This window comes from Spinacia oleracea, chromosome 4 (genome assembly GCF_020520425.1).
Source record: "Spinacia oleracea cultivar Varoflay chromosome 4, BTI_SOV_V1, whole genome shotgun sequence".
In the NCBI taxonomy this organism is placed as follows: Eukaryota; Viridiplantae; Streptophyta; class Magnoliopsida; order Caryophyllales; family Amaranthaceae; genus Spinacia; species Spinacia oleracea.
Genome location: NC_079490.1, coordinates 116,594,164 through 116,652,751, shown reverse-complemented (window position 1 = coordinate 116,652,751; position 58,588 = coordinate 116,594,164). Strand labels below are relative to the sequence as shown.

General features: G+C 41.0%; 1 long non-coding RNA gene and 1 other non-coding gene across 7 annotated transcripts; both read right to left on the bottom strand.

The window, feature by feature from the left end:
* Positions 1-22,733: 22,733 nt before the first annotated feature.
* Positions 22,734-22,836, bottom strand: LOC130460370 (small nucleolar RNA R71). The gene has a single exon (XR_008920254.1). It is a non-coding gene; the product is annotated as a small nucleolar RNA R71 (small nucleolar RNA).
* A 10,441-nt stretch (positions 22,837-33,277) lies between these two features.
* On the bottom strand, positions 33,278-36,628 carry LOC110783878 (uncharacterized). Of its 6 annotated transcripts, XR_008933093.1 has the most exons (8): positions 36,293-36,628; positions 35,581-35,629; positions 34,898-35,013; positions 34,373-34,545; positions 34,170-34,283; positions 34,005-34,045; positions 33,698-33,910; positions 33,278-33,519 (listed from the first exon to the last, which is right to left on the bottom strand). It is a non-coding gene; the product is annotated as an uncharacterized lncRNA (long non-coding RNA). The 6 variants fall into 6 exon arrangements; XR_008933090.1 differs by lacking the exon at positions 35,581-35,629 and having other exon boundaries at positions 34,898-35,142; positions 36,293-36,627; XR_008933089.1 differs by lacking the exon at positions 34,373-34,545 and having other exon boundaries at positions 34,898-35,142; positions 36,293-36,624.
* Positions 36,629-58,588: the final 21,960 nt, after the last annotated feature.

Below are 58,588 nucleotides of genomic sequence, written 5' to 3'. Positions count from 1 at the left end.
ATCTTCTAAAACAATTCATGGAATTCAAAGCTATGCTTGATTTCCAGTGCTACAACGTGAGTGTTGCTTCTCACTTGTTGTATAGGTTTAGTTATCATGCTTTGCCAATCTTAATATCCTTTTCATCGAATGTTCTTCGAGATAGATGATAAGATCTTTTGAGTATGTTTATTTTGTGATCTAGTCTTTCTCGCTATAATGGTGGTTCTACGCATTTCTCAATGAAGAACCATCAAGCCAGCAGATAGGTGATCTTCCCAAGTTCAGTGAAGAACTCTTTAACATAAACAACCCTGTTTTATTGCTTCTTAGGCAATAAGTACTTTTACTTCAATTGTTTAGGTTGCTAGTGATGCTTTGTTTGGATTTGCTTATCCAAGCAGTTCACATATATGTGGAAGACTTTCCAGCTGTATCTTAGAACATAGAAATTAATATTTTAATTTCCCACGCAACAACTCATGGTCTCCAATCCATGTTGCCATTTCGAAACACGATGCTCTTTAGCTCGTCCTTGTCAATGGTTAACTCCAAAGGGTCTTGCTTGATCCTTTGCCAGTGTTTACGCGTGTAGCATCAATATTTAGCATATCTTTATTTCCTTGAATCAAGAACTATTCCTATGTACCTTTTCAAGTACCATAAGTATTCTTGATCTCAATCTAGTTGATCTTTACTTAGATCAATAGAGATTGGTGTATGTTCGTCATGGCTAAAGTCATACGATACGTTTTTGGCGATCCTCATATTATATCATACATGATAAATTCTTTTGCAGAATAATTCCCAATTGAATTCTATTCATGTAAGTTTAGCTTATCTAGTTTCAGTAGATACTAAATTCAGCTAAATTCTTTGACATATAATATAGGTTAAGAATCTCATTTAGACTCTTTGATGTTTAACTTAGTAAATGCTTATACATAGTTCAAACATCCTTTACTTAGATTTATTCACATGGGTCGAATATCTCCAATGGAGACTTTCGTGTTTGATTTAGTAAATGCCATTACTTAATCCAAAACAATATCATAAGATCTTTGTAAATAGATCTTAATACCCAGTATGTACTAAGTTTCGCCATTGTCCATCATTGATGAATAATTTCAAATCTAAGTCATTAGCATTTGAATGTTATTTCACAATAGAGAGATATGTGTGTAATACACATAGGACCAATTAAGTTTTAAGTACTCCCACTAAACTTCTTATGTATCTATAAGAATCATGTATATTTTATGAAACTAAAACACTTATTAGCTTCATTAAAATATAATTCCAATTCCCAATTGCTTGCTTAAATCTGTACTTAGAATTTATAAGCTAGCTTTCTCTTTCAAGCATTTATTTGGATCCAAAAATCCTATGACATACCATGTACATAGTTTATTCCAACATTTGATTGAGGAATACGTTTTGTCATCCAATTGTTATATGTACCAATATGCAATCATTGCTCGAATTATAGACTTAAGCATTACGATTTTGCATGAGGTTTCAACACAATCCATGCCATGAATTTGTTTGTAACCTTTAGCAACTAATCTAGCTTTGTGTGTGAACACAATTTCATATTTGATGGTTTTTATCCTTAAAACAAACTTTGCAACCAATAGGTGTGAAACTATTCTTGCAAATCAACAAAATTTCAGTTTTGTCATCAAAACATTGAGTATGTTTTATGGCCTCTAACCATTTAAAACATTTGAGTCTATATATGGCCTCTAACCATTTTAGGGAATCTGGGTTTCGTCATAGCTTTCTTACAAGTCACAAACTCATTAATCTACATGATAATAGTTTGACTGCAAGTTGTAGGTTTCTTCACTATCTAATAGAAGAATCTCATAGTTTCATTGACCTGAACTCTATGCCTACTTGGGTATAGAACATCAAACAATAGAATATCAACAGGCACTTTTGAGAGTCCTTTGAATATTCTGTTCTCCTTGAAGCACTTGTAAAGTCTTCTAAGAGATATTTATTCTTTAAAGCCACTTCTAAAGTCCTTAAAGAATACGTGTTCGGATTTTCTAAAGAACTTCGAAAAGCCTCCGGAATGTCCGTCTATGTTTGTTGTTCGCCTCGAAGACTTTCGAGGTCTATTTTCTCCCACTTGTCATTTTGGAAACGAATCTCCAAAAGGACATTATTTCGAGCAAACAAACATTATGTTCTCAAAAATTCGTGGTAGAAACAATACCCTTGTGTCTCATTTGAATAAATCACAATGAAACATATATCTATACTTGGGCCTTAGTTTGTTGAATAACAAACACTAAGCTCCCACTGAGTTTAGGAACTCTTTAGATATATTATGAAAAGATATTTTGAAATTACTTTTCAATAGCTTTGACGAATTTGGTTTAGTTTGGTGGTAGTTGAGCATTTTGTTTTAGAAATTATAGGAAAAGTCTTTATGATTCATCATTAATCGAATCAAGTACTAATTGACTTCGATTATTCCAACTAAGATATGCCATATCTTATGGACCTAGATTGTGAAATTACAACACACAATCATTGATGATCATATTTGGTCTCAAGTAATCATCAACATGATCTAACCTAGATCTTTATGATTTCTTACCAATTGGGATTTATACTTCTGAATCTTTGAACTAGCCAAACAGATTCAAACTTATATCACATTGAGTAAATAAACCTATATTCACTCAAATTTGTGTGAAATAATAAAGTCATAAAACCTTTCTTTAGCTTTGAACTCTATTGTCTAGGCGTTCTAACAATAGTTCATATCTTTTGTTACTTTCAACAAGTAAGACTAGTCGTCTTAAATTGATCTAGAAATCAATGAACTTTCAAAAGTCCATCAAAATAGAGCTTTTGAATGTTAATTTGTTGATATGGTCTAAGCAACAATGCCAAAGATTAGTGGAACTCAAATCAAGGGGTTGATTTGAACCTAGTAAAGTTCTTTAAAGAGTTGTTTGTTTTAATCAAGCATATTGACTCAACCTGTAATTGACCATTTCATCCAAATAAACAAACAAACATTGTTTTTGTTTTTCTTGAATGTGAGTCTTTCTGTGTTTGAAAACAGAAATTTAGGTATGTTGATTATGGAACAAAATAGCCATTAAGTTCCAGCCTTTGAAAGGACTTAAAACAAACTAGATGACCCTACAACTAATGTAGCATTGCCATGCTTCATTTCCCACTTGTAGGTCATTAGTGTATCCTAGCTTCCATTGTTTGAGTTATTACCGAAGTAAGAACCTCAAGCGGTATATGATACCAAGGAAGTTCGATTGCTAGGTCACTTCTCTTTAAACATAAACTTATAGGTAGAAACGGAATCGTAAATTCCTTTCATTTGTTCCTCGTTTTCCTATTTCTTGTACCCTTTCTTATAGTCTTAAGAACTGAATTCTTTAGTGTTGACTTTTATACTTTGTTAGACATGTCCAATGTCACCCCAACAAGGTTCTTACCATTTAATTTATGTTGAATATTAAGTTTCAACTAGATGATCTTACCAGAAGCTACTAAAGTTCTCTAAGCATCGATCTATTCGAATGTCTAGGGACTAGACTCATTCGAGAATTAAATGGACAAAGATATTAGGTTGTTAACCATTGGTAAAGCTGAGCGTATTAAACTCAATGCTTTATGATCTCAAAACTACAGTGTATTTTGAATTCACAAGCACCAATTGGTTTGCCATTCGACTTTGATGTTCGAAAACAACCATAAAAGTCGATATAAGAAACGTACATTTTAAATTGCTCACTTTCTCTCATTTTCGTGAATCGTTCTTGGATTCACTACCAATCGAGGAAATTTACTGTTACCTTTCTAAAAGGATTTACTGCAGTGCAAGATATTTAATTATAAACAATAATTAAAACATACATTGAAGCATGCAAAGTCTAAACATTTATCATGAATAATAACTTGAAAATGAAAGCAATCATGCAATTTAAACAAGTCATTAGCATTTTATTCGAATTATGTGTTCCGGCAGGTGTGAATAAAATGATTCCAAGATCCTAAAATCATTGAAGAACTAAGCACAGTTTGTCGACTTAATCCTAAAACATCTTAGGTAAGCAAAAGCCTTTTGCTAATAGTCTAGAAACTATTCTTGGTTGATAGGTACGTCTAAGAACTTATTAGGTAAACCTATCGATTTTGCCACGACATAAAAGGACTCCTTACTTATATCGTTGAGTTTCACCAAAACTAACATGTACTCACAATTATTTGTGTACCTTGCCCCTTTAGGACCAATAAGTAACACCTCGCTGAGCGAAAACTATTACTAGATTGATGTAAAGGATATCCAAGCAAGTGTATATTTTGGCATGGCACCTTTTAACTCAATTTTTAAGTTTGGAACTTAAGGCTCTTACTATGTTGGTTAGATTTTAAGTGAACTAAAATCCTTAATCATGCAACATAATCAAGCCACAATCTCATGCATAATTAAGACATATTTAATGCAATAAATAACTTAAAGCATGCATAAGATAAATGTGATCTAGTATGGCCCGACTTCATCTTGAAGCTTTAACTTCAAAGTCCGTCTTGAAAATCTCCGTGGGAGGCACCATTTTCTTCAAATAGGATAAGCTATAATTAAAACTAATTACAACTATTTGATGGTACGCAGACCATATTTGAATTGAAAAACGACTTTGGTACTTTAGACCAATTACATTCAAATTAATGGTACGCAGACCATATTTTCTATCCTATTTGGGCCATACTAGTCACTTCATAACCTGCAAAACAGTACATATACAATATATACCATTCACCCATTCATTATCATGAATGGCCCACATAGCTGGTTAGTATAACACATTATGCATCACTTAAACATTTGCAGCAATTAATCAAGGGCACCAATAATCTACCAATTATTCAGTCATTATTAATTCTAATCAAGTTGTTTTAACCTTAAGGATTTGTAGACCTAATCAAGAGTTTATGACTAAAAAGCTCTCCCACTTAAACCAATACATTCATATGCTTTACTAATTTTAAACATAAAAATGTATTTCAAGTCTAACCGGAAACATACAAATTTAATTAAAATTTAAAGCTCATATAAATTTATAATTGAATCCAAAAATTTTAATTTGATTTCAGTCGTATTTAAATTAATTCATGATTTTAATTTTAGTAAAATAATTAGAATAAATAAAATTTATTATAATTACAATATTCAAAATTAAAATCCAAGAAAATAATTTAAATTATTAATTTTAAAATTAATTAAAATTACGTAAACTGAAAATTTCAAATTAAACATTCAAAACGATCTAATCGCAACGCAAACACCCTACGCATTGCACGCCCATGGGCCACACGCACACAGCCATCGCTGGCCATGTGCGCGCAGCCCATGCGCTCGTCGCATAGTTGCTGCATCTCCCATCGCAAGCCATCGCACAAGTGGTGCTCGCTGCGCGCGCGCCAGCGCTCGACGCACGCGAGCCATCGCTCGCTGTGCGCGCTCGCCAGCGCTTGCTGCGCGCGCTCCAGCGCTTGATGCACGCGAGCCATCGCTCGCTGTGCGCGAGCAATTGCGCGCGATCAACGCTGGGCGCAGCGCTCGTGGCACGCGAGCTTGCGCTCGCTGCGCGCGAGGCTGCGCGCGCTTGCGCGAGGCAGTGCGCGTTGTGGCGCAGCTCGCTTGCTGCCCACACGCGACTGCCATGCCTTGCCTTCGCCCATGCCCATTCATCCATAGCTCGTGGCACACGACACAAGGCAGGGCTGCTGCCTTGTGCTCGTGCACCATGCCCTTGCTCATTGCATTCGTGCCGCACGGGCGACGAGCTCCCTTGCTCGTCGTCGCATGCCCGCACTATACAACACCCCTTAAGGGTAACACGAAGCGTCCATTGCTTTGTGCGTGCAAGTTATATGAACGAATCGCATAAAAATTTAAAATTTTTTATTTAAAATTAATGACAAATTAATAAATAATATTAATTTCATAATTTTAGGGCGAAAAATCGAAAATTTATTATTCAATTGATTTCCGATTATCATGGATTCAAGCCCAGGTCATGAAATTTAAAATTTATCATAAATTTACAATTTTTATGGTGGTTTTTAATCATAGGTTTCTAATTAAATTATAATTAATTATGAAAATCAAATTAATTCTAAATTATTTTAATTTTCAACAAATTAATCATAATTACAAATTAGATTGCATAATTAACAAGGCTAGGCATGGGATCAACTCTTTTCTCAACAAATCGTTCAGCCTGTTGTCAACCTAGTCACTTCAGCACCAGGAGCACCCCCCCAGTTGATGGCGGTTCCTTTAGCCAGTCAGGCGCCGCAAGCAGTGTTCCCGAGCTCCCTCATGCGACCAGACTCTTCTCGAAACTATTCTCCATATACTCCTCCTAACAGGTCAGTCGCTCCAGTTAGTCACGGTTTCGTAACACCTTTCCCTTATGTTGCAGGTACCCATGCTACCCAAGGAACGCCCCCTTACATGCAACAAGTGGTGTCGCAGTTCACTCCTCACCAACCTCACGGCGTATACCCACAAAACACTTACTACCAACACCTCCAAGCCAGCCTCCCCGAAACATTCAGTTCCCTCGTCCCGGTGCTCAACAGCATCTGCGAAAACACCAATCATCAACTCCAACAAATTATGACCATGATAAACAAAATCCCAGGAGTACCAACACCAATCAAAGAAGCCAGCCTGGACAGTTATGTTAGGTTATGATACATATGACAATTCATAAATCATGCGGAAAAACCATTTAGCCAGGAATACATATTATTTACACATAATCATATAGCATAGTTTAGATGCATACTCTTTGTTGCGTGCCTTCCCTAGCTGCGCCCGAACCGAACAAGAACAAGTCTTTAGGACTCCAAGTGTCGTCCCTCCGTAGATAGTCCACAGCACGTCCGGATCCGCCTTAAGATTGACCAACTAGAATCGCCCTTAAGGTACTATTATTTTCGGCTAAAATGGGCAAGAGTTATGGCTGATTTTTCTGCTTAAAAATCCTAGTTTTGAATACTTGAAAACTTATGTATAAACAATGACCCCTAGGCCCTTATTTATAGAGGTATGGAAAAGGAATTGTAATCCTACTAGGATGTGGATTTGTTAATTAGAACTTTATTAGGACTCTAAATAACAAAGCAATTCTAATAAGATTAGGATTTTAATCTTCGCACGAATCCCAATAGAATTAGGATTTCCGGCATATGCATCGCACAAGCCGTGCACCCGCGCAGGCCTTGCGGCCCACGACAAGCGCACAACCCATGTGCGGTGCTGCGTGCGCGCGCGCACCCTTGGCTGAGCCTGGCCTTGCGCTGGGCCTAGTCGAGGCGTGCGTTGCGTGCGGCTCGCTGGGCGATGGCCTGGCTTCGTGCTGGGCCTTCGTCTAGCGGGCATCGTCCGATGCTAATTCGTACGATCCGCTTCCGATTAAATTCCCGATTCCGGAATTCATTTCCGATACGAACAACATTTAATATTTCCGATTCCGGAATTAATTTCCGTTTCGAACAAATATTTAATATTTCCGTTTCCGGAATTATTTTCCGATTCCGATAATATTTCCGATTCTGACAATATTTCCGTTTCCGGCAATATTTCCGATTCCGGCAATATTTCCATTTCCGATAATATTTTCCGATACGTACCATGTTTCCGTTTCCGGCAACATCTACGACTTGGATTTATATTTCCGATACGATCCATATTTCCGTTTCCGGCAATATCATCGTTTCCGGAGTATTCATTTCTTGCCTGTGACGATCTCAGCTCCCACTGAAACCAAGATCCGTCGATTCCGAATATCCATAGATGGAGTATTTAATGCCATCAAATACTTGATCCGTTTGCGTACTATTTGTGTGACCCTACGGGTTCAGTCAAGAGTAAGCTGTGGATTAATATCATTAATTCCACTTGAACTGAAGCGGCCTCTAGCTAGGCATTCAGCTCACTTGATCTCACTGAATTATTAACTTGTTAATTAATACTGAACCGCATTTATTAGACTTAACATAGAATGCATACTTGGACCAAGGGCATTATTTCCTTCAAGTTATGCCGACTCACCATACCCCATCAATGCAATCGACATCCCGAAGCGATTCAGCCCACCCAATGTGCCCATGTACGACGGAACGACCGATCCAAGGGAGCACATCTTTACCTACAAGCAGCGAATGATGACTATCCCAGTTCCCAAGCATATGAGGGAAGCTAGCCTTTGCAAAGGGTTCGGTTCGACATTGATCGGACCCGCCTTGAAGTGGTTAACCAGCCTGCCAAACGGATGCATCACCTCTTTTGCTCATCTCGACAACATGTTCAATCAGCAGTTCGCTAGCAGCAGATGCTTGGAGAAGCAGACGAGCGACCTGTACCGTGTGGTCCAACACCTTGACGAACCTCTAAAGGAATACATAGCTCGGTTCATCAGGGAGAAGGTAACTGTACCTGATGTGACGTCCCGACAGCAATCGAAGCGTTCAGACAAGGATTGTACGGAGAAACTGATCTTTGGAGGGATCTGATCAAATACCCCTGCAAGACGTTTGAAGACGCTCAAGCCAAAGCAATGGCCCAAGTCAGGTTGGAAGAAACTCTCTATTCCAAGAAAGGAGCCAATGACTACACCAAAACGGAAAGGCGACTTCCCTACCCCAAGAGAAACAGTGATCGTCCTGCCCCTTATTCCCGACCTCAACACGTAGCAGTGGTGGAAGATGACGACGACTCCGACTGGAAGAACAGCCCGGACCTACCTCCAAAAATTAACGAATATTCTTTTTGTGTTGACACTGTAGGTCTGATGAACCACCTCTCGAAGATGGGGAAAGCGGTGCAGTGGCTACCAAAGTCCAGTAAACCCGAATCAAAGAAGGATCCGTCAAAATGGTGTGATTTCCACGCCGACATCGGTCACACCACCAACGACTGCGTTGCATTAAGGAGAAAAGTAGCCTACCTGTTGAAAAACGGATACCTCAAAGACGTCATGTCAGACAAAGCTCGTGGCGTCGTCAACAAAGACAACTCTAACTCTCCATCTCGACCTCGTCCACCTCCCCCTCATACTAAAACTGTAAATTTTATTGCTGGAGGTTCTGACATCTGTGGTTTACCTTATTCTGCAGCGAAGAGGCATGCTCGAGAAAATTTACAGTTTTAGTATCTAACCCCTATATCTTTTGATGAATCTGATGCAGGGGACATCTCGGACAAACATCACGATGGCTTGGTGATATCCATTCCTATTGGAAACTGCATGATCAAACGAGTCCTAATCGACAACGGCAGCTCAACTAATGTGATGATGCTCGGCGCCCTCAAGGAGATGGGGCTCAACCCGGATACAGATGTCATCAAGAAATCCACCGTGCTGATAGGGTTCAGCGGCGAGGCAAAAACCACTTTCGGAGAAGTCACCTTAACTGTTTACGCTCAAGGGATCAACCAGCAGGTAAAATTCTGTGTTATTGATTGCCCTTCATCTTACAATATTATCTTGGGCAGGCCCTGGATCCACGACATGAAGGCCATCCCCTCGACATACCATCAGACCATCAAATTCCCAACTCGATGGGGGGGTTCAGGAAATCAAAGGAGATAACAAGAATATAAAGAATGTTACAAAGCAGCTCTAAAGCCCTCAGCCACCAATAAATCCTCTTTATAGCAACTACAGTCCAATTCCGACCCAACATGCTACAAAGAACCCAAGTCTGAGTGACTTGACGAAGTCATCTTAGATCCTGCGAAACTAGAACAAGTCGTTTTCATTGGGTGCGACATGCCTGACGACATCAGATCAGAACTCATCACATTTCTCAAAGCCAACGCAGATTGCTTTGCGTGGTCCGATGAAGACATGCCAGGTATTAGCCCAGACGTCATCACTCACAAATTAAGTGTTGACCCGCATCACAAGCCCGTCAAGCAGAAACGGCGGAAGTTCGCTCCAGAACGTAACCAAATCATCAATGACGAGGTTCAGCAACTATTAGATACGGGAAAAATCAGAGAAGTCAAATATCCAGATTGGTTAGCCAATGTCGTCGTGGTTAGAAAGAAAAACGGGAAATGGCGTGTTTGCATAGATTTCACCGACATCAACAAAGCATGCCCCAAAGGTTCTTTTCCCTTACCCCACATCGACGCCATGGTTAATGCTACTGCAGGGCATGAAATGCTCACATTTATGGATGCATTCAGTGGGTACAACCAGATTCTGATGCACCCGGAAGATCAGGAGAAAACCGCCTTCATCACGGAGCGGGGAACTTATTGTACAAAGTCATGCCATTCGGTTTGAGAAATGCAGGTGCCACCTACCAACTCCTAGTCAACAAAATGTTCAGAAAATAGTTAGGCGACAGAATGGAAGTCTACATCGACGACATATTGGTAAAGTCCAAGAAAGCCTCAGACCACATTTCACATCTCCAATAAGCCTTCGACGTACTACGAGAATACAACATGAAGCTCAACCCCACCAAGTGCTCGTTCGGAGTCTCCTCTGGGAAGTTCTTAGGTTATATGGTTACCCAAAGAGGCATCGAAGCCAGTCCTGACCACATCTGCGCAATCATCAGCCTACAATCACCGCGAAATCAAAAGGACGTACAAACATTAGCAGGCAGAGTGGCCGCCCTCAATCGCTTCATCTCCAGGTCGTCCGACAAATGCAAATTGTTCTACGACATCCTCGGGAAGAACGAGAAGTTCAGTTGGAGCGATCGACATGAAGCCGCTTTACAGTAGTTCGAACCCTCCACTACTGTCCAAACCAAAAGATAATGAGGAGTTACAGATATACCTTGCAGTCACGGAGTCGACCATCAGTGCAGTATTAGCACGAGAAGAAGACGGTAGACAGTTACCTGTTTATTACGTCAGTAAGTCTCTACTTAGCGCCGAAACGAGGTACTCCCATCTTGAAAAACTTGTCCTTGCATTAGTGGTTGCTTCCGTTAAATTACGCCCTTATTTCGAATGTCATCCTATAACTGTTAGAACTAACTATCCCATGAAGTCAATCATGAGGAAACCCGAATTATCTGACAGGATGTCCAAATGGGCAATACAGTTAGGTTGTTATGACATCAGGTATGAACCTCGCAAAGCCATCAAGTCGCAAGCTCTGGCAGATATTGTGGCTGACTTCAGCCCAAGCCCCCAACACGAAGCCGACCAAGAAATCAACATATTGACCGACGATGGATCCTCATCGACATGGACTCTACATACTGACGGCTCCTCCAACATACGGGGAACAGGCCTAGGCATTGTGCTAAAGTCGCCACAAGGGGACACCATAGTACAGTTTGTCTGTTGCGAGTTCAAAGCTACCAACAACGAGGGGGAATACGAAGCCTTGATCCTGGGATTATCACTAGCACTCGACATGAGTATCCGCCGACTCGAGGTACGTTGTGGTTCATTATTGATTATCAGTCAGATTAACGGTTTGTATGCAGCAAAGGACTCAAAGATACAGGCTTACTTGGAAATAGCAAAAAGGCTCGTCAACAAGTTCGACTCATGCACCCTACAGCAAATACCAAGAGATCAGAACACCCAGGTCGACGCCTTAGCCAACCTCGGCTCAAATATCAAACCCAAACTCACTTCCATCCCTGTAATCCACTTAATGTACCCAACCATCACTAAAGATAACCTACCCATCATCGAACAATTTCCACCTACGCAAATGCCTTCATGGCGCGACCCTTACATACATTGGCTCAAACACAACACCATCCCACCTGGAGTCACCCACGAAAAATCCTTCCGCATGAAAGCCTCCAGATTCATCTTAATCCATGGGATACTGTTCAGAAAATCGGTGGCAGGACCGTACCTGAGGTGCCTAGATCACGACAAGATCGAGTCGACATTATGCAACATACATGATGGTGAGTGCGGAAACCACGCCGGAGGAAGAAGCTTAGCCCACAAAACTCTTACCATGGGATATTATTGGCCCACCATGAAGAAAGACGCAATAGCCTTTGCTAGGAAATGTGACTCTTGCCAGCGGTTCGCATCCATTTCTCACCAACCTTGTGAAATGCTCCACCCCATCCTATCCCCTTGGCCCTTCATGAAGTGGGGGATGGACATAGTGGGACCCATACCACAAGCATCAGGGCAGCGTGTTTTCATGCTGGCAATGACTGATTACTTCTCCAAATGGATCGAAGCAGAAGCATTTAAACGAGTTCGAGATACTGAGGTCATCTCATTCATAAAGCGAAATGTCTTTAGTCGGTTCGGTATCCCTTCCGAGATCATCTGTGACAACGGTTCTCAGTTCATCAGCAACAAAACCAAAGAATTTTGCAGCAGGTACAACATCACCTTGCATACCTCAACACCGAGATACCCTCAAGCAAACGGCCAAGCCAAGTCAAGGAACAAAATCATCATCAACAACCTCAAGAAGCGCCTCGACGACGCTAAAGGAAGATGGGCAGACGAATTACCTATGATCCTTTGGGCCGACAGGACAACACCCAAGACGGCGACCAATCATACTCCTTTCTCCCTAGTCTTCGGTTGCGAGGCAGTCATCCCTCCCGAAGTCGAGCTCCCCACAACAAGAAGCAGTTTCATGGCACCGGGAATGAACGACTCAGTCCTGGCCTACGACATTGATACCGTTGACGAACTCAGAGAAGCAGCATTGATCAGGATGGCATCCTACCAACAAGCAGTCGCGAATAGCTACAACAAGAAAGTGAGAGCTCGAGTATTTCAGCAAGGAGATTGGGTTCTTCACAAAGTCTTTCCAAACAAGAAAGATCCTCGAAATGGTAAGTTGGCTCCGACATGGGAAGGTCCTTACCAGATTGTAAGACGAATAGGTCATGGCGCGTACGAGTTGGTTGACAGAGACGGCACATCTATCCCAAGAAGTTGGAACGCAACACACCTGAAATTGTACCATTTCTGAACCCTTGAATCTTTTCTTTTTCTAGTTTTTCCTAACACACAGGAACTTCGGCATCCACCGCCGCTATGTCAACACCCCAACAAAACGGTGTGGGCATGACGTCTTACGAACCTGAGAACATCTCGAACATTACTATGATGAAACACGATTACAAAGGACAAAAGAAGTTAAGTCCCTCATCTCTGTCTTTTTTACTTCTTCTTTCGTATTATTATCATTACTAACTTAGGTATCGGAGGGCCGTTGGCTCCACCAACGGCCAACCTTCACGCCATCATCTCGTTTTGCAGGTTACAACACTATGCCAGTATGAACGCACATCTAGAAGGAGTAGCAGACATAAGCATACAGCTCGACTTCGTCTAGTATTTCTCCTTAACCTTTCTTTCCTTTCCTCTCCTTGTCGTAATTCGATTTTATTTTCATGTCGCTCTATACTGAATTAAGCATCGGAGGGCCGTTGGCTCCACCAACGGCCAACCCTCACGCTCTGCTATGTTGACAGTATGATGCCCACATGATGATGGATTCGACAAGGAGAGGGTGGATGGATTGAAGTATACAACACAAAATACAGGAAAGCAAAAACTCGAGATTGAACACACATGTCCAAGGAAACAAAGTGCAAGAAAACATTGTCAATTTTATTCAAACATGCTTGTATACATTACATACTACAATTTTACAAACTACAATTTTACAAACTACAAAACACAATTTAGGCCATTACAAAAACGCCTGGTACACTACAATGTACATTACATACACAGTGGAATACATATCTACATTTTGCTACAGTATACAGCATCTCCTCTTACAGGCTGGAGGCGTCGCCAAAGTTAAACTCGAGGTATGTGCCCAACCTGCAAAACAAACACAACCCAAACACATTTTTTTCAAAAACACAAGCATTTACACAAACCCAACTTGAAAATTATAAGTCCACAAATATTTACATGACTTGCCCCCTTGGACAAGCCCAAAAACACCCAAAAGACTGCCGCCATTAAGGCGAAACACAACCACAATATCTTTTCTGACCTCCTCAAAGGCCAAACACACAAATATTGTTTAAAACAAACTATTGTTTAAAGCAAACACCATTGAAAATTTTAAATTTTTAAGGAGGGGGGACAGAGCTACTCCCGAGGATCTGCTAGACCTGCATTCTCCCCTTGTTCGCCATCGCCTGGTGCCGCCACCGTCTCGGCATTGGGGTTGGTTGCTGTTGCACCCTCCTCAACCTCTTCTTCACCGCTAACGGCACCAGAGGGGATATAGTCCTCGGGGAATGCAGCGTTGAACTGAGAAATATCTTCGTCAAGAGTCCAGCTCACATGTTTGCCCGCCTTGAAGTCCTCCATCATCTCAGCCTTCATCTTCCAAGTGTAGTAACCAGTACACTCGAAAATCCCCGCCTTGACTTTGGAGAGAGACGTCTTCAGCTCGTCGACCTCAGCAACCAGCGTCTCCTTCTCGGCATTTTGCGTTGCAATCTCAGCAGCCCCCTTTTCTTGCGCCACCTGCAGCGCCTCAGCTCTGGCCGTCGCCTCCTTGGCCACGCCGCCAAGCGACCAGCTTCCTGCTTTTCCTTCTTCATGTCGTTTTTCAGTTTTACTATTTGATCTTCTAACGTTATGACATGATGGCGTGTAGGTAAAGCAGATTGCAGGGCCTATTTAAACAGGAAAAGAAAAATTCTAAGTCACTGAATGGCGAGCCGATGATGGCATGCAACAGAATAAGGAGACAAAGAGTAAGCAAGCAAAACATACCCTCCATGCATCCAAGACGCTCTCGACGGTTGCAGCAACTAGGGAAAGGGACTCTTGACGCTCTCGGCTGGACGACATCCACAGAAGGTTGACCTCAAGCCAAAGCTGGACTCGTGGCGCATCCGCCGATCCGTAGTCGTCAGGAAACTCCACTGCAAGCTTCCTCTTCCGAGAAGGAGGCGGTAGCTTTTTCTCAGCAGGCAGGAACGAACCAGTCTCCCCGGTCACCATGGCGTCGATTGAATGGGTTTAGGTCGAGACACACTCCCCAGTGCCTCCAACCTTTTTCTCAGCAACGCGTCCGCAGAGGGAGCCTTGCCAGAGCGTGTCGACGGGCCAGTTCCTGTAGAAAGCATTTCCGACGACACAATCTCGTCACAAAAGTTGTACTTTATATATTTGTTTTGAAAAGGGCAAAGAACCCAAAGTTGTAAACTAACCCTAACACATGTTTACCTGTTGATGTCGACATATTCGCAGGTTCAGAGATCTCTTCTTCTTGAGAAGGTTCTTCACGTTCGAACTTGGTGCCAATAAAAGCTCTGTCCTTTAGAGGGACTCCCAACAGCACGGCAGTTTTTTCTACAGCCTCGGCACCGACTCCAACTGTGTCGAAGGATGCACCTACAAAAACAGGAAAGTGAGACAAAGTCAAATCAACAAGCCCAAAAACACAAAAAACAAACAAAATACTTCTAGCCATCCACTCCCCCATCAAGAAGTCGGAGTCGGGCCCTAAACTAGCCAACTCCACAAAAAATAACCGACCCATCCACCCGCGGTCATTCGACTTGTCCGCGCCAAGAAGAGCCTCCCTGTCATCCTTGACATGCAGCAAGTACCTTCCAGCACTGTAGTTCTGGACTTTGTAGGTGTAAACCAGGTCTTCAACCCGGAACTCCATGTCCATTTGGCCGGCCAAATGGTCGACCAGGCGTACACTCTCCAAACTTGCGGCATTAACTGTGCCGGCGGCACCGCCAAGGCCCTCAAAACTCCCTGCACCAGTGGCGAGAAAGGGTAAGTGTACCCGATTCTGAAGGGGTAATCATAAAAGCACACCCAGCCGTCCAATGTCCAATCGGCCCGTTCACCGGGCAGCGGCAACCGAATTACCGCCGACGGAGGGAAGCCACACTCTTCCATGAGCGCCGCCACATCTTGTTTCCCCCAAGTGGCCGGCCGAGCATTCTTCTTGTCCAGCATGTGGGTGGGACTGAAAATTGGCCCCTCGACCAGATCGCACTCCACCACTACCCTCTTGTTCTTCGCGCGGGTTGATTCCGTCCCCATTCGTTGCGACATAGAAGGAATTGAAGAAAGAAAAGAGAAGGAAAGAAGATGGAAGAGAAGCGGTTACCTGAGGAAAGGAGAGAAAAAGGACGCCGATTGCTTTTTCTGAGAAAGAGAAAAGAGAGAATGCAGAAGTGAGTAGGGGTGGTTGGACGGACAGGCTTATTTATTAGCGCAGTTGGGCGGTTGATCTTTCTAAAGCAAATCATCATTACTCTAATGCCGTCAGTGTTGGGAGGATCAAGGGGCAGTTTCCACCCTTTCTTCCTTGAAAACCCATTTCTCCTTTTGAACTTCCCGGAATAATTTCAAAATGGGTTTGGGGACAATTGTTAGGGGGGAAAATACCCCCTTGGTGACATGGACAGATGTGGCAAGCAATGCCTATGTGGCTGCCAAAAAGGCGTATCGTAACACCTTTTAGAGTCACCCTCAACGGTTGGGATCAATAACAGCCGTTACAAATCGTTGATGGAGCCGGCTTTCATTACGCATTTATTATTCAATTATGTGCAATAAAGCACAAACGTTACGTTCTTGTTACAAAGGCCTATAAAATGGCTTAACTTTGTGAGTTTGTATATACGAATTCCAGGCAATAACAATACTATCATTTCATGCTATTACAACTTGCTCTCGTTACTCTAAATTATCTAGCTCGATCGATTGTTAGCACCATCATCAAGGCAAGTTCGTCTCCAAGTAGAATTTGCCCAAAACAATCCTCTCCGTCTTTTATGAATTGTCCATTGAGTGTATACTGATAGGGAGGTATTTTGAATTGATCATTACCAGCTCGACGTGCTCTTAGCTTAGCCTCTTGCTGCTTATTCTCGTTCTTAGTCGGTTTGTATCCTAGAACACAACAGTTAGTCTGACCATGGGTCTTTAAAGGAGACTCGGTAGGCGGTGGCAGGGTAGTGCTTAAAAAGCGCCCACGCTTAATCATTATGTGCCTTGCCATGGGATTCATTTTTGACTCGATGGCTCATACTTCAGCACTGAACCCCCAAAGGTCTTCATCATTGTCATCATATTCTATTAATGTCAGAGCCTTGTCAGCTATCTTGGTTCTTGGATGGGATGCATTCAGAGTAATGACATTTCCTTGGACCTCCATTCGGACTTTCTAGTGGAGTGAGGATGGCACAACTTTGAGGTCATGGATCCAAGGTCTCCCCAGAAGGAGTTTGAAACTTGCTTTGATATTGAGCACTTGAAAGCTCACTTTGCGCTCAATTGGGCCTGTTCGGAGTAGTAGGGTAAGAGTTCCCATTGCTTCCCGGCGAGTGTTGCCATATATAGGCACCAACACCTTGGGAGGAACTAGAAAAGTCACTAGGAGTGAAACCCAAATTCTCAGCAGTGCGAAGAGGACACACATTGATGGCTGACCCATTATCCACTAGAGTCATGGGGATGATTTTTTCTTTGTATTCAATGGTCAGATAGAGAGCCTTGTGATGGCTTGCCCCCTCAGGTGGGAGTTCTTCATTTGTAAAGGTAATTCCTTCTTCCAGATTTATTAGTAACCCGATTAGCTCGTTAGGAGTGACTTCTGGGGTGACATTCAACTTGACAAGAGCATTGATTAGAGCAGTGCGATGTTCCACGGAGGAAGCCAAGAGTTGCCAAATGTTAACCTCTGCCTTTTAGTTGCCGGTGTTGTCCTGTTGACTGGCTCTTGAATTTGACCGGATCTTGTCATGACCTGAACACTGTTTTCTACCTTAGTGTCCAGGTACCAATCGGCGTTCATAATTTCTTGGCATTCATCATCAGAGATGTCCTCAATGGGAGGGTCTTTGTATACGTCTTCATCGTCGCTTGCCCATATCCCACATATGTCTTCTTGAGGCAGTCCGGTAACAAACCCAGACTCCGAACCTTCACTTGGTTGCACAAGGTAGGGCGCATGCCTTTGATTATGGAAAATCTCCTCTACCTCGAAAGGGCCCACAACATGGAAAAGAGTTTCCTAATTGTCTTCGAGAGCCCTTATGCGAGCCTCAGCTTCTTCAACACGTTCATAGAGCTCTGCTACAGCCGTTGCTAGTGAAGTCATCTTGAATAGGATTCTGAGAGAATTGAGTCCGAGCACCTAGTTACCACATGATTTGAATTTAGAAATTATACATCCCGACACATGATATGATATGCATGCAATGAATGAGACCTAGACTTGACTCTAAGTGCCACTCCGAGGATTCGGTATTTTGGATTTTGTATTTGTATTCGGGTTTTACGACCCGTTGGAAATATTTGAAAGGAGCTTCATTCTTTTGTGGAGGTTTTCTCCTTGTACTAGAACTTGAAATGTCGAGAAAAGGAAGATTTCGACCCATCGGAAGTTGGAATATTTTAGGGGAATTTCAACCCATTTGGAAATTGGACTTGTATTATTTCAAGGGATTTTCAACCCATTGGAAATATTTTAGGAGATTGGATTTGGTAGTATTTCAAGGGAGTTTCGACCCGATCGAAAGGGAATTGAATTTTGTATTATTTCAAGGGGATTCCAACCCGTCAATATTTTAGGGGAATTTCAACCCATTTGATTTCGAAGTATTATAGGGGGATTTCAACCCGTTGAATCTCGAAGTATTTTAGGGGGATTTCAACCCGTTAAATCTCGAAGTATTTTAGGGGGATTTCAACCCTTTGAATTTCGAAGTATTTTAGGGGGATTTCAACCCGTGATAGAATGTGGAATTTGAATTTGTACTATTTGAAGGGATTTTCAACCCATGATGGAATTTGAATTTGTATTATTTCAAGGGATTTTCAACCCACGATGGAATTTGAATTTGTACTATTTCAAGGGATTTTCAACCCACGATGGAATTTGAATTTGTACTATTTCAAGGGATTTTCAACCAACGATGGAATTTGAATTCGTACTATTTCAAGGGATTTTCAACCCATGATGGAATTTGAATTTGTACTATTTCAAGGGATTTTTGATGAGCGGCATTTATGTCGCTCTAAGCTTAGGATTTTATAGAGTTTTATTACGCTTTTTGATAGTTTTGTATAGTTTTTTTGCTTTTTTATCCCCTTATTCCATGTATGCACTTTTCAGGTAAAATGTTAGAAAATGATGGAAAAGAGTTGAAGTTTGCTCGAATCAGGCCCGTGCGATCGCACAGGAATTATGTGTGTTCGCACAGGTCAGCAGACTTGGCATCAAAGTCAATCAGGCTCGTGCGCTCGTGCTCCAGGATTGTGTGTTCGCACGAAATCGAAAAAACGATGTAAGAACTATTTGGGATTTCGTGCGATCGCACCATGTATGAGCCCGCTCGCACGGATTTTTGGTGAGCTCGGACTGAATTTCTGTGCGAGCACATGAAGAATTTCGAAGAATGCTGAAGAATTGGCTAATTCAAGACCGTGCGATCGCACGGATTTGCAGCTCGATCGCACAGATCGAAGAAGTGAATCGTCGTTGAACACGTTCGCAAGGATCCAGCGCCCGCTCGCACTGATGCGATCGCATCTGGCTCTGCTCGATCGCACGGCTACGCGGGCTGACCTTTTCGAGTTTAAACTTCTATTTTTCAGGGGTTTGTATAAATAGAATTTTCATTATTTTTATTAAACAATTAATTTCAGAAATAGAAAATTAGAAAGTTTTAGAGGTTTTCCCTTCAAGCTAGTGTTCTAGAGAGAGAAACTCATTGATTTCAAGCTTCAAATTTGTAATTTCTTCAACTCTTCTCTTTTCCTTGCAATTTAATTCAAGTTCTTAGTATTTTGTGAAGGAAATAATGCCCTTGGTCCAAGTATGCATATAATATTAAGTCTAATAAATGCGGTTCAGTATTAATTAACAAGTTAATAATTCAGTGAGATCAAGTGAGCTGAATGCCCAGCTAGAGGCCGCTTCAGTTCAAGTGGAATTAATTATATTAATCCACAGCTTACTCTTGACTGAACCCATAGGGTCACACAAATAGTACGTAAACGGATCAAGTATTTAATGGCATTAAATACTCCATCTATGGATATTCGGAATCGACGGATCTTGGTTTCAGTGGGAGCTGAGATCGTCACAAGCAAGAAATGAATACTCCGGAAACGATGATATTGCCGGAAACGGAAATATGGATCGTATCGGAAATATAAATATTATCCAAGTCGTAGATGTTGCAAGAAACGGAAACATGGTACGTATCGGAAAATATTAATGGAAATGGAAATATTGCCGGAATCGGAAATATTATCGGAATCGGAAAATATTATCGGAATCGGAAAATAATCCCGGAAACGGAAATATTAAATATTTGTTCGAAACGGAAATTAATTCCGGAATCGGAAATGTTAAATATTGTTCGTATCGGAAATGAAATCCGGAATCGGGAAATTAATCGGAAGCGCGTCGTATGAATTAGCATCGGACGAGCTTGCTAGACGAAGGCCCAGCACGAAGCGAGGCCCACGTCCAGCAAGAGAAACGCGCGCCACAACGCACCAGCCAAGGCTGCGCCAGGCCCACCACAAGGCAGGCCCAGCGCGCGCCAAGGCAGCGGCAGCGTGTGGGCCTCGTGGCAGTGGGCTGCGAGTGTCCGTGGGCTGCGCGCGCGCGCATGGCGCCCCTCGTGGGCTGCTGTGCGTGCGTGTGTGTGTTTGTGTTCACATACGAAACCTAAAGCGTATAGGATTCTTTTAATGATTCAATTCCTAATCCTAAAAGATAAATTAATTAAATAAGAGTTCTACTAGGATTCTAATTTAATTAATTCGTATCCTAGTAGGATTCCAATTCTCTTTCCATACCCCTATAAATATGTGGCATGGGTTCACAATTTATAACGAGTTTTGAAGTATTCAAAGTGATTTTTGAGAGCAAAAAATTCAGTTACATTCTTGCCCATAATTGCCGAAAATTATAGTACCTTAAGGGCGATTCTAGTTTGTCAATCTCAAGGCGGATCCGGACGTGCTGTGGACTATCTACGGAGGGACGACACTTGGAGTCCTAAAGACTTGTTCTTGTTCGGTTCGGGTGCAGCTAGGGAGGGCACGCTACAAAGTGTATGCACCTAAATTATGCTATATGATTATGTGTAAATAATATGTTTCTTGGCTTTATGGTTTTTCCGCATGATTTATGTTTATTCATATGTATCATAACCTAACATTTTGTTCATGCTATTTTGTCAATGTTCTTTGATTGTTCTTCAACTTCTTGAATTTCTTTTGCTTTGATTTTAATTCCATTAATTCTCAATTCTCTAGTTGTTGATTTTCGTTTGCAATTGAATTATTTGATTCCTTCTTTCTACTCCTTCAATTTCATGTTTGCTTGTTTAGAATCCATGAATTCCCTAATTTCTAGCATGTGTAGTGAGTAGTCTTAAGTTAGGGAAAGGGGAGAATATAGGGGTTTAATTAGGGGAAATTGATGATTTAATTGATCATTGATTGTTGTAATTAAACATGATTTGGTGATAGGATATCCATGCCTAATTGAGTGGTAGTTGCAAATGCTATTTGATTAGATTTAATTGGATTGCATAGGTTAGGTTTGGCAAGACATTGTGAGCCTAACTTGTGTAAGTGAATGGTGGTGCCTATTATATGCAAGTTTGTTTAGTCTAGGATTAGGCGAAAGCTTTTCCTTAGATTAGACGCTTCGCGTTCCCCATCCGAGAGGTGGTGGGTTCGTCATTAGATGTTATTTGCCTATACACCAAGTCCTTACATGATCATGATTACTTAAGTGCTTAGTTCATTTCCCCCGATTTCCCTAGGCTATCCCCGACTCCCTAGCATTCCCTTTTATCGATTCAATTTCATTTAATTGTTAGCTTTAGTTTCCTAGTTATAATTCAAACAAACTCTTGTTCAAACTAGCTTAATACTTAAACTCGATAACCACCGTTTCTATGGGACGATCCCTATACTTGCCGCTATAGCAATATAGCCGGTTAGTTTAGTGGTTTTATAAATTTTGTTTGGTGAGGTGAATTTCTATTCAACGACGGAAAAACACCCTATCAAAATGGCGCCGTTGCCTGGGAACGGTCGTTGTTATTGAGTTTTGTTGAGACTAGTTTACCATTAGAAAAAATACAAAAATATTGCATTCTTGTTTGCTTTCTTTTCCTTTGCAATACTCACGTGTTTCTTTGAGTTTGTATGCTTGATAGAGGTCTTGCTCGTCAAAGGACCCTCCATCCTCTTGACCTTGAATTGGAGAGGACACTTAGGAGACTAAGGCGTGTTCGAACTAGCTCATCAAGCCACAATCCATTCGAATCCTTCAGTGTTGGTGTGGAATAAGAAGAGAGTGAGCAAGATTTTGAGACTATGGCGCTCACGGTTAAGAATTTGGGAATACTTGGGGAATTTGAAGCAACATGCGGTATCCAAGCCCCCACAACTAGTGCTAACAACTTCGAGATCAAACTCGCTTTGATCAACTTGGTTCAAAGCCACCCTTTTTGTGGGAAGAGCAACGAGTCACCCCACGAGCACCTCAAACAATTCGAGCATTATTGTGACACAATCAAACACAATGGTGTGACATCGGACTACGTGAGGTTGACATTGTTTCGTTTCTATCTCCTTGGGCGAGCTAGTGATTGGCTTGACAAGGAGGTCAAGCCCAACTCACATCGCACTTGGAACGAGGTGACTAGTGTGTTTTTGAGCAAGTTTTACTCGCATGGAAAGACGGCGGAATATCGCCACAAAATCCAATCCTTTGAGCAAAAGCGAGACGAGTCACTTTTCGAAGCTTGGGATCGTTTCAAAGGGTACCAAAGGGAGTGCCCTCACCATGGGATCCCTAAGTGGTTGTTACTTCAAACCTTCTACTTGGGGTTGAGCCCAAGTTCAAAGACATGTCTAGATGCGGGCGCGGGAGGTCCCATCATGAACGAAACCGAAGATCAAATTGAGGAGATAATTGAGGATGTGGTCCAAAATTATCAAGCTTGGCACGTTGGTGCAAGGGACTATGATGGCAAGGGAAGGAATGATGATGGTAAAGGATTGGTTTATGCTATGGAGCAAGCTAGGATCATTGAGAAGCTTAGCTCGAGGTTGGAGAAACTTGAAAGCACGCCAAGCCAACCACCATCACCATTTGCGGGAAGAGCAACAAGCCAACCACCATCACCATCTACAACTTCACCACCTTCGACCACTCTTCGCACTAAGGGGAAGAGCAAGTTTAGTTCCTATGACACTATGCCTCCGGGCACTTCTTTTTGTGATAATTGCCAAGATTTTGGTCACTTCCAATGCATGTCCCTTGGTTCATAATGTGTCTTTTGTGGATTATGGCCCTTCGTATGAAGGTGATTTTGATGTGGAATATGCTCATGCCTTGAATGAGAGGTCTAGAAATGATAACCCCAATAATCAAAATTTTTCTAGGCAACCTAGAGGGCCCCCCATGTATGGTTCCCACCAAGGCTATAGCCAAGGAAGTGGGTATGATAGCCAAGGCCAAGGTGGCTATAGAGCGCAAGGCTATCAAGGCCAAGCACCCTATGGTCAATAACAAGGTTTTGGCAATCAAGGCCAATACAATCAAGGTAGTTATAATCCTAACCATCAAGGTGGAGGGGGTTACAACTACTCTTATGGGCAATTTAGGGGTACCTCTAGTGGGGGTTATCCTTTGAACTCGGGAGGTCCATATGGTGTGTCTCAATTTCCACCTCCCGGATTCAATGGACCAAGGACCTTTGGCAATCAATTTCAATCAAACCTTAGTGGTTATGGCATTACACCTCCACCGCTCCCGCCTCTCAAGTCTAATCTTGAGGCTCTCATGGAGTCGTTTATGGGGGCGCAAGCCAAGAAGAACGTCGAGTTTGAGGATGGATTCAAGCAATCTAACACTCACTTGAAGATGATTGAGACCCAACTAGCACAACTAGCTAGCACCATTAAAGAGCAACAAGTGCATACTAGTCTCCCACCCCAAGGTCAAGCACCTAAACAAATGTATTCGGTTGTGACTCGGAGTGGGATGACTCTAGATGATGGTGCTAAGCTAGTTGACACACCTTGTTCTAGGGGTGAGGATCCTAAGGGGAATGAGTCCCCGGACTGTGATATGGCGGAGGAGGAGTCTCATGTCGATGATGTGATTGATGGTGTTAAGTGGAAGGAGACTACTCTTCCTCCTCTCCCAATTCCTCCTCCCCCCTACCCTCAAAGATTTACCGGAAAAGGCTTGATGATCAATTTCACAAGTTTTGGGAAACCATTAGCAAGCTTTATGTGTCATTATCTTTCACCGAGGCACTCAAACAAATTCCTCACTATTCTAGATTCATGAGAGATATTCTTAGTGGCAAGAGAAGTTGTGAAGCTAAGGAGACTGTGCAACTCACGGAGAGTTGTAGCGCTCTAATTCAACACTCCTTTCCCCCAAAACTCAATGATCCCGGGAGTTTTTCTATCCCTTGTAGCATTCAAAACCTCAAATTTGATAATGCTCTTTGTGATTTGGGTGCAAGTGTGAGCATCTTGCCATATAAGACCTAAGAGAAGCTCAAGCTAGGTGATCTCTCTCCTACCGCTATGTCATTGCAACTAGCCAATCGATCAGTTATGTTACCATTGGGTAGGATTGAGGATGTTCCCCTCGTTGTTGGCAAGCTTACTTTCCTTGTTGACTTCGTCGTCTTGGACATCGATGAGGATTCCCATACCCCCATTATCTTGGGGAGGCCATTTTTGGCCACCGTGGGTGCTCTTATCGATGTGCAAGGGTGACTAATCACCTTAAAAGCGGGGGATTCAAAAGCTAGCTTCAAGCTTCCCCTTGGTGAAGGATGTTTTGCAAAGATGAAAAGTTGTATGAAAGTAGAAACTATTTCTTGTATTGAGAGCTTTTGCTCACATGCTAACCCTTCTAACAATTTTCGTGTTTCTAAGTGTGATATTGAGCTTGCTAGGTCCTCTCTTGATGACAAGAATTTCAATGGAATCCCAAATGTGCTTGAGGATGAGTTTGATGATGTCGTGACCATCTCCGATATATTTGAAATGCGTGATGATGGTGATAGTGGAGCTCAACCCTCCAAAGTGATTCATGAATCGGCGAAGAAAGCCAAGCGACCCAAGCAAGCCAAGATTCCAAAAAATGCCAAGGAGTGGCGTGGTGGTGGATTATTTGGTTTGCGCCTCTTGAATGGTGATGTCGGTAAGATGTTTGTGCCCAAAGGGGCAAAGAAGTGCATATTGAGTAGTGTTGACCCAAGATTGGGTGAGTTTGACCCCCCTTGACTTTTGGGGGGTCCTTCAAGCTAATGACGTAAAACGAGCGCTACCGGGAGGCAACCCGTGTATTGATTCCTTTTTTTCCCCCCTTGAGCTTTGGGGGGATTCGTCATGCTAATGACGTTAAACGAGCGCTACCCGGGAGGCAACCCGGTTGCCTAACTCTAGTCCTAATTTGTTTTTGTTCACTAACTTTTGTTTTCGTAGTTTTATTTTTCTTTTGATAAAAGAAAATGAGTTAGATTGGGTGTATTAATCGAGCAAGGCAAAAAAGGCATTTTTCCAGTTCTGTGCGATCGCACAGCTAATTCATGCGATCGCACAAAACTGGAAATATGGATCAGTAGCTCCCCAGCAGTTCGTGCGATCGGGTCGGATTTTTTTGCGATCGAGCTCGAACCGTGCGATCGCAAGGAAATTTTGTGCGCTCACACGGGTCGGGCGACCCGGTTCTGCGATCGTGTTTTATCAGAAAAATCGCCCCTTCTTCTTCATTTCTCACTTTTTTTCTCACTTCTTCACCATCTCTCCACTCTCCTCCCTAATCAAACTCTTCAACCTCCATTTCCTACTCAATCTCACTCACTCATTTCACTCCAAATCACTCACATTCACAAACTCATCCTCTTCCCTCACTTTAAAACCATTAATTTCAGATTTTTTTTCAAAAACCCCCGATTTCTAGGGTTTTGTGTGAACTTTGATTTTGTGGTTCATTGTTGCAATAGGAGCTTTGGAGTGTGATTTTGGGTGATCTTGTCTTCCTCCTTTGCTAGTGAGTGACGATTTCTTCCCCTTCCTTCTCCATTTTCTTTGCATTTGATTTCATTGTTCATATTATTTGGGTGAATTTCTGAAATTTTTGATTTTAAATGGTTAGAGATGCATGTTTGTTTTTGTGATTACTCCTTGAGAGTCTAGACTTGTTATGCATGATACATTGTTAATATTTGTAAGTCTAGGCTCTTGGTAGATTTTTGGTGAAATGTTGAATGAATTCTAGTTGATTTGGTGATTTTGGTTGATGAGTATTGATTGGAGTATACTTGTTCGCATTGAACTTGGGTGGTGTATTGGTATTCGTTTGCGATAGTCTTGGTGGTAGATTATTAGCTTTCTTTACTAACTTAGTTTTTCCATTTGTTTTGGATTGTGGTTGTTTTATTTATTTGTGTGTAGGTTTTTGTTCTCTAGTAGTTCATCATGATGACAAAACGTTCCAAGAAGGGGCCCAACGCCCAAAAAAACAAGCGCAAGGCTCCTACCCCCCCCCCCCCGGAGTTTGAGACTTACGGGATTGCATTCTCGGAACAACGGTCTTGGACTCACTTTGAGGAATTGTCTAAGCGGACCATCCGCCCGACAAAGTTCTATGACAAGAAGGCCGTTCAAACTTTGGGGGTTGAGAAGGAGCTTAAGACTTTGATTGAGGGGCTCGATCTCGAGGAGTTTGTGAAGATGCATGCTAAGACATATAAGAGAGTCACCCTCGAGTTTCTTGCCTCGACTCGGAGGCGAAGGGTTCACGACAATGGGAAAGAGTCGGTAGAGCTTCACTTTCAAGTCTTCAATAATCAACACGTGCTCAACGACGAAGAGATCAATGATTTCTTCACCATTTACCCAAACCGGGGTCTTGTGGTTAACCCGGTGGTAGAGTATGCGGGCTCCTATGATGAGAACATTTGGTGGGGGGACCTCACGGGAGAGGAGAGAAAGTTCATTTCCTCTTCGGCAAAGTCATCTTCATTTCATCACCCCGCCATTCGTTACTTGAACCGCATGCTCCTATACGCGGTCTTTGCCAAGGGGGCAACCGGGTCTTTCTCGAGCCCGGAACTTGGAGCCTTGTGGCTAGCCACTGAGATTGTGGCATTTTGGACTACGGGCAACTTTTGATCACCCAAATCCTTGAAATTCGGGATGGGCAACCAACTAGCGGCGACATTCTAATTGGTGGAATGCTCACTCTTCTCTTGAGGGCACTCCCAAATGATCCTTACAAGAACTCCCTAGAAGAGTTGGTTCCGGTTCCCGGAGGGGAGTTCCTAGACTTGCGGACGCTCACGAATGCCAAGTGGATCAAGGCCACCAAGAATGATAGGTATATTTGGACGGTGAAGCAACGAGATTGGTGCATCCTTCCCAATCCCACCATCACTTCTTGGGCTCCCAATATGAGGTATTTACTTCCTCGCGATCCTTTATTCATTGCCCAAGAGGCCCGGCTTCCTCCTCCTCAACACGCCGCGGAGTCTCCCCCTCATCGTCCTCCCCCTGGTCCTCCTCCTATCTCGGAGCCTTCCCCTAATGAGGGTGGTATGTCATCTTCCTCCTCTCCTTTTGATTTACATGGCTTGCAATCTTCCCTTGCGGCTATCTTGCAAGGGCAAGAGGACCAAGCTCGTACCTTGGCTACTCTTGCTTCTCAAGGGAGCCGCACGGGAGATTCTTATCCCGACTTTGACTCGTCCTACTACGGTAGGCGGGTGTACGATTTCCATGTTGACAAAGGGGACTTTGCCCCCTATGTTAACTATACTTATCACCCTCCCCAACAAGGGCCCGTCCCTAGTTGGAATGAGGAGCGTACACCCACTTATCCGTATTGGACGGGCCCATCCCAACCCTGTGTCACTCCCCCCTCCTTTCCGCCCTATGACTATACTATAATGGGCGGGAGTGACTACTGTGGTGACCCTATGTACCCCACTCCCCCACCGGTGGATCGGCCTAGTGAGTGGCTCGAGGATTTCACCGGGTGGCCCAAGGGGTATATGGGAAGTTGGGATGGTCCCCGAGGAGTGCCACCCCATGGCAACTACCCCCTTCTGCCCGAATATGGTTGGCCGCCCTATACCGACGCTTCGGGTCCTGATGTGGACCCCACCTACAATTTCAACCCTTTTACGGACGAAGAGGCTCGTGCTCATCGTCTTGAAAGGGATGAACATTGGAGGATTTATGATTCGAAGGGTAAAGGGCATGCCCCGGGCCCTTCTTCTTAGGGTTCACTCCATTTCTCCCCCCATCTTGATGTGATGGTTTGCTTGTGATTAGCTTGGGGGAGAAATGCGGAGTGGGGGTTTGCTATGAGGACCCTTTGATGATGGTTGGTGTTGTTGGTGTTCTTGCCACTTTGTGTGGTTGTATATATGATGAGCTTATGTTGCTTATTTTTTTGGTGTGTTTTGGCCATTTGGCCCTTGTCTACTAACATTTTTCTTTGTTGTTTTTGAGTTGTTTTTGGTATGTTTCTTTGTTGTGGGTTCACACTTTCCACCATTTCCTTGTCCGTCGATTTATCGGTGAGTTTGGTTCGGTTTTTACCGGTTCTTTGCGGGACTTGCTCCCACGACATATCCGGTAATATCCTTCTATCTCACATGCATTCTTTGGGATGGGCATATTGCATATGGGGCATTGGTTGGATGGGTAGTTGTGCCCCTCCATAGTTTTTTTTTAGGCCTTGGGGACATGGCCTAATTCCAGCTTGGGGGGAGTTTTGTTGTGTGGTTGCCTATTTGTGATGCTCATTTCTATGAAATCATACCTTGTGTGCATTTGTATAAATTAGTTTCTTTGTTTTTAGTTTGATTTTTGATTTCTTTTGTTTCCTTTTCTTTTCATTTTATTCTTTTTGTTTTCCTTTTGGTGTGATTCCTTCTTTTCTTCCTTTTTCTTTCCTTTTTCTTTGTTTTCCTTTCCTTTTGTCAAGGCAAGTTTTTCTAGGTTTCTTACGCAATATTCTTGATTTGGGCAAATAAAATTGAAACTTGTAGGCTAGAATGATTTTATTCCTAATTGGTAGATGCTTGCACGGTTTTCAATGTCTTGGGTCGAATCTAGGATTTAGGTGTTAAGAAAGTTGGTTGAACTTTGGGTAGCATGCGTCTTGAACCCTTGGCTTGTGGTAAGATGGTGTCGATCTCTCTAGTGACTTGAAACCGGAGAGAGTGGTATTTGCTCCCATGTGAGGATCATGTTCACATTAGCCCAAACACATTGTTTACACATATTGAGTGGCATGGATCCTTGGCATTGACTTTCTTGTCTCCCGAGTTTGACTATTTCCTTCCCGAGACCGCGACCGAACTACTTTAGGGGACGATAGAGGCATTTTTTTTTCGGTGACTATTTTTCTTTTTAGATTAGGACTTTATTTTCTATTTCTCTCATATATTTTTGTTTGCATTTGCCCACTTGCTAGCCGTTTGAGCCTTTTCCCTTCATTTCTTCTGAGCATATTACAAGCCTATTAGCCTTTGTTTTATTTTCACCCTTAGAAGTGATAGTGAAGCTTTGAGTTATGATGCTTGTTGGTTATGAATGATTATGCAAAGTTGGGGAATGATTGTTGTTGGTATTGAATGGAAAGTTTTGGAAATATATATAGTGAATAAATGATGCCAAAGCAAAAAGAGAAAGAAAAGTTGTGAAAAAGCTAAAAATAGAGAAAAACAAGGCAATGAGAAAAGTTTCATTTGAAACACACAAAAAAAGGAGAAAATCAAATCAAGAAAAGTTCAAAAAAAAAAGAGTTTTAGTTTAGTGTAGTTGTTGAATAAGCTTGGGGGTACCCCAAATAAGTGGTATGAGTTTGTTTTTGGTTCGATTTGCTTGAGTTGAGTTCTTTCATAGCGCTTCACTTTAGGTATGAGCACCAAATTACCAAATTTGTTCCACACCTTACCCCTAGCCTACCTTACACCCTAAAAAGTCCTCTTGACCCTTTTGAGTTGAGTCATTGTCGGTGGAGGGAACATTTGGTCAAGTTTATGGAATGGGATTGTCATGCTAAGATGTCGGGTAGCCTAATCTTGTTTTTCCGGCGCCTTCGCGGCGTCTCGAGACGCTATTCTCAAGGGTGGATAGGATCTAGAGATTTGACGTGGTATGCTCGGTTGAAGGGGAATTGATTAGTGCTTGCCCTTAGTTCTCTTTGCTTGGCACTTGAATCTTTCTCTCGACTTAGGACATTGGTTAACGTGCATTCGTTTATTTGATTAGTAATGTTAGCATTCTCTCATACTTGTTCCATAATAAGGGCCCTTATCTTGAATTTTGTAGTTTCATTTTTTTCTTTCGTTTCTATTTTCTTTTCCTTTTTTTCTTTTTCTTTTCTTTCTTTTTCTTTTCTTCCTTTTTCTTGGTTTGCTTTTCATTTTAGGTCTTGCCTTGTTTGAGTTTTTGGAAGAGTTATGGGTGGTTCTCTTTGGAAACCCTTGCGAGATCCCACTCGTCCTCATGAGCGATTGTGGGGTTTAAAGAGCTTGTAGCATGCGCTTAAATGCAACCGTGATTCCTACGAAAGTGAGATAGGTTGTATATCCTTGTAGATCTTGTTTTTGTAGTTTTTAGATTCTCAATAATTTGCTCGTCCTTCCCTAGTTCGTGCCTAGTTTGCTAGAGACTAGCAAACGCCTAGCTTGGGGGAGTGTGATGAGCGGCATTTATGTCGCTCTAAGCTTAGGATTTTATATAGTTTTATTACGCTTTTTGATAGTTTTGTATAGTTTTGTTGCATTTTTATCCCCTTATTCCATCTATGCACTTTTCAGGTAAAATGTTAGAAAATGATGGAAAAGAGTTGAAGTTTGCTCGAATCAGGCCCGTGCGATCGCACAGGAATTCTGTGTGTTCGCACGGGTCAGCAGACTTGGCTTCAAAGTCAATCAGGCTCGTGCGCTCGTGTTCCAGGATTGTGTATTCGCACGAAATCGAAAAAACGATGTAAGAACTATTTGGGATTATGTGCGATCGCACCATGTATGAGCCCGCTCGCACGGATTTTTGGTAAGCTCGCACTGAGTTTTTGTGCGAGCACATGAAGAATTTTGAAGAATGCTGAAGAATTGGCTATGTCAAGACCGTGCGATCGCACGGATTTGCAGTTCGATCGCACAGATCGAAGAAGTGAATCGTCGTTGAACACGTTCGCACGGATCCAGGGCCCGCTCGCACTGATGCGATCGCATCTGGGTCTGCATGATCGCACAGCTGCGCGGGCTGACCTTTTCGAGTTTAAACTTCTATTTTTCAGGGGTTTGTATAAATAGAATTTTCATTATTTTTATTAAACAATTAATTTCCGAAATAGAAAATTAGAAAGTTTTAGAGGTTTGCTCTTCAAGCTAGTGTTCTAGAGAGAGAAACTCATTGATTTCAAGCTTCAAATTTGTAATTTCTTCAACTCTTCTCTTTTCCTTGCAATTTAATTCAAGTTCTTAGTATTTTGTTCATGCTATTTTGTCAATGTTCTTTGATTTTTCTTCAACTTCTTGATATTCTTTTGCTTTGATTTTAATTCCCTTAATTCTCAATTCTCTAGTTGTTGATTTTAGTTTGCAATTGAATTCTTTGATTCCTTCTTTCTACTCCTTCAATTTCATGTTTGCTTGTTTAGAATCCATGAATTCCCTAATTTCTAGCATGTGTAGTGAGTAGTCTTAAGTTAGGGAAAGGGGAGAATATAGGGGTTTAATTAGGGGAAATTGATGATTTAATTGATCATTGATTGTTGTAATTAAACATGATTTGGGGATAGGATATACATCCTAATTGAGTGGTAGTTGCAAATGCTATTTGATTAGATTTAATTGGATTGCATAGGTTAGGTTTGGCAAGACATTGTGAGCCTAACTTGTGTAAGTGAATAGTGGTGCCTATTATATGCAAGTTTGTTTAGTCTAGGATTAGGCGAAATCTCTTCCGTAGATTAGACGCTTCGCGTTCCCCATCCGAGAGGTGGCGGGTTCGTCATTAGATGCTATTTGCCTATACACCAAGTCCTCACATGATCATGATTACTTAAGTGCTTAGTTCATTTCCCCAGATTTCCCTAGGCTATCCCCGACTCCTAGCATTCCCTTTTATTGATTCAATTTCATTTAATTGTTAGCTTTAGTTTCCTAGTTATAAGTCAAACAAACTCTTGTTCAAACTAGCTTAATACTTAAACTCGATAACCACCGTTTCTATGGGACGATCCCTATACTTGCCGCTATAGCAATATAGCCGGTTAGTTTAGTGGTTTTATAAATTTTGTTTGGTGAGGTGAATTTCTATTCAACAACGGAAAAATACCCTATCAAAATGGCGTCGTTGCCGGGGAACGGTCGTTGTTATTGAGTTTTGTTGAGACTAGTTTACCATTAGAAAAAATACAAAAATATTGCATTCTTGTTTGCTTTCTTTTCCTTTGCAATACTCACGTGTTTCTGTGAGTTTGTATGCTTGATAGAGGTCGTGCTCGTCAAAGGACCCTCCATCCTCTTGACCTTGCATTGGAGAGGACACTTAGGACACTAAGGCATGTTCGAACTAGCTCATCAAGCCACAACCGATTCGAATCCTTGAGTGTTGGTGTGGAACAAGAAGAGAGTGAGCAAGATTTTGAGACTATGGCGCTCCCGGTTAAGAATTTGGGAATACCGGGGGCATTTGAAGCAACATGCGGTATCCAAGCCCCCAGAACTAGTGCTAACAACTTTGAGATCAAACCCGCTTTGATCAACTTGGTTCAAAGCCACCCTTTTTGTGGGAAGAGCAACGAGTCACCCCACGACACTACTACATTTCTTATCAGATGCAACGCCTAAAATCGTTGCATTAGGCATCAAAATCCGTCGCATTAGACCTAATGCGACGACAAATGACCCTTGCATCCGGTGGCGTTGCATTAGGCCTAATGCGACGACCAGTGACCTAATGCAACGGAAATTAATACCGTCGCATTAGATAAGCATCTAATGCGACGGTCCTTAGATGGGGTGTCGCATTAGATCTTTAGCTAATGCAACGGTTATTTTAGCTAATGCGACGGGTATTTTAGCTAATGCGACGGTTATTTTAGCTAATGCGACGGATTTCTATGTTGGCTTAAAGAAATAATGCAACACATTTTAGCCTAATGCAACGGTAATTTATTCATAATAATAAATAATAATTATAATTATAATTAGTTTTCTAAATTAAGAAAAGATGTCAATAATAAAATATTTTTATTGACTTAAAGAGTAATATTACAATATTAGTGCCCATAGGACACATGCATTACAAAATAGTCGTTCACTAATTAATTTAGTGTTTTTAATGCATAAAATAAAAATCCATATAAACAAATTCAACATTACTCTAAATTATAAAATAACTCAAAAACAAACAAGAGCCTCCACCGTCTCATTTGTTAGATCTACATTTTATTCTCCATTTAGCTCACCATACTCCTGCAAGTTTAAATCACAAATGGGCACAAGTTAGAGATGGTGCACTAGCTAAAACACGATAAATAATATAATAAATTTCATGACAAGAAACCAAAATCAAATGATGAATTCAGAAACATGTTTCTTAAAAAACCATTTCTTTGTTACTTGTCTGTAGAAAACATGTATAGTTCCTTACATGACTAGCCAACATGTAGAACATGAGATTATAAGCAGCTCCTGCCCAAGATGTTTTTGTGACAACACTAGCAGACTTTATAATCTCAGCACTCAGCGGGAATATCAGATAAAACCGTGGAATATATTGGAAGAAAACAATCAATTGGAGTGCATTATAGGTGCTTCTTGATTTAGACAGCTTAATTGCTGGAATTATAAACCATATCACAATCTGCAGGGAAAAAACATAACATTTTTCTTTCCATATCAACTAGTAGACATTAAAATGTTAAATGTTTGGTAAAAAAACTAAGAATTAGTTGTACCAGAGGAAGAGGTAAAGCTGCAATGAGATCAATGAAGAAACCTGATCAATTACAAGTAGTGATGATGTGGTGACGTATATTGGAGATGTGACAATTTTACGGATTTCAGAAAATAGTATACGTTACGTCACTATAAATTTCAGAGAAACAGTGTATAATACTAACCATTAAAACCCCATGTTGCAAAAGCACTGGTGGCTTGCGGTCTTCAAGTGTATAGTTTGTCAAGCCTGTTGGAATTCGTTGCAAGCTGAGAATATAACCATCTTTGGTTGTCACCTGAAATCTCTCCAACAACAGCATTTTAGTTAATCAACTAAGATTATAGAAAACGGTTTAATTTAAAGAAGAAGAGTATGCAGATTAACTGTGTGCTCCTCGCAGACATAGCCGCGTGACTCCACCAACAATTTACAGATGCCTTCATCAGAAGTTAATTGAACTATACATGTTTCTTAGAGGTTAGATTGTAGGGTTAGCGAGTACAGTGCTCAACTTGAAGCTTGAATAGCTTAACATGAAGCAATACCTTGTCTCCCCTCTACATCAAAGCCCTTTTTTTTATCAGTTTCAGCTAGTAAATACAAAGTATCAAATTTTCAGACCCTCTTTATTCATAATTCATGCCATAGAAATTCGTCATGGACCATCTTTGTCAACTACACAAAAATTAGAAACCGCAACTACAATTAAACTAATTTTATAACTCATGAACAAGGCATAATTTGATAAACATGAGAAGCGGCAGCCGGAAAAGATGATGGTAATCCTCCCAACACGCACAAAGGCCAAAAACACTATAATTTAATTTGCATTTAACTAAAAATATCATGAAGCTCAATTGATACAGAACCATAATAATCAATACATAAATAATGAATTTGTTGTCGTACCTTGTATCAAGAGATCCAGCAATCCATAAATCCGGTAACTTGCAAGAAATTCGATGAACTCTAAAAAAAAACTCTTTGCCGGTGAGTTGCGATTTCCGTATTACGAACTTTGAACCCTAAAAAACCAACTCTAGTTAATTGGGAATCCCGCTCTCCAGATCCAATTAACCCTAAGAAACACTCTCTTAGTTAATTCAGAATCACTCTCTAGATTTGATCAAGCTGAGTCCCTCTCTTCCTCTAATCTGATAGCAAATAAGGCAGAAGAAATGACAGTTGATTAGAGGTAAGAAATTTCACCTGGCAATTCATCTGATGATTAAACAACAGATAACTTTCAAGAACTCCGAAGCTCCAATCAATCAATATCAAGAAGAATAATCTGAATGATTGCCTGATTATCATATTAGGAGTATTTTTTATAAGATTCGTGTTTTTTTTTTAATTTATCCTCATTAGTCAAAACAGCAAACACAAACTATAGACAACGGCAATTCCTTTGATTCTCCCCAAGACCCCAACTGAGCAAGTGTTGAAGGCTACAACCGCTTTGGCTCAAAGAGACACTATATAAGTAATTCAGTTGTATATAAACAAAGCACGAACTAAATTTAATTAATTAATATCGCATATTTGCACCCTGACTGCTAAACAAAAACTAGAGTTGTGCCAGTAGAGCTTACACAATCCATATTGCGGGTCTAAGTTTGCAAGTTTAGAATACGCTATATCCTGTTACACCAACAAAACAAAGAGAGTCACAGATGATTTTTGGACTGGAAACAATGGAATTTCATTGCATACATGAGGGATACAGAGACTAGCAATAGTGAGGACCAGAAATGAGGTCTCCTCTAAACTTCTTGAGACCTCTAAACTTCTTGAGACCTCTAAACTTCTTGAGATTATAACCTCTTCCCCATTCAAGGATAGGAAATACAGCTTGACGAACTAGAATAAACTTCTAAAATTGAAACTCTACAATAAGAATAACCTAAACATAAGTTAACTCTCAACTGTAACACCAACACACTGCTCAGGAAAAAACAAAAAACAGAACCAAATTACGAATCAAGTAAAAGAAAACTTTGCATACGAAAAACATAATCAAGTAAAATTAAATTGCTCAAGAAAAACAAAAAACATAATCAGACAACTTTGAAGCACAAAGGATGCGAAAATCAATTCATCTTTGAATAAAGTGAACCCATTGAAATTGCAAAGAGATGACAGATTAAAACCCATGATTGCAAATCATCAAAATCCTAAATAGCAAACCCTAAACGCAATTCAGGACAGAAATTTAATCAAAATAGAAAACCCTAAATGCAATTCAGATCAAAATAGAAAACCCTAAACGCAATTCAGGACATAAATTTAATCGAGATAACAAACCTTGCGAGAGTTTTTGAATCTGATGTACGGGAATACAGTTTGAATGGGATGACCTCTTCCTTTTTCGTGGTGATGTTGCAGACCTTCTAAACACTTCACTTGCGAATTGCAGATACTGTAAACCCTAGAAATGTGACTGCGATTGCGAATCCTGAATTGCGAATCCTAAATTGCGATGAAGGAGCGTCGACCTAATTCATGAATTTCTCGAGTCTCCCTCCTCTCTCTAGAATAATTAGTCTCTGTGTTTTTTAATTTCTGTTTGCCATTTCTTTTCTTTCTTTTTTTTGGGTAACAATTCAAGTTGTATGAAAATTTTGGGTTATGAAAATTTTGGGTGAAATTTTACAACGGCGGGGGTTTAAAATTTTGAGGGAAAAATACAAGGGGGGTTTTAAAATTTTGGAAAACAATGGGAGGGAAAAGAGTAATATTATGACAATTTAATGTGTGGTAATATTTATTTTCGCAGGCGTTACATTAGCCTCAAAAGGCGTTGCATTAGACAATCTAATGTGACGGTTTATCACAACCGTCGCATTAGTCCAACTTCAAGGTGTATTATAGAGGAAACAGTCGCATTAGCCTCATCTATTGCGACGGTTCTACGTGAAGTGTCGCATTACACCTTCTTAAACCGTTGTATTTGATTAGAAATGTAGTAGTGCGAGCACCTCAAACAATTCGAGCATTATTGTGACACAATCAAACACAATGGTGTGACAACGGACTACGTGAGGTTGACATTGTTTCGTTTCTCTCTCCTTGGGCGAGCTAGTGATTGGCTTGACAAGGAGGTCAAGCCCAACTCACTTCGCACTTGGAACGAGGTGATTAGTGCATTTTTGAGCAAGTTTTACTCGCATGGAAAGACGGCGGAATATCGCCACAAAATCCAATCCTTTGAGAAAAAGCGAGACGAGTCACTTTTCGAAGCTTGGTATCGATTCAAAGAGTACTAAAGGGAGTGCCCTCACCATGGGATCCCTAAGTGGTTGTTACTTCAAACCTTCTACTTGGGGTTGAGCCCAAGTTCAAAGACAAGTCTAGATGCGGGCACGGGAGGTCCCATCATGAACAAAAGTGAAGATCAAATTGAGGAGATAATTGAGGATGTGGTCCAAAATTACCAAGCTTGGCACGTTGGTGCAAGGGACTATGATGGCAAGGGAAGGAATGATGATGGTAAAGGATCGGTTTATGCTATGGAGCAAGCTAGGATCATTGAGAAGCTTAGCTCGAGGTTGGAGAAACTTGAAAGCACGCCAAGCCAACCACCATCACCATTTGCGGGAAGAGCAACAAGCGAACCACCATCACCATCTACAACTCCACCACCTTCGGCCACTTTTCTCACTAAGAGGAAGAGCAAGGTTAGTTCCTATGACACTATTCCTCCGGGAACTTCTTTTTGTGATAATTGCCAAGATTTTGGTCACTTCCCCAATGCATGTCCCTTGGTTCATAATGTGTCTTTTATGGATTATGGCCCTTCGTATGAAGGTGATTTTGATGTGGAATATGCTCATGCCTTGAATGAGAGGTCTAGAAATGATAACCCCAATAATCAAAATTTTGCTAGGCAACCTAGAGGGCCCCCCATGTATGGTTCCCACCAAGGCTATGGCCAAGGAAGTGGGTATGATAGCCAAGGCCGAGGTGGCAATAGAGCGCAAGGCTATCAAGGCCAAGCACCCTATGGTCAATCTCAAGGTTTTGGCAATCAAGGCCAATACAATCAAGGTAGTTATAATCCCAACCATCAAGGTTGAGGGGGTTACAACTACTCTTATGGGCAATTTAGGGGTGCCTCTAGTGGGGGTTATCCTTTGAACTCGGGAGATCCATATGGTGTGTCTCAATTTCCACCTCCCGGATTCAATGGACCAAGGACCTTTGGCAATCAATTTCAATCTAACCTTAGTGGTTATGGCATTGCACCTCACCGCTCCCGCCTCTCAAGTCTAATATTGAGGCTCTCATGGAGTCGTTTGTGGGGGCGCAAGCCAAAAAGAACATCGAGTTTGAGGATGGATTCAAGCAATCCAACCCTCACTTGAAGATGATTGAGACCCAACTAGCACAACTAGCTAGCACCATTAAAGAGCAACAAGTGCATACTAGTCTCCCACCCCAAGGTCAAGCACCTAAACAAATGTATTCGGTTGTGACTTGGAGTGGGATGACTCTAGATGATGGTGCTAAGCTAGTTGACACACCTTGTTCTAGGGGTGAGGATCCTAAGGGGAATGAGTCCCCGGACTGTGATATGGCGGAGGAGGAGTCTCATGTCGATGATGTGATTGATGGTGTTAAGTGGAAGGAGACTACTCTTCCTCCTCTCCCAATTCCTCCTCCCCCCTACCCTCAAAGATTTACCGGAAAAGGCTTGATGATCAATTTCACAAGTTTTGGGAAATCATTAGCAAGCTTTATGTGTCATTATCTTTCACCGAGGCACTCAAACAAATTCCTCACTATTCTAGATTCATGAGAGATATTCTTAGTGGCAAGAGAAGTTGTGAAGCTAAGGAGACTGTGCAACTCACGGAGAGTTGTAGCGCTCTAATTCAACACTCCTTTCCCCCAAAACTCAGTGATCCCGGGAGTTTTTCTTTACAAACTCAATGATCCCAAAACTCAATGATCCCGGGATTTTTTCTATACGACGGCATGAGTTTGGACATTTGAACTTGAGGCTTTGAGATTGAAATTGGTAACTTAAATTTGAGGTTTGAATGATGGAATTGAATATTTGAACGCTTGAACAAGAAAATCCGGCATTATGACGCCGTTGGATTTGAATTTTGAATTTGGAATTTGAAATTTGGACTAGAAATTCGGCATTACGACGCCGTTGGATTGAATTTTGAATTTGGAATTTGAAATTTGGACTAGAAAATCCGGCATTATGACGTCGTTGGATTGAATTTTGAATTTGGAATTTGAAATTTGGACTAGAAATTCCGGCATTATGACGCCGTTGGATTGAATTTTGAATTTGGAATTTGAAATTTGGACTAGAAAATCCGGCATTATGACGTCGTTGGATTGAATTTTGAATTTGGGCATTTGTGCGTGAGGCGTGTTTAAGGGCTTTGAATCAAATGGAGTGGCACTCCTAAAAGACCTTAAATCGGCGATTTTAGATGCATGAGGTTTTAATGATTCTCCTAGGGGTGTGGTTTCCTAGTTGGAGGCTAATGGTTTTGGCAAAGCTAGAACTCGAGGTTAGCCATTCACGCGTGCAAAGACGCCCACACAATGCACAAATAGCACATTGTCACACTAGCATGGATATGAAATGCGACATGCAAAGTTCTCAAACTAAGGTCGGTCTATGTTTTGTAAGATGCAAGTGGTCGGCTTTAGGTGTCAAAAGGGTACTTGACTAAGAGACGGATCCGGCGACAACTTGCACATCCACCTAAGGGATGTGTGTGTCGGCAGACTACCTCCATACTTGACATCGGGAATGTCAAGCAAATGCTAAGTTTTGGTAGGCGCGGAAATGGTCACACACTTTGGTCAGGAACCGTATGGAGAATCACCATTTCATTGCCCCCGGGGCTAGCCCGAATGTAGAACACATCTGTATTAGGAAAGGTAGAAATTCGTTTTGCACAAATATGGTTTTCGAAATATGCACGAAATGCCTAGAAATTGAAAAGTGAAAATCGCATTTGAATATCATATTTGAAAGGCTCGTTTTTCAACATTCGTTCTCAGGGTTTTGGGAGTGTCCTTCGAAATTCAAAAACAGACTGACTCCCACTTGAAAACTTGAGCAACATGGGCAACGAGCCACTGAGAGCCACTGTGCTGGATGTAGGCAGTGGCTTTTGGCGAGGGGTCTGTGCCTGGCGCCAGAGCTGGCATCCAGAACTTAAGTAGATCAGTGGCTTGCTGCTCAAAGTGTGCTCGTATTTTCGAAGTTGAAATCAGGAAATCCCCAGTGGAGTCGCCAGAATTGTAGGGGGTTTTTTCTTCCGTGGCACATTTGTATTTTCCCTACGGAAGGCTTTTTGTAATTTTTGATTTCGAAGGAGTCTCCACCAAACATTTTTAAGGGTCCCGTTTGGAAAGACCAAAAATGAGTACTCTATTAGGATAAGGAATTGAATCTTAGAAACGGATGGGTGAGATCCGGGCAAGGGAACGAGATGCTTATTCCGCAAACCTTAGAAATATATTCAAATGCATGGCACAAAACATTTTCGAAAATACCCTAGTCATGACACTATGTGGGTTGGAATTAAGAACTTGCACAAATAGAATTTCTACTTTTGTATTGTGACCACTTCGCTTTAAAGTTAATTCAAGGGAACCTAAGGCCGGTTTGTCCAAAAATTATCTTTGTTAAGCGTGGTGTAACTTGTATTTTGTATTTTGCATGTGAGGTGATGAAAGCGATAATCAAGTAAAGCAACATCACAATGGAAAATAGATGTGTAATTAGTAAAATACATCACCATCTAGAAAGGACTAGGTGGGAAACCACATTGCCTATAGGGACTAGGAAAGTAAAGTTGCATAAACAGAAAGTGCGGAATTGAAAGGTGCAATATTTAAAGGCATTATTGAAACTGCAATATTGAAGTGCATAATCGAAAGGTGCGGTATTGAAATTGTACTATTGAATTTGAGATCTGAACGCCAAACGACTTCTTAAGAATAAGTGTGTCCGACACGGATTCAAGTCTAAAATCTCAACTTTGGGTCAAGTTGCTCAACCCAAAGTGTCTTAGATTTTGAACATAGAAATTGAACTTGAAATATTGAATCTTGAACATTGAACTTGTATATTGAAATAAGGAGTCTTGAATCTCAAAGATTAGATCTTTTAATGTTGAAAAGATTTCATCTTTGGTATGCTCCAAGTATTGAAATGATTCTAGTTTAAGCAAGTGATTACAAACAACCTTAAACATCATTGAATCTTGAAATTTGGAAACTTGAACTTGTATATTGAAAAATGGAGTCTTGAATCTCAAATATTAGACCTTTTAACATTGAAAAGGCCTCACCTTTGATTACACCATGGTTTGAAAATGATTCTAGTTTAAGGAAGTGATTACAAACAATCTTAAACATCATTGAATCTTGAAACTTTGTATTTATATCATAGAAAGTGTTGATTTTGTAAGAGCATGTGATTGTTGCAAGTGACACATTTAAGAATAAAAGTGCCAACCTTTCTAATCATTTTGAAATATAAATCATAGAAACATTGTAGATTAGGATTGGGATTCGAAAATACCTAGTTAGGTTTAGGCTAGAATTCCTCTTGGAGCTCCCAATTGCTTAGAATTTTGAGATTTGTATGAAGTTTTTGAAGAGTTTGTATTTTGAATTTCGAGGAGCAATTTTTGTATTACGACGTTCTGATTGTGTATTGCCTCCCCTAAAATGCTGAAAATTAGGGGTTTAAATAGGAAAATGAAGGGCTAAATGCCAGCTGACCCAGCATCCAGCGCAGCTGACGTGGCACGGAAGCTGCCTAACAAGGACGAAGATGTCGTCCTTGTGTTTGGCTTGTAGTGGGCGTACCTTTGTACGAATTGTACGTTGCTTGGCACGTAGTCTTGCTTGGGGATTAAGGAAGCTTCCGACTAAAAACTAGCCATTTCCGGTTTTCGAATTCTGTTTTACGGGACGAGGCCCGGCTTGCTTAGTTTTTTGGGTCGGCGCCCGAATTTAGATTGCTTAGTGTCATTTCGACTAGAAAAGGCCCTGTAAAACCAATGGAGTGGTCCATTGGGTGAGATTGTACTTGGTTTTTGAAATTGATTTTTGGAATTTGTATTTTATACCGAGTTCCGGAATGGGAACGGCCTCGGGGTTCGGACTTTGGCTCTTGGATTTTGGAATGTATTCTAGCAATTGGGACTTCCGGCCGCACGAAGTTGTTCCGACCACCTAACAAGGATAATGGTATCGTCATCATCCTAATGGGGAGACACGATTTAGGTGTCTACAATCGTGCTCTGGGATTCTCAACTGATGATAACCTGACCTCAAATCGATCTTTGAAAAGATTCCTGCTCCTTTCAATTGGTCAAACAGATCATCTATCCTAGGCAAAGGATACTTATTCTTGATTGTGACTTTATTGAGCTCCCTATATTCTATACAGAGTCTCATGCTTCCGTCCTTCTTCTTCACAAACAGGACTGGCGCTCCCCAAGGCGATGCACTTGGTCTAATATAACCTTTCTCTAGCAATTCTTTTAGTTGTCCTTTTAATTCACTCATCTCTGTCGGAGCCATCCGGTATGGGGCTTTCGAGATAGGTGCAGTTCCGGGTATTAGGTCTACGGTAAAGTCAATATGTCGATTGGGCGGCATCCTCGGGATCTCTTCCGGAAACACGTCCAAGAACTCATTTACCACTGCAATGTCCACTGGTTTCTCTTTCATCACATGCTCTAAGTCTCTCACATTACATAAGAAAACAGGGTTCCCTTTACTGACTAGCTTCACGAGTTCCATTGTCGTGATGATTCCCACACTTCTAGGTTTCCCAAAACGACGATAGGATACTACCTTTCCTAAGCTAGACTTCAAGTGAATCTTCTACTTCTCACAATCAATCTTGGCTTCGAACATTGCCAACCAATCCATTCCCAAAATCACATCTAAGTCTCCTAACTCAAACTCGATTAGGCTAGAAAAGAATATGATCTTGGATATGGTCAAAGGTACATCCCTATGGATCTTGTACACTTCACAATCTCACTGGTTGGTATCACTATGGGTACTTCAATTCTTTCGCGTTCTTTCAACTTTAACTTCTCTAGCATACCCTTCGATATAAACGAATAAGTCGCACCAAAATCAAATAGTACTTTCACTAAAATGGAGTTTATAGAAAAAGTACCAGCTATGACGTCAGACGAGGTTTCAGCTTCCTGCCTAGTGGTTAAATTCAGCTTTCCTTGGGCAACTCCTTTGTTATAGCCACCTCCAATGGAATTTCCGTTTGTGTTTCGGTTCCCATTCGGCTGATAGTTTCCCCCAGACTTTCCATTACTCTGGCCATTTTATTGCCGTTGTTACCATTTTGGTAACCCTTTTGGTTTCCACCATTATTTCCTCCATTCCGGTTCTGTTTATTCCGGTTGTTGTTCTGGTGGTTGCTTTGGTTGGGTTTCCATTACAGTCCTGACCTGGGTGATTATTCTGGCAACGTCTACACTCATAGACTATCGTTCCATTCCCTGCAGACTGGTTCTTTTTCCCATTGTTGTTGTGGAAGTTGTTTCTGTTTCCACCATGATTTCCCTTAAACTGAAAGTGATTATTCCCTTTGTTCTTCTTAAAGTTTCCCTAATTCTGTTCGCCACCACCTTGATTTTGGTTACCAACATCCTTTCTCTTTTCACCAACTCCATTTCTCCTTTGCTGCAGACCATACAGATGGGCAGCTTTCCCGTACAGAGTGTCAAGAGAAGTAAAGGTTTCTCCAGGAAGCATCATTTGTAGATCCATAGTTAATCCACTCTCAAATCTCTGAAATCTAAGCTCTTCTGTTGCCACCACTTCAGGTGCAAACCTAGATAGTTCTATGAACTTGGAATAGTATTCAGTTATAGACTTCCCTTCCATCCTTAGCTCGATGAACTCTTGGGCTTTCTGCTTTTTCAGATACGGTGGATAAAACTTGTTTCTCAAGGCAACTTTTAATGATTCCCATCCAAATCCAGGTGTAGCTCTAAAAGCATTCTCACACCTTTGCCACCACAAATCAGCTTCTCCCCTAAGGTAATACACAAAACTATTAACCCTAAGGTCTTCTGGGCAATTCACGGCTAGTATAAGCTTATCGAACTCTCTTAGCCAGTTCTCAAGTACAGTTGGGTCTACTTCCCCTTGGTACAAAGGAGGCTTACTCTGGGCCACCTTCTTAAACATTTCACCAGCTGGATCAAGTCCTTGATTATTTCTATTCTGTGCTAAGTTCTGCACTACTTCAGCTAGTTGCCTAACCACATCGGCGATCCCTTGGGTAGTCATGTCCCTTCTCTTGAATAAAACAAAAGGTTAACTTTAACAACTTGGGTTGGACACTACCTTGGTAAAGCATTGCACTAACAAGTCACACAATAGCACAAAATATGCACAAAAATTTCGGACCCTTAAGGCAAGATTGGCGTCTATTCTTGGGCCAATTCTCGCTTTAATTCGCGTCACAGAGTTTAAGTGGTGAAGAATTGAACCACCTTGCAAGTACGATTTCATTGAAGAAATACATGAAATTCCTTTGCAATAATCGCTCAAAGAAACTTAAAACTTAGTGTTAGAGGTAATAAAAAGAATTCTAAACTTTTATTGCTTCAATGAGAGAGTAATACATCTTTTGGATAGTACTTTATTCAAGAAACCACAAAACAAATTTCTAAAACCATAAATAGTAGCTTGCTACTTTATTACTCCACTAAAATAAGCACTAGCTATTATATTAGAAAAGTTTAAATGCTAGAGTCATCTTGACGATCATTCCTTTCATTGTAGTACTCTAGATTAAGTCTTGACCATTAGGATCTCCGAAGTCTTCTTCCGGATCGGATTCATACTCCATATACTCATCATTCTGTTGTAGCTTACTGTTCACTTCATCATTTGTTTCAGGCTCAACTTCAGTGTCGCTAGAAATCTCAATACTGGGTTCAGGAATGATAGGATTTGGGTTTTCAATCTCAATAACATCATCATCATCACTATCCTCATTCATAAGGGTTTCCGTATCACTATTAAACTCTGTGTGGTTGATACTTTCCACCATCTTACCATCCTAAAAACATTGCTCCGCCATCTCTAGAATAGTGGTCATATATAATCTCCATGTCATACCTCCACCTACCATCTAGAGTACCATACTTGAAGTAATTAGGAAGGCCACTTCTAGTATGCATATCACAGAATTGTTTCTTCAGACCTATATATGGGTTCCTATGGGGTAAATAGTGAATAACCATCTCGACCATGACATCCTTTTTCCTTAGTTCAGGCAATTTCTTGACCGTGGGAAAATAGTTGCAGGCAAACTCAATCTTCTGTACGTAAATGTACGTGGTTTCACAATCTAGCTTCTCTAGGTGCCCTAGGTTAGCGAACTTTGAAAGCAACATCTTAGTCCTGAAAGTACACAGCTAAAAGTCTTACTAATACGTTCCAAAGCAAAGTAAGTTCGTGGAGCCATACAATTTTAATGCACAAGTACATTCTTAATCATAAATCGTGATGCAATTAATCTTATAAAGCAACATAAAACATGCTCAAACTTAAATACATAAGCACACAATTAGTACTTAATACTTAGCACTTAATCACAAGCATACCTAAGTTAAATGCATACTTAATCTAAATATACCCTTCTTAAGCTACCCTTTCTCACTTAGAAATAAGAATAATTTTCGAAATTAATTAAATAAATAACTTCAAATATAAGCGAAATTATTAAAATTAAAATCGAAAATAAAATAATTAATCGAATAATTCAATTAATTAATTTGATTATTTTTCGAAAATAAATAAATAAATAAATAATTCGAAAAAATAAATTTTTTGTTTTATTTTGAAAAAAAAATCGGAAAATCCGAAGAGAGGAAAAAAAATCGGAATTTTCAAAAATGTTTCGAATTTATTCGAATTTAATAAATTCGAGAAATATTAAAATCAATAAGTTTTCAAATAACTTAAAATAATTGGTATTTGGCTTTTCAAAATATTGAGTACACAGAAATAACATTTTTACTTTAGGAAAACAATTTTCGAAAATCCTAAAGTTCCGCAAATTCTACTTAAATAGTATGGATTACTATCAAGTAGTTTTTAAAATCGTAGTTTAAGGAATTACCACTTTGCACTATTATTTAATGAAAAGCAGCTCTTAAACTAGAGCTCTGATACCATTTTGTAACACCCTGATAATTCCTTATATTTATAATTACCTCTTTCCGACTAATATAAAAGAATTACCAAGATATTATCGCCACCGTGATAATGGCTAAGGCTATTTACCAGAACTATGCAGCAGAAATAACTAACTTTCAAATCATATTAAATAGTTAATTGTTATAAAACAACTTGGAACCATCAAGGCCCAAACCAACATTAAATAGTTTAGAAAATCCATTAACTAAGGTTTAAAACCATACTGTAGTAATGATGATAGTCATGACTATAAATTAAAATAGAGTTTATAAATACGAGAGATGAAATAGTCACTCATCACTATTCCCATGATAACTTCTCCCGCAAGTTATCTCAACCAACCTGCTTATTGAAATCTACTCCCCAACAATGCAAGTGCAATGATGGATCATCATAGGATCATTAAGGCAAAGGCCATGACCGAAAGACATGAAGTACGAAGTCAGCGAAAGCTGAGTACGAACAAGATAGAATGAAATCCTAGTCTAACATGCTTCACTCAACAATAAAGATAATCCACATGCAAAATCCATTCAATTAAACAATTAATCATGGAGACATACTCGGGACTTGACACAACTCTTAACTCATAGATTGATAAGAATTTAGCTTCGAACGGTGAAAATATAAAACCACTGAGGGAATAACAATACCACTGAGGGAATAACAATACCACTGAGGGAAACTGAGGGTGTTGGGAGCCCACCAAACACCAAATAAATAAAGTCGGGCTTTCTACCGACAGTCGGACCATACCGACGGAATTCCTGCGCATTTTATAAGCGATTAACCAAAAGAATGAAACAACGTCTTATATCATTCAAGTAGTACGAGTTTCTCCGACGCGACTCCCCCCGTTGTTCGTACTCAAGGTATATACGTTTCAAGAGTTTTGAAGCTCATTCGGGTTACACTTTACGTTAATTAGTATGTTATAGTCAAGACTCAACCCAAAGACATAACTGATAGGCTAAAGTCGTATCACCTAATCAAAAATAACCTAAGTTCACTAGCTAGGTAGCAATGGGAAGTCAGGATCGAATCCACAGGGAAACAATGTTCTTTCTATCACTAATTAACTAATCTAGACTATTGGTATCAAAAGGGTTTGAATTGGTTTGTAGATTAAACTAAGGCAATAATTAAAATAGAAAATATCAATGATAAAGGAATCTAGGGAAGCGGTTCACCACAAATGCAGACCGGGATTGGACAACGAACAACAACAATCAATTAACAATCATAACTAGGAAAACATGCATCTCTCGAATCTTATGAATTCCTTAGGAAATTATAACTAGCAGGCTCTCGCTATGTACTAATTACAATTCCTATCTAATAGCCACAGATCAAAAACATCAGATTTATACCTCTTGGTGCATAATCTAAGGTTAATCAAACTCAAATCAAATTAGTCGGGCTGAACAGAATTGACGAGCAATAATAATAAGCTATAGAAATTATAATTAATCAATCAAAATCAAGTCCACATATAATCCCAATCATGCATTCATGGAACCCCTAAACCCTAGAAATTAAACTACTCACTCATGCTAACAAATAACAAAGCGATTAATATAATAGAAAACATGATTAAAGCGATAAAATAAATTAAAGTAAAGAGCAATACCTAATTGAAGGATAATGAAATAATAAAGCTTGAATTTTTTATTGGAAATAAAAACTAAGTGTTGAACAAATTCGAGAGAAACTAAATTAAACTAAGTGCTATAAAGTAGAATGAAAAGATGTCTGCTAAAAACAAAAGGGCTAGTATTTATAGTTTGCCCAAAATACAAGCCAAAAACCGGAAATAAAACTCGCGAAATACGCTGGAGGTTGGCGTCGCCAGATTGGGCGATGTGCTCGATAGTCGGCCCGATCGGGCCAAATTCCGCCCGATCGGGCCGTTTGCGAAAGGTCTACAACTGTGCCAGATTGACTGCCCGATCCGGACCGGGCGACGCCCGCCTGATCGGGCGCACAGCGATGACTTCAAATCTCTTTCATTTTGCCCGGTCTTTGCATTTCGCCCTTAGCTCAAAGGGCGATTTGCAATCATCAACATCCTTCGCCCATATCACCGAGTCTAACTCCCGGGGCTCAACCGTAAGAATCTAAGGCTCTCGAAAGTCGACGATAATGGTTCTGAACTTCCTCGGGCTCGTGTAGTGGCCTAAATCATCATGAAACGGGTCTAAAAATACCAATTTCTCACTAATCAAACCTGAAACTCAAGGCACACTCAATAACACATATTAGTACTAAAAACGGCTCCTAAGAGCTCGTTTTATGCATAAAAGTACTAAGGGATGGGGGTAAAACTCTATATAAAACACACATATCAAACTCCCCCAAGCTAGATCATTGCTTGTCCCTAAGCAAGGAAATCATCGATGAATACAAGACCAACTTCACCCCTAATATATTTCAAAATGAAAGACAGAATTCAAGGAAAAATCCAACGAGCATGCATCAATGTTAACCAATCAAATCCACCCAACCACAAATCCTCCCTAACAATCGTCACGCAAAGCGAACCACAAGTGCACAATGGAATTCCAGACTAGTGCTCACACACTCGTCACTCATTTATGTGGCGGGTAAAAGATGTACCCGTTCGCTCTCCTCCCAACATATAAGTGAACAATGCCCTCCCAAACACACAACACTCGTGTGTCTAGAAAAAACATACACTCAACCTAGTAGTCGACTTGCATTGATAAACAACTATTTTCGCATTAATACGACTCTATGCACAAAGGTCGGAAGGTCTTTAAAGCTTGTAATGATAGGCTTAGGTAAGGGTGCGGTAATTTTGGGTATAATGTGAGCATAAAGCCTTGGCTTTGGGGTGCATAAATCTAAATACAACCATGATCAATCAAAATAATGACCTTAACTCTCCCACTCAACACATGACAAAACAACAAATAACCAACACCATACTTTCTTGCCTTTTTTCCACGATTACAACCAATCACTCATAAGGATAAGAAATTACAAAACCGGAGTGAAAAAAGCTTTGAATTATTTTGAGAGTAACGAATTCTTTTTTTTCTTTTTGCTCAATCTTTCTCTTTTTTTTTTCTTTTTGAACCTTCACATTCTTTTATTCTCCTCATCTCATTCATTTTTCAACTCATTTTTCAACAACAACCATGATAAGAAGAACCTCCCTTTTCAATACTCAATATGCTCAAAATGTACCACACTACAACTCCCTCACCTCACTACTATTAGCTCCCCCAAGCTAGGCTTGGGACGAGTAACCAATGGGGAATTCACGGGCTTGTAATGTGGTTAGTCACCGAATAAAGGGCACAAGCACAACATAGGTAGAAAAAGCGGGAACAAATGTATGTAAATTCATATGAAGGTTACCTAAATAGAAAAAATGCCTTCGTCCTCCACAATGTGCATGTATATGAGTCATAAAACACTTCTAACAGTTGCAAACCAATACTCAAAATCAAAGTTTAAACACATAAACTTAGTCCACTTGCAGCCATGTTGATAAAATTGAATGACTTTACCAGCACACCAGGAAGCTATCACACAATCTAACCAAGTCAACTAGCCAAGCACCAAGTCCACATATAGTTAGTCAGAGTTGACTCATGCTATGGAATCAAAGTAATCGAATATCAAATCATGGCTAACATATCAACATTTCTCGTCATCAAAAACCAAGAATCAAAACAATTTTCAATCAAGGGGCACAGGGAAGCATGATTTTGTATTCATCGGAATGTATTTTTGTATTTTAATTTTTTTTTCAAAGCAATAAACTAATCTAGAAAGCAATAAACACATCAAAAAAAAACACACCAAAATAAGTAAATGCAAAAATAAAAAGAAAAAATACCTAAAATGTACAAGTGAGTGAACACCCCCCCAAGCTAAATCAGACAATGTCCTCATTGGCTCAAGGGGTATCGAACCATCTCGATCATCCTCGGCATCATTGATGGCCTTGACCATAATCACCATCATCACCACCTCGACCACCATGTCCGCTAGGGCCCGATCCATGCCCACCATAGTAGTGGGTGGGTGTGAAGGTGCCCATGGCACCGGGAGCTCCATATCCCTCCGCGGGATAGGTAAACCAGGAAGGGTGCTGGGCATCCGGAGCAATATAGCCCTGCCTGGCATACTGGTCATAGATAGGGAACATGGCCCTCTGGTGATCACTCGCAAACTCATGAAAACCGATCTCAAGCCTGTCCAACCTCTCATGAATGGATCCCTGCTCCTCCTCTGGTGTAGGGCCACCCTGTGGCCTCCCCTCATCCTGACGACGCCCCCTCCTAAAGTAGGTGCGAGGCTCGGGCTGAAACTGGTGGGGCTCAGGCTGGGGCTCAGGCTCCTGCTCTTGATCAATCCCAACATACAAATAATGAGCCTGGCCGGGTTTGAAACGGGTGCGGCCCTGAGGGTCAGGCAAGGAGAAAAGCCTGTTCCCCTCGAACATCCAATACATGGCACCCGGCTGATACAACCCATGCTCACCCTGCAAGTGGCGAAGCCCAGCAAAATAGGCCAAGTCTAGCAAGTTACTACCCAAAACCGGAGTCTGGTTAGCCTATACAAAGTTTACCGTGGCCATGGCAATGTGGGTGATCAACCCACCAATGGTGATGCGAGTGGTGTGCGAGCTAGTGGCTATTGAATAAAGTTGGGAAGCCATATGATGGTCTAAGTTCATTGTATACCTCTCTTCCCCCTCTAGAACATAGCCACCCAAAATCTCCAACTCTGTACTCCTAACATTCTGAGTCTCTCTACCAACTATGCTGAACCCCAGGAACCTGTAGAATACAATGGGGACAGGGTGTTGTATCTTGGAAGCATGCAAGTGTTGCATGCTACCGGGATCACTATTACCGGTCAGCTTTCCCTACATTTCACAATTATTATGGGCACTACCAGGCATCCTACTAGGGGTAGTGGACAATCCATAAATTCCACCAAAATCAGCAATACTCAAATGAACATCACGGTTCATCAAACGAAAATGAACCGAAGACACATTCCTATAACCATCTTTACGTAAATGCAAAGAACTCAAAAACTCCAAAGTCAATCGCCTAAAGGTAAGACGCAACATTCTATACATATTTTTAATACCAACACCATAAAAAACTCGTTTTACATCCTGTTCAATACCCATATCATGAATTGATTTTTGACAGATAAAACGGGTAGGAATTACCTCCCTCTTTTTGAGGTGGATGAACCGATCCCGTTGCCACTCCGTAGTAAAGATAACTTCCGACAAGTCCCGGTCGGCTTCGAACTGGGGCGGAGGCGGTGGTGGTGTCGGCTCACGAGCTCGGCTTGTAGAAGCCTCATGTTGGTTCCTTGATTGCATGGTGCAATTCCTCTTAGGACGGTTAGCCATGGAAGAAAATCTGAATTTTTAAGGTTTTGGGGGTTTTGGGGGTTTTTGGTGGAATTTGGGGATTTTATGGAGGGTGGAGGAATCTGAAATTAGTTAGTTGTAGGTTGTAGAGGATGATGAGAGGAAGAGTTTGATGTATAGTGTGTTGAATTTGGTGAAGAATTGAGTGAGATATGAGGGATTGAAGAATTTTGAAGATGGGGTTTAATGGAGGAAGAGAGAGAAATTTGGTTGAAGAAGGAGATGACATTGAAGAATAGAAGAGGAATCGTGTGCTTATGTTGCTGAAATCGCCCGACGCCCGGTCGGGCAGCAGCTCGCCCGATCGAGCGATTTTCAACCCCTTTCTTTCAATCTGTGCGCGCCCGATCGGGCACACCTCGCCCGATCCTGATTGGGCCATTTGCGAAACCATCTCTTTTCTTATTCTTCAACCCAGATTCAACTCCAGACCTCGTAATGACGTCATCACCAACCGCCCGATCGGGCGGTATTTCGCCCGATCGGTATCCTACTCGCCTTTGGAGTCGATCGGGCAACCAACGCCCGCTCGGGCGATTTTTAACCTTCTTCCTTGGATCGGCACGCGCCCGATTGGGCGCACCTCGCCCGATCCGAATCGGGCAATTTGCATGCTACTCCGTTTCAGCTTTAATTCCACTTTTTCGAATTTGGAGCCTTAGACCTGCACAACATTAAACACCCAAACCGTAAAATACCCTCTTCTCACCTCTCCAATACCAAAAACTACACTGAAACACACACTTAAAAAGAATTACACTAAAACACACAAACGAAAGCAAAAAGTATACTACTGAAAGTGATAAATGGATAGTGAAGTACTCATCCCCCCATTAGATTGATGCAATATCCCCATTACACAATCCCAGTTTATGCGCAGAATACGAAAGGAAGGGGATGAGAGCCATGACGACTCATCGAATGGGGGCACCAAAAATGATGCTATCTGGTGTTAAATCAGGTTCCTTGGATGGGCTATGTGGCGCGAAAAGTGACAGATCACGACCCCGATCATGAATACGGTGCCCGCCGTTGACAGAACCTTCGGCCTTTTAGGTCACAGCATCATCAAACCGTGCCTCCTTTCGAACCCATGCCAAAGAGTTGATACTCCGGTCACCTCCACCTGCAAAATAATTCGAAACACGTGCTTTCTCCGAAGAGTTGTTAGAGTTAGTATGAGTCAATCCATCATTGAAATAGTCATTAGAAACATTGACACCACAACATGACTCCTCTATCATAGGACTCTTAGCAACATGGGTCAAATTGAAAGTAACTTTGTCATCCCCCACATTTAAAGTCAGCTTGTCATTCTTGACATCAATGATTGCCCCTGCGGTGTGTAAGAAGGGTCTACCTAATATAATGGGAATCTGTTTGTCCTCTTCCATGTCCAGCACAACAAAGTCAACAGGAATAAAATATTTACCTACTCTAACGGGCACATACTCTAGAATACCTAGGGGGTACTTCACAGATCGATCAGCCATTTGCAGAGTTATATTGGTAACTTTAAATCACCCATGTTTAATTTAGTGCAGACAGACAGGGGCATGACACTAAAACTGGCACCTAAATCACACAAGGCTTTGTCAATAAAAAGATTTCCAATGTTACACGGGATAGAGAAACTCCCGGGGTCCTTCAACTTGGGTGGAGACTTATTTTGTAGTAAGGCATTGCACTCTTCAGTAAATGCAACAGTCTCCACCTCACTAAATGCTCTCTTCCTAGTCAAGATGTCTTTCATGTATTTAGCATATGCAGGTACTTGAGTAATTAATTCAGTGAAAGGGACTGTTACCTGCAGATTCTTTACCACTTCTAAGAACTTACCAAACTGCTTGTCTAGCTTGTTCTTAAGCTGACGGTGAGGGAAGGGAAGTTTGATAGGTGGGACTTGTATCTCAACTTTCTTCTCAACCCTTGTGCTAGCTTCCTTCTCCTCGACCACCTTCTCACTTTCTTCTGGCACAGCACCACTGACAGACGCTTCAACATCTCCTTCAATAGTCATAGGCAGCCCATCATACTCATATCCACTCCGCAAAGTGACAACATTTACAGACTCTCTGTTCTCGGGCTATGAGGGGAGATGACCTTGGGGTCTCCCTGCAAGAGTAGTAGCCATTTAAGCCAACTGTGTATCCATGATCTTGTTATGAGCAGTAAGAGCATCAATTTTGGCATCCTTTTCGCTCAGAGACTTCTGCAATTGTAACATCATATTCCTCATCTCTACAAGCATAGGATCAGACTGTATGGGTTGAGGTTGTGGAGGGAACCCGGGTGGTCCACTAGACTGCGGGCTGTAGTTACTTCGCGGTTGGTATGACTGTTGTGGTGGTGGTTGGTAAGGTTGTTGTGGTGGTGGAGGGTGTTGAATCTGATGGGGGTTCTGGACATTAGTACTCCTATATGATAGCAGGGGGTTATTTTTATACCCCTCATTGTAAGAGTTGGAGTACGGATTATTCTGCTTGTAGGACTGGAATGCATTGCATTGTTCGATAGAGCTCCTACATTCCTGTGCATAATGACCTTGCATCCCACAACTATTACAAACATTGGCAAATTGGGCACTCATTGCAGCGACACTAGCATGTTGGGTGGACTGGGAAGATGCGATTTGCATATTATCCAGCTTGTGATGTTGGGCAGTTAGCTGAGCAGTAAGCTGTTCAATAGAATTCATCGCATGCTTAACACCCCGGTCGGAAAAACCTCTAGGATTCCCATATTGGGCACTATGAATGGCCATCTCCTCAATCACCTCTAAAGCTCTAGACACCTCCAGTTGCATAAATCTCCCACTAGCAGCAAAATCTAGAATAAGTCTAGACTCATTACCCAGACCGTTGTAAAATTATTGGATCAAGAACCAGTCATCCATACCATGGTGTGGGCACTCTCTTTGCAGATCCTTGAACCTTTCCCAGACTTCAAACAAGCTCTCGTCTGCTCTTTGGGTAATGGAAATTATCTCTCCCCTCAGACGAGCCGTCTTCTCAGGTGGGAAGTATTTCACATAGAAAGCAAGAGCCAAAGAATCCCAATCGGTGATTTTCATAGCTGCGCGGTTGAGACTATTAATCCATAGCTTTGCCTTCCCACTCAATGAAAATTGAAAGAGCATCTCCATAGTCTGCTCTGGTGTTAGATTCTTCTGCTTAACAGTAGCACAATATTGAATGAAAGACTGAATATGGAGATTAGGGTCTTCACCCTTTTCCCCACCGAATTGGTGTCTCTCAATCATATTTATCAGTAGGGGTTCAATCTTGAAATTCTCGACCGCAATAAAAGGCATGATCGCCTTGGGAAGCACAGACAGACTTGGCTTAGAATAGTCTGTAAGCCTTGGCGCAGGTGGGGGTGGTGGTGGTGGTGGTGGTGTTTGGTCACCCATCTCTGAATCTGTATGGAATAGATTGCCAATTAGATGGTCGGATTCAGAGTCCGAATAGTCTCTCAACTGTTCAACGAATCTACGTCGTCTACGAAAGGCCTTTCAGGTTCAGGATCGAACGAAGTCAGATCGCTGGTATGGACAGTCCTGGGCATAAAGAAGCAAGACTAAAAAACACTCGTGAGATCCGATCTCAAGGAACAGGAGTTCCTTGAGAAATAACAAACAATAATCTAGAAATAACAATTAATAACAGAAAATAAAACCGTTTCCCCGGCAACAGCGCCAAATTTGATAGGCTAAAGTCGTATCACCTAATAAAAAATAACCTAAGTTCACTAGCTAGGTAGCAAAGGGAAGTCAGGATCGAATCCACAGGGAAACAGTGTTCTTTGTATCACTAATTAACTAATCTAGACTATTGGTATCAAAAGGGTTTGAATTGGTTTGTAGATTAAACTAAGGAAATAATTAAAAAAGAAAATATCAATGATAAAGGAATCTAGGGAAGCGGTTCACCACAAATGCAGACCGGGATTGGACAACGAACAACAATAATAAATTAACAATCATAACTAGGAAAACATGCATCTCTCGAATCTTATGAATTCCTTAGGCAATTATAACTAGCAGGCTCTCGCTATGTACTAATTACAATTCTTATCTAATAGTCACAGATCAAAAACATTAGATTTATACCTCTCGGCGAATAATCTAAGGTTAATCAAACTCAAATCAAATTAGTCGGGCCGAACAGAATTGACGAGCAATAATAATAAGCTATAGAAATTATAATCAATCAATCAAAATCAAGTCCACATATAATCCCAATCATGCATTCATGGATCCCCTAAACCCTAGAAATTAAACTACTCACTTATGCTAACAAATAAAAAAGTGATTAATATAATAGAAAACATGATTAAAGCGATAAAATAAATTAAAGTAAAGAGCAATACCTAATTGAAGCATAATGAAATAATAAAGCTTGAATTTTTGATTGGAAATAAAAACTAAGTGTTGAACAAATTCGAGAGAAAATAAATTAAACTAAGTGCTAAAAAGTAGAATGAAAAGATGTCTGCTAAAAACAAAAGGGCTAGTATTTATAGTTTGCCCAAAATACAAGCCAAAAACCGGAAATAAAACTCGCGAAATACGCTAGAGGTTGGCGTCGCCCGATAGCCCGATCAGGCGATGTGCTCGATAGTCGGCCCGATCGGGCCAAATTTCGCCCAATCGGGCGGTTTGCGAAAGGTCCACAGCTGTGCCAGATTGACCACCCGATCGAGCGCGCAGCGATGACTTTAAATCTCTTTCATTTTGCCCGGTATTCGCATTTCGCCCTTAGCTCAAAGGGGGATTTGCAATCATCAACATTCTTCGCCCATATCACCGAGTCTAACTCCCGGGGCTCAACCGTAAGCATCTAAGGCTCCCGAAAGTCGACGATAATGGTCCCGTACTTCCTCGGGCTCGTGTAGTGGCCTAAATCATCATGAAACGGGTCTAAAAAGACCAAATCAAACCTGAAACTCAAGGCACACTCAATAACACATATTAGTACTAAAAACGGCTCCTAAGAGCTCGTTTGATGCATAAAAGTACTAAGGGACGGGGGTAAAACTCTATATAAAACACACATATTAATAACTTACAAGCAATTCAACATTTACACAATTAAACAATGACACTTCATTTGAATCCTTTAGGACTCCATTGTTCCTTCTCCAAAACACTGTTTGAGATAACCCGACATTGCATGTTAACAAGCGGGTTGTGCCCTTAGCACGAATAGTCCTTAGTTCAATTCACATAAACTTCTTAAATGTATTCTACACGACGGTAGAATAAACGATGCACTGAGGGAATATTCAATAGGCTCAATGTATGCTAGACATCCCGTACAATAGCGTAATCATAATAACTTGCATGCGAAACACTCATACATGCATATCAACTTGAACAACATGCTTGACATAATTCAACGATTATCAAAGTCCATAACATGATTCTTCAATAGAATCTATAAAGCATTAATCAATCCTTAACATGCTCATTCGTGTAGAATACATAGATTCACTAATAATTCCCAATATGCTTGTTCACACATCTAACGTGAATTCTCAATACTTAAGTCCACGTGATTCACAATCAATACACATCACAAAGTCCTCATGGGATAGGTGGTCACCCTAGTCATGTACGTACCTGGAATACCTAAGTACGGGGGCCACTGTGCGAATCACGACTCAAGCTAGAAATCAACTCCTATAAACACAAAGAAGAAACTTAATTATTATTCATGTTTACTAAATTTCCAGCAACTATTTAAGAATCTAAAACCCTTGGTTTAATTAGAAATTAATCGTTATTCGTTAATTTAATAGTCTCAAATAGTCAACCCAAGTCCTAGCATAAAAACATTGACTTTTGGCCTTAAAAGATCATTAAAAATCAACACTTTAAGCTTTATAATAAATCTGAAAATTTAAGTTGATTCCCATAATTTAAATCGTCATTAAATTATGTGAATCAATCGCTTGAACAATTGGAATTAAAATCCTATCAATAGGTCATTAATAAAACCATGTTTTGACCTTAAAAATTGACACTTTAATTAATCATTAAATCTGAAAATTATAATTTTTTTGAATTAAAATCAATCTCATCAATTCAAATACGAAACATTAAAACACGGTGTTCATAACCGTTCCCAACAATTTAAATAATCCAAAACAATCAAATAATCATAATTAAATGATTTAAAACGGAATTTGGAAAAGTTAAAAGTATACGGATTTGATTATCAACAAAAACAACAACACACACACACACACGGTTTGTAGTGCGTGTGTGGCCGCGACGCAAAGCAACAGCAGCACGAGCAACAGCAGCAGCACGACACTCGGTAGGGGCGCGAGTGTGCTGCGAGCAGGGGCGGGGTGTGCACTGCGGGCGAGGGCGAGAGGGGCGAGAGCTGGGTGTTGTGCTCGGCACAAGAAGCGATCAGCGCACATCGTTGTGCGCGCTGGGCAGCGAGCTGCGAGGGACTAGTGCTGCGTGAGGCACGGGGCAGGGGCAACACTCGTTGCTTGCGGCCGAAGGAAAGAGCGGAGGAAGGAGAAGGAGAGAGAGGGAGAGGGAGTTCTGAAAATTTTGTGGGGATTTAATGAGGGGAAGGGGTGTATTTATGGTTTTTCCTTCCCTCATGGGATAGGTTTTAGGGTTTTGAGTTGGGCTTGCTTACGGTCTTAATTAAAATTAACTCCTTGCAAGTCTTGTTGGGTTTGACAATGAAATTGGACTGGGCTTAGACTAGAATTAAATTCGTTTTCAAAATACGACCCAACAATTCCTTAATAAATAAATTCGTTTAATTTATTTAATAAAAATCTGGTTTTCGTAAATAATTAATAATTAAATTATTTAAAAATAAAATACATTTAATTCTCATTAAATGCAATTAAATTCGTAAAATCTTTAAAAATACAATAAAATATATTTATAAATTACGAAA